Source organism: Phoenix dactylifera, chromosome 15 (genome assembly GCF_051530095.1).
Source record: "Phoenix dactylifera cultivar Ajwa chromosome 15, Ajwa_hap1_PhDact_Kaust_v1.1, whole genome shotgun sequence".
NCBI classification, from domain to species: domain Eukaryota; kingdom Viridiplantae; phylum Streptophyta; class Magnoliopsida; order Arecales; family Arecaceae; genus Phoenix; species Phoenix dactylifera.
Genome location: NC_143204.1, coordinates 18,699,440 through 18,770,734, shown reverse-complemented (window position 1 = coordinate 18,770,734; position 71,295 = coordinate 18,699,440). Strand labels below are relative to the sequence as shown.

Here is a 71,295-nt window from a genome sequence, read left to right as displayed (position 1 = left end):
TTAACTAATTTTTTGATATGGTTATATCTTTGATTTGATAATTCATAAAGCTATAGAAATGATATTCATATTTAAAGCAATGCTATCACTATTTGATTTATATCTATATCCATTTAAAATAAATATGGATACATATGAATTTTAACATCCAATTAATAACGATCTAATCATCCAAACAGATCCTAAATGATCAATTTGATGAAATTAAAGTATTAACCAGAAAAGATTAATTAATAAACTAAGAGAATTGATATGAACAGAGAAGTAGAGAACATTGCACATTTGACCTTCTAATCATTTTTGCTATATATTTTGATTGAAAAATAAATAATATAGCATCATAACATAAGTTAGTTCTCTTGATATGCTAATGCATCAAATTTCTCATTCTAGTTGTATCTTATTTTTGCTTTGTACCTAAGTATGATACCCATCGTAAAATGCTTTTGATAACAGAAGTCTCATTGAGTATCTTCAAGTTAGAAAGAATTTATTTCATATATATTTTGGCTGATTAGATTAGCAATAGTATATGAATCTAACTATTCAATATATTTCAAGGTCTTTTAAATTTATTGCATGTTACCTGCTTGATTAATGCATTGATAGTCGGTATCATAGAATACTAAGTGGTTGAGTTGGTGAAGCCACTAAGTGTTGGATATTAGTGATTTGAGTTTGATCTAGCAATCACTTTGATGGAAAAAAATATTAGACATCTCGACCTTGGATTAAACTGACCTCCTTCACCTCGATATAAAACCAAGATGAATAACTTCGACAAAAGTCAAAGAGCCAATTTGCACATGCTAATAAAGACCGGCAGTTATGGCAACGCTATTGTCGACGCACGATCAGTGTGATCATCGTGGTATGCTACTCATGTGGAATGTTTCCCATGTTGTAAATGTGGAGCTAACTGTTACCTGGCAACTAAAGGCATGCTGCGCCAAATCAGGTAACAGATTGATTTGACTAGCCTATATAAAGAGGTAGCTTGGGGGTTCTCAGGTAAGCTCATTCAGAGACTCTACTCTGTCAAAAATTCTTCTTTCTATATTATTGCCTCTCTATTCGTACTTAGGCATCAGATGATCCTCCGTTAGAAACTCTTCGGTAAGTGGACTTCTTGCAGGTGATTCTCGGAGAAGATCAGTTCTTCCACACTATGGTCGTCTCATTCAGCTCGATTCTCACCGATCTCAAAGTTAGCCGAGCAGTGCTCCGACCTCAATCCAAGATTTTGTGGCAATAGATTATCGCTAGAAGAAGGGCCTTAGCTATACCGATACCAAATGAAGGACTCGCGGTGCATCCTATGCCTCGCAGCGCCGTGCACCTGTGAGGACCCGTGCGGGCGTATGTTTAGTCCTACATTGGTTATTCGCTGGGTAGATCTTGGGTACTTATACAGGATCAAGGAACCCAAATAATAACTTCCGACTAGCCATTTTGGGTGAGGTTCTAGGTTGTTACAAATGATATCAGAGCGAACCCGGCCCATAATTTATGTGGACTAGGGGACACTGCAGCACGGATTCATTGGGATTGACCATGGACCGATCGTGGTGTTTGTGATTAGATTTGAATGGATTTGAACCCTTAGCCTGACGAGGACGTCAGGGCTTGAACGGGGGGAGTATGTGAGGACCCGTACGGGCATGTGTTTAGTTCCACATCGGTTATTCGCTGGATAGATCTTGGGTACTTATACAGGATCAAGGAACCCAATTAATAACTTCCGGCTAGCCATTTTGGGTGAGGTTCTGGGTTGTTACAGCACCAACTTCAAAATTAGCCGAGTAACACTCCAACCTCAGTCTGGAATTCTGCAGCGATACACTTGAATTCTAAAGAGAAAGATTAGGGAGGGGGGATATCATTTCCACCATTCTTGCTTAACTCTCGCATGAGATCACTTCATCCTCTTTACTTTTATTTAACTTTATACTCATATCTTCTAATATCATGAATATGAAGTTTTTGGATGGTGAGTATAATTCTCTGACAATTAAGGTTGACATGTTCGCATAACAAAGAACCTTTGAAACCACCCTTCGTAGTGGGAGAAGAATCTCGTAGACTTCCCTCGATCGCCTATCTGAAATAAGACATCTAGGCAACATGAAGACAGCTCTTTAATCCCGTATGCAGGCTATATATATTTTATTGACGGAAAAAGGAGAAAATAAGGCACTTCTCCCAAATGTATAAAAATAGTCTATTTACAAGAGAAAGGAGAGAGTACGTAGCAAGGAAGGCTTTAACATCAAGAGAGAAACTAGATTTACAAGCATAACGTACACGACTATCCAAACATTTCCTCTAGCACAGGTTACCCATGCTGTGAAATAGTAGCCAGTAGGATCTACCAAGTACCGCATAAGGTGAATAACTCGTAGACTCGTAGCCTTTTTTTACGCACGCCTCGGTACGCCTGACTTGGACAAATTTGGGGCAGCTTCTGCAAGCAACCGCATGGCACGCGCGAGTTCGTACGCACACTGCCATCTGGAGAATGGAGCGGGGGCATTTAAATTACTCTAATGCGAGCGCATCCTGCCGAGTCACAGAAAAATAAAAAGTATAAAAAAGTAAAAAAAATGTATGCTGCAGATGTTCAAAAAAAACCTCAAAAATACCGAGCTAAAAAAAAAAGCAACCCAATCAGCAGCTCTATTTATCTTTCGAAATACATATACAATCTAAGAATCGCCCATCTTTTAAATCAGCCTTCGGATATCTCGAATGAGTGGATGACCGTCTCCATATCTGTTCACGCTTCGAATCCAATCAACTACCAAGAAGGAATCCCCTTCTAGATACATCCGTTCGGCACTGAAAACCTACCTCGTATAAGATAAACCCTTCCAAGCTACATGAAGCTCCGCCTCAACAACCATAAGACCTGGCGTGCGGCGCCCACCGGCCGTTATTAGAGGTGCACATGGGTCGGATCGGATTATGTCCCAAGTGGTCTCGATCCGATCTGGTTTTTTGTTTAGATTCTAATTTTGGACCCAAATCTGATCCGGTTGAAGACCGAGTCGGGTTGGATCCAACTCGGATCCGGATCCGGATTAAAAATTACCACTTTTTTGTGCTTTTGAGAAAAAATTTGGGCAAATCTAATTTGGTCATATCATAATTATGAGGTGCTGGGTGACCCATGACTCGAAAGACTTACGATTAACCTCCAGAACCGATGATCCATGACTAACAAGCTCCTAAGAAACCCATATCTCCTTCCTGTCTGCCTTGAAAACCCACCATAAATTCACTTAAAAACGACCAATAGTACCACCACCCACACACCAAAAAAAGAAGAGACTCTTTGGCTTGTTATCACAAAGCAAACTCATTTCTCTGAGCTTTTGCTGGATTTTAGGTGGCTTTGTGCAGCCTTTATCCTGATTTTGTTTCTCTTTTTCTGTTTCCATTACCACCAACTTAGTGCTGTTAAAGCCACCTACTTAGCATCATTTCTGGTCCTTAGACAAGCCACCTTCTTTCCAACTCAAACAAGCAGTCCTCTCTCTCTCTCTCTCTCTCTCTCTCTCTCTCTCTCTCTCTCTCTCTCTCTTCTGGGCCCAGGAGATTCTGAAGCAGAGCACAGCTGTGTGGAGCTCCTGTCTTCTGGCACAAGAACATATTTGAGATAGCTCCCATTCATTAAAGAAACCATCTTGGGTCTGCTTCTCTGGCTTTCTTGCTGCTATACCTGTCCCGAGTTAAACCAAAAGCTTGAGAGCTCGGCGTTTGGGTTTCCTTCTGTTTTGCTCATTCTCTACGGTTTGTTCGGGTCGTTCGGGTCGGGTCGGGTCAGATTTAGTAAATCAGACCCAATCCAAAAAATGATTTGGGTCCAATTTTAGGACCTGACTCAGACCCGCGAATCCTAAAATTCGGATCGGGTCGGGTCTACGCGGGTCGAGTCGGGTTGGATCGCGGGTCGACCCGACTCATTTGCAGCCTTAGCTGCTATCAACCTATCCAGTGAGTCTCTGATCATAAAACCAACACTTCCTGACACATCATCCACCGACACACTACTATCGAAGTTCACTTTAAGATAACTAGGAGGTAGGAGCATCCAAGAAATAAAGATAAATATAGGCGCTGTGACAGCAGAAAGAGTACTCCAGATGTCCCTAGTCATTTCAGAATAGAACGTAACAGTAGCAGCGATAACCTCTCCCACATGTAGCATAGCTCTATCCATCACCAATCTCGGAGAGGACTGCCTGCCCTCGAAAAGGCCGACGTTCCTATCCAACCATATATAATATGCCAAATATGCTCTATGGATCCCCACATCAACCGAACTAGGGCTCCGCATGGAAACTCTTGGCAGGTGAATCAAATCCTGCACCGACTTCATCGAGTGGGAAAGAGGCACAAGTGCCCTCCTCCATATCCCCCTGGCCTTGGGGCACTATAAAAGAATATGGTCAATGATTTTCTCGATATCCGTGCACACCTCACAACATTGAGTAATCCGCACACCTCGTCTGGCAAGCAAGCTCCTGGTCGGTAGGCATCCCCAAGCTACCTTTCAGATAAAGAGCGCCACACGTAGGAGAATCCGCATCCTCCAAATCCAGCCTCCACCAATCTGCCGAGCTGGCTCCCAACTGATCAGTGTGTAGATATCCTTGGCCCGCACTCGTGATCGCCCCGACGGCAACCATACCAGCCTATCAGACTCCTCCCGGGCAAGAATCGGTAGAGCCATACCCTCTTTGCCAGCTGCTCCCCAAACACCTCCCGGACCACCCCATCTGAGTCCAACTGGTCATTGACCCTACATCTTGCCAACCTCGCTGAATCTATCATGGTCGGTAAGCGATTGATCGGCTGCTCTGTCATCCAAATATCTTCCAAAATATCAATAAATCGTCCGTCCCCAATGGCCCATCTAATCTCTGGAAGCACCAAATCTGCTCGAGCACACATCTCCCTCCAGACTGGTGAATGGTAACGACCAGCTCGTGCCTCAGGCAACAAAACTCCATACTTAATCCTTATCAGTGAGAACTACATACAGTTAGGCTCTAAAATAAATCTGGCAGCATGATGTGCCGCTAAGGTCTCCCATTAGCAAGGACCACATACTTGGCCGTCACGCATCTTTGGGTGGGCGGCTAACCTACAAAGTCATTTATGGCCTTTGTGGTTTGAGAGCCCACATTGAGTCACACAAAAGAATACTTAATAACGACTAATCATAGCTTAGCCTGAGCTAACACGCACCCACATTTGTACCTAGGAGATCATGATAGCGAATTATTAACAACAACAATGCTATGGGCTACATGCTCAAGATTAGACTTTTTTGTTATGCATTACCACACGGACATCATGCCAACAAAAAGATAAAGGAGAATAAAAAAAGAGAAACGGAAACCGAAGTCCGTTGGTTGGTCAGGAATCTTTTACATATGCATATATTTATAAAGAAGCCAGAAAAGAAAAAAAAAAAGAAGCATCGCGTCCTTTCTTTCTGTTTCTTGTCACCAAGGATGCATGCATGACTGCACGATTCAGTAGCGTCGACGCACAGAGCAAGCAACAAGCTGGGCCCACTGCTTCAATCTCGCCTTCACCACCTCCGGGCTATCCCCTTCACCAAAACCACCACTCAAATCACTAAAACTACGTTACGCTAATCTTGTTATAAGAAAACTATCGCAGGTGTTGCATGGACATCTTGATCACGCGATTTCTTTGACACGGTCCGCCGCACCAACATGAATCCACTGTTGGATTGGAGGAATTTGGAGTGCTTGGAGATCTGTGCGGGACGTGATGCAACGGTCCATGTCGCGAAAGAAGATCGCTCGTTCTTTCGCGCCAAAGATTACAACCCGAAGCCGAATTTGTATGCGTTGAATCCGGAAGGACCGCAACCGGTCAAGCGTCCGTCCGATCTAACGGATCGGGCTCACCGGACACCGAACCGGGTACGGCTTACTGATCCAACGGTGGGTCATCATTTATCAAGGGATAGGGATAGAGGCGAGCTCAATTTTAAAAATTATTTTCTTTTGAAAAATTAAGAAAATATGAGGAGTGGGGATACCTGGGGAGAGGATGGAGTGGGGGCTATGATCCATCGGCAATCCATCAGCGGAGGAGGAGGAATTGGACGGAGAGGATCCGTCGACGGGATCGCAGTGGCTTCGGTGCACAGCGTAGTAGAGATCGAGGGCGGGGAAGGTCTCGGAGAGCCTCCGGCCGCCGCTGAGAGAGTCGACCATATCGAAGCCGAAGCCGAGATCGATGCATCCGCGGAGCTCGTCGAGGTCCTCGACGGTGACGCTCCGGCCCGGGCGGCCCCGCCGGCCGCGTTGAAGGCCCTTCCGCCGAAGCCACGCCTCGTTGCGCTCGGTGTCCGGCGACCAGGAGCGCTGCTTGAGGAGGCCCAGCCGGGGCTTGGGATCGGCCATGGCGGACTTAGGCTCGGATCCCCCCTCCTCCCTGGCCTTGGCCGCTCCCTTGTTCGGGGAGGGCGGGAGGCGATCGGGGATGGGGACTGCTTCAATTTCAGGTTCGGGAGCGGAGGTGGGGGCGGAGGTGGCGGGGTTTTAACTTTTAAGGGAAAAGATGCCCATGACGGTGGGCTTCGTGCTTTCGTTTGTCCGCGTCATGATGCCCATCGGGTGTAACGGGTATCTGCCCTATTGGCATGCCACGACGCACGAGGAGATTAGTGCCCTGTACCACCAATCCTGTCAATCGCATTGATAACTGTATACCAGCGGCAGGTCGTAAGCGCTTGGCAACAAAGTTGGTATCCAATGCTAGTGCTGCTGTATCTGTGCACTTAATTATTTTAAAACTACAAAGAATTCATTTAATTGAATCGAAGAGTGATAGGGTTAAACATAGTTATAAATGAAGAGGGTCTGCTCACTTGAAATCGAAAATGGATGATTAAAGAACCAAATGTTTAATAACAAAAATGCAATGCATAATTGGAAATAATTTGGAGAGGTACAGCACAAATAAAAAACAAGGAAAACAATCATAATCTGTTAATAATGCTAGAGATCTTAGCGAATAATTTGAATTTTATATTTGTTAGATCATCAGTGATAAAAAAACGTAGAATAATTGGAAGACTTTCAATAACTCAGAACTCTGCTGCATTATAAATGTTGATTATGTTTGAGCCATTACAAAGTTTTTCATTCAGACTTCATTAAAATTTTCTCTTGAGAAGACTTTGGAAGGGAAAAAAAAAAGATGACAAAGTTTCATTCTTTAGTCCAAGTACTCGTTGCACTAAGTACTTATTAGGCTAGGTTCATGTTCAAGTGCCTAAGGAGACTAAATTTCATTTCGAGCTATTTTAACCCAGCCAAACTAATTAGCTAGTGGATCTTTGTTCCATGCAATGCTTGTGGTGTGTGGTTCTCTACCATCTTCTTAGCAGTGGCCAGAAAAAAGGTTGTTTTATTGAGTAGTTAGCTTTCCCCTCCAGGTTGTAACCAAATTCACTCTTCTGGCTTACGTTAAAAGTACTTATTGCCTTCGGCTGGAACAGCTTAGAATAGCAAGTAGTCTCATATAAATTAGGTACGAATACATCCAAAAACATCAAAAAATAATAAGTTTCAGAGTGCACCGGATAATCCCCTCTCTCTCCTAGCCACAGGATCTCCCCAAAATGATTAGCCACATACGAGACTATCCAATCTGCTGCCTCGTTGGCCTCACAATACACGTGCTTTGCCTGCAGTGCCATCCACCACTTTGGGCTGCTTTCACACCGATCTTTTATATGTAATCGGTCCTTTTATTCCTATTTAGGATTTGTTTAAATATTTTTGCTGGATTGGTTTGAAAATTTTATAGAATTTATGAATCGAACCATCTATTTAAGCATAGTTCTGTATCAACTAAATATCTTTAATCTAAATTCTGGAGAGAAAAAAAGTCCTATGCCAGAAATATAAACAGATTTGAGCTGGGTTTGTACGGATTTTTAGAATATATAAACAAAGGTGGGCTAATTTGTCCGATTTCTATATAATTTTCAGCTTAATTTTATAGAAATATCTAAATATACACAAATTCTAGCAAATTTTCATCTTGAGGATGTTTCAGTGCTTTCCAACCTAAATCCTACATAAGGCCTGCACTCTGCTAATGTGGTTTAATTTTGTCTCGGGCTTGGGTGGCAGTCTTTTATTTCTGGGTTTGCGGCGAAGAGATCCTTGCTGAACGGAGTATTTTTGGGATGACTAATTGAGTAGTCTGTTACTATTTTATTTGTGATTTAATTAAAAATAGTGGAGAAATACCATCGCTATTTGTTCAAAATCACTACTAACTTATCACCCCAAAATATCGATATTATATCAATAAAAAATTTTCTTTAATTGTTGATTGGATTAGAATGGTATTTTCAGTTTGCATGAAAGTTTTTATTGCATGAATAACAACCGTTTGTTTTCATTGTGATGACTGAAAAACCCACTATTATTTTAATACCTCTTGCTAACAAATATAAATATATAATGGCGAAAAGGCTTTCCTCCAAAACATATCCTATGATGGCCATCCCAAGATTATGACAGAGATTATACTAGATCAAGGATTGGATAATAGAATGGGGTCTAATTTTCTAGATATTGGACCTCTGGGACATTCCAAAAGCACACATTTACTTGAAGGCAGCAACAACATTGCTCCATGACCTGACGCATGAAGTGATGAGAGGTTCATGTGAATGATATGAGCTGCATAGAAGAGCATTACGTATGCGAGGCTTGTTCTGGATGCGAACTGCATCTTCCTCGAGGAGACTCGGCTATGGTAAGCGAGTAAATTTGGGATCGACGTAGCCGCGAGATGACATTGTTCCACGGTAAGTACAGACTCTTAAGAGAGTGTGACTCCTTTTGGGTCACTCATATTTATCGGAAGATGAACAGTGCTGCTGTCTGTATTGCCTCTTACACGGCTCATTACTCTAGAAAATTTTTTTAGAAGAACTACGCGTCTGCTTCTCTATTTTGCCAACATTTTTTTTTTCTAATTTTGTTGGCTGCACCTATATCCAAGGCGCCGTAGTAAAAAAAAAAAATTACTAAATTTGGATGCCCAAGGAAAATAGAGGGCGTGCTTTTTTTTTTTTTGGTCAAAACGGGCATTTCATTTCCAATAAATCAAGATTGAGTACATCCTGCCAAGTCAAGGAAAAGTAAACAATGCAACAAATGGGAAACACCTGCTAGACTTGTCCAGATGACCTCCCCAGAGTGACGAGCCACATATAAGGCGACCCAGTCCGCAGCTCTGCTCACCTTACAATACACATGACCAATATGGACAGCTAACATCTTCTGAATCAGTCTGCGAGTATCCCGAATCAATGAATGACCGTCACCATGTCTATCCACTCCCCATATCAAGTCAATCACCGTGGCAGAGTCTCCCTCAATACACAATCTGTCGACCCCAACACATATCTCGCATATCGGATGCCCTCCTAGGCAGCTTATAGTTCCGCCCCAATAATAGTCAATCCTGATGTGCTCCGACCTCCAGTTGCAATTAATCTACCATACTGATCCCTAATAACAAAGCCCACTCCTCTGAAAGCTCTATTCATCGCCATACCGCTATCAAAATTCATCTTAAGACAACCAGGGGGTGGGGTACCCAAGAAAGAGAAGCATACCTAGGCGCTGCAACAGTAGAAAATGTACCCTAGATATCCCTAGCCAACTCAGATGAAGTCGATGGAGTCACCGAAGAGACTTTCGTCGCCTGTGTCATGGCTTTATCCATTACAAACCTCGAGGGCGATCCTCTCCCCTCAAACAAACATCCATTCCTATCCAGCTATATATGGACATACCTAGGCGCTGCAACAGCAGAAAAGATACCCCATATATCCCTAAGGCGTGCTTCTAAGTCACCCGTGAGAGAGCTAACCAGCCGTTGCTCAGGTGTAGAGCTGATCAAATCCCAGGCCGGGCTCTACAGCAGAAATTAGGCCCGATGGCTATGCCCAGGCTTGCTCCGGCCCGACTGTCGGACTTAAATTTTTGTCCAAGCCCGACCCGACTTTATAAATCTGATCCCAGGCCCGATCCGACAAACCCGACCCGACAGGCCCGATTTTTTCTTTGTTTGGAATCTGAAAATGGGTCAGAATGACCCAACAGCTTAATGGGCTCTCTAAAACTGAATCTATTTTTCTACCTTTATATATAAAATACAGGCCCAGCCCGATTTTTTAGTCGGGCCGCTTTTCCTGCTCAGGTCCGACCTATGGGCCTTTTTTTAATGCCCAAGCCCGAAAACCCGGGCGGGCCATGATCAACTCTACCCAGGTGTAAAATATAGAGTATATTATAAGAAAAAGGGGTGTAGGAATATCGGTACCCTTTCGTCGGAAATCAAATCCATCTCTATCCGTTCGGTGTTGGAGCCGCAAGTGTTAGCCCTCTCAGCGAAAACCCCAGCTTCAAAAGCAGAGTGGAGGAGATGCAGACACGGATGTAATGCAATAATAATTATGTGAAACGGGAGGAGGAAATCACGAAGAAAAGATTTCTAAATTCCTCTCTAGCCTTCATCCATGGCCTCCATCTCTACGTCCTTCCCTGTCCCACTCCACCGCAACTCCGTCCCTTTTCGGCCCTTCTCTCTAATTCTCCCTTTCTGCTCTCTCCCAACTCCAGTTCTCCCGAGGTTGTTAGCTCTGAGAACCACGGGAACGGATGGGATACGGGTCAGGAGCCATGGCGCCCAGGATCCGGCCCTCCTGAGGAGGCCATCGCCTCCTTCGCCGGAAGACGGAGATTCTGCGATCAGTTCCGACGAGGACGCCGTGGACAGAAACCCGGTGGAGGAGGAGAAGATTAGACGCAAGAGGCCGAAGGATGAGGAACGGGTGGACTGGGAGGACTTGATCCTGCAGGACACTGTGCCCCTTGTCGGTTTTGTCCGGATGGTCCTCCACACTGGAAAGTAAGCACTCTTCAACTAGACTATTAAGGTGGTCTTTCTCCATTCTAATGTCAAGTTTAGTACTTGGTTGGTTGACTTGGAACATATTTGGTGCAGTTGGCCATTTTTAATTTCTAAAAGGAATAGGTTACATTTTAATGGATGAAATCCTGCGTTGTTGTCTGACTCACGTGTTAACTAAAAGCTCATAGGATTTGCATTTTCTGATCATAGAGTTGGATAAAAAATTTATGTATCGTAGATCTTTCAAATGGATTTATCATTCACGTCCCTGTTGCTTAATTGCAAATGCTGCAAAAGTAGGTTTATGCTTGTGATGGAAAGCACATTGGACTTGTATGTGGTTACTAAGGTTACTCTCTTGTTTGTCATATCACTATCTAAATTTAGCTTTATTGACAGTCTATTCATTTGTGGAAATGAAGGTTAGCTTTCTAAACAAGGATTTAGTTCCGGTCCTTATCGCTACATCCATTTGCAAGTTATGGACATGAAATAGTGGTGTGCGTGTGTGTCACTATACTTTTGGTTCCAAGTCATAGCCTTGTGTATTCTCTTGTTTAGTGTGTATGAATTACTCGAAACAATTCAAAGCACATGCTAACCTGTGATCAACAAAATATCTAGGTTTTTTATGATTATAGGCTTCAATTGATCCCTTAAATCTATCTTTAATTGTTCAAAACATGTCCATACACTATTCAAAGAAGTGAAGTTGGTTAATTGAAGAATATTAATGTTCTTTAGTTTAGTATGCCAATGCTTGATCTTCTTTCTTAGTTGCATACCTCATGATGTTGATGTGACACGTGCTGGTGTGACACGTGCTGGTGTGGTAAAACATAATTTGCCTTTGGCCAATATGGGTGAAATATGCAATAGTTTAATCTTTGGTGCTAACTCCACTAGATATTCATTTGGAGGGAAAAGGTATTGTAAGAACTGATCATTAGAAAGAATATGATTTGATCACCCATGAGAGGAGTTTGCATTACTTTTTCTAAAAGTTATAGAATTAATCAGCAAGTTCATTTATAAAACTGCATGATATTGAGCATTAAATTCATCATAAGTAATATAAAGCAACATGATTTTTATCAAACATATTCAGGGCTCGAATCACAAAATTTTAGTGCTTAGAAGTAAAATAGAAGTCTCAGAATTTGAAATGTATTAAAAAGATGAAACCTATAAAGATGCTAGAATCAAAGATGATTAAGAATATTAGATAAGAATAAAATTGTTAGTCAGCTTAATGCTTGATTCTCTAGATACTGTGCATTAGATATGGCATGATTTGGTCAACCATGAGTGGAATTGCATTACCTTTACCAAACTTTATAGTATTAATTATTAAGTTCTTTTGTAGTCATAAGCAAGAAGCTGATGAGGGATAATAAAATTGGTAGTAGTGGTGGAATGATAAGCAATCACAGTGTGGGCTGTAGGAGACCTTTCGTAGGTCATGAAATGATATTATTATGCTAATCAAGGTTTGCAATCTTGGTATCAGATCCTGTACGGGTACCATGTTGATACAATGTTGGTATGATGAGTATAAGGTTTGATTCAGCATACCAAGACTTGGTCCGCCCTTTATACCAAAGTATAGGTTTGGTGCTAATACGTTACATTATGCTCTGCACTACAAACCTTGATTCTAATGTAAAATGCAAATCAAAGAAGGGCGTTGCAAATGGAAACGGATACTAAAGGGGCTCATAGGTTCATATTGGATCCATGAAGCAAGAACCAAGGGTCATAGACGAATAAAAAGAAGAAATCAATGGCCAAAAGATTCATTACCACTTGCTAGAACTTTGGCAATAAATATGATTCACCTGGGAAGGTGTGAAATCCTCCAAATCTTCTTCACAAAATGTTTGTGGGGCATTTGTCTCAAGAAGAGAGAGCATAATTGTAAAAGCCTAGCTGGATTCACTATTAAGTAATGGAAGATTCCAAGATTGTAACTTCCAGACTCTAGTGTTTATGGATAGTTTGACTCGACCAATCCGTTACATCCTAATTGGAATCAAGCAATGGGCTTTGGCTTCCTGGTGAGCAATCACTAGTATCTGACAATATTACCGGTGATGGTCATAGACAATGCAAGGGTCATAGTCAAGGTCCGCCGTGCCGGTACCGGTCGGCGTACTGATGGCCGGCCGGACCGGTACGGTACCGGTCCGGTACGTACCGGCCGGTATCGGTACCGTACCGGCCGGTATCGGTACCGTACCGGCCGGTATCGGCGAGCCAGACATTTGAATTTTTTTTTTAAATGTTGTCTCTGTTGGATCTTAAATTAAGTGAAGATTAATGTTTTTTTATTGCTTTTTTTATGATTTTTGATGTTTTTATGTTTAAATTTAGGGTTGAAATTTGAAACATAGATGATGCATGTTATGCCCGTGGCCACTTCTTTAGGAAACCACGCGCGGCGCGTGGTTTCTGAAACCACACCGCGTCGCGCTGTGGTTCATAAAAAAAAAAATCGTACCGATGCGAACCGGTACGAGGCCGGTACCAAGCGGTACCGGCCGGTACGGGCTCCGTACCGGCCGGTTCGGCTAAAAGAACCGGGAGATACCGGATTTCTTGTGGTTCCGGTACCGGTCTAGGACCGGACCGGTACGTACTGGCCGGTACGGCATTCCATGGTCACAGTTAACTGTTTGATCAGCTAACATAGGCTCCAGACCTCCAACAAGTTTCGGCAACAATTTCTGGGTAACAATGATTGAGGTCGGCTTTTAGGCACTAGTATTGAACACGTGCTATGCATGTGAAAGAATGTGGTAAGCATGGATGGCTATGACAAATCCATCTAGTCTTCAAATTTGGATTTCTTCGGAGAAAAAGATGAGTGGAAGCATGGAGTGTTGAGATTCACAACTAGATTTGTACTTGTGAGATTAGAAGAAAAAATAATGTGTTAAGAGCGATGTATTTTTTTGTTATTTCTTTTTTGAAAAAATTCTTGAAATCTAGTATTTTGTTTATTCCTTTGGAGTTTGGACTCCCTGGAATCTCGTACTTTTTTTGTCTCTTTGGACTTTTTAAAGACCTTTTTTTTTCCTTTTCTCTGGACTCGGTGCAACCTGGTTTCCTCGGGACTCTTCCTTAGGACTTTCCATTATATATGTTTTTTATGTCACATGTGATCATGTGAATCGGTTAAATGTCTGCCAAGCAGACAACTCTTGGGACATTTCATTATATATGAGTAAGAGATGTTATACGAGTAAGAAGGGCTGAAAATAAGTATTCAATTCACCTAGTGGTGCAGAAATGTAAGCTTATTGTTGGGAAGCATGCTAAAGTACATTTGTACCTATCCAGGTATGCAGTTTTTCACCTTGTTGAAATCTTCCAATGAGCATTTAATTTTCAGAAACCTGAAAGTTGACTTTCTTGATGTTGGAAAGAAGATTTACTGCATTAGCTCAGATGAGGGAATGGTGCTAATTTTATAATTTATATTAAAAAATTAATCAGTATGTGGTAAGATTAAGGGATTTAGGTATCACTTTTGCGTTTGTGTAAGCTAGCTGCCATCATGGTACATGTGTCATATTGATGTTTGGCATGCATTGTCATGAAAGATGTGCAAGTTTACTAGAAGATTCATTATCAGAATTCTAAGATAAATTACATTGCTCTGTTTTTCTTGTATATATAGATTAGACAAATTTTTATTGTTTTATACTAGTGATAAACATGTTTTGACCAAGTTCAGTTATTCTTCCAACTATGCTATAGAAAATTGGCATTATATATCTTCATAAATATTCGTATTGATGACTGTTTAACATCTACAGTTATTAGTTTCATCTAATGTCTTAGGGGACAATGTTGTCAACTGCCTTTATCAGAGTCAAAAATTTAGGAGGATTTACAAATATATTTATGCACTAATAACGTGTCGTGTGCCATGGCATAGTAATGATATTCTCCGAATTATTTAAAAAACCTTAAGTTATTCTTTTCTCTTAGCCGAATGGTTTTCTGAATTATTCTCCATAAACAAATTAATCCAGAACTATTCAGTTGCTCTTGAATTATACATGGATTTAATGATTTATTCATGTGTTATCTATGAGATTTTATTCTTGCTTCTCCTACACCTATTTTAAGTGAACAAGTGTACAAATACTTTAGGAAGCTTACATTTCCTCTTAGCTTTGTTTGTTTTTTTTCCTAATATAAAGTTTTGCAAACTATTTCTGAACTTTTGATGAATTTTCTGGATTTTTTCCAAATTCGGAATCCTTTCTCTAGCTGAATAATCCCAAAAACCGAAATTATGATTATGCCCGGTGGAAAGCGCTTGTACATATTGTGACATTCTTAATACCATCTTATGTGTTTCATGTGCTCCAGTAGATTGTGGTGAGCATAGGCTAGCACCAGCATGATGCAGTAGGCTAGTGTGAAGTGGGTATTCATAGATATTCATTTAGCATCTACAAGTCATAAGGATCTGAAACAATTAAATAGATATATGTGCACATGCACATATATATACACATACATACACACATATATGGAATGCTGAATTTGACTATGAACATCATATAGGAACGTGAACCATATGCAAAATAAGTAGTAGACATTCCTAAATAAAACCCACCTTACTATAATGGAATAGACATAGAAAGACATATATTTGTTATCACTGATGGACATCATTTCCATATGATGATCTAGAGGCAAGCTCCTAAGCCCGTGAGATGTATCTTAGAGCAACTAGAAGACCTTGGCCGTTGTGTCTCTGATGCAACATTTCCTCATTTCCTGTAGTTAATGAGTTTAGAGCAAGAAGAAATGATCTAATTGAATTTTATAAAGAAGGAGCAAATGAAGAAAATATGCGGCTAGCTTTGACTCAATGTAGAGCCACAATTACATTCTGTGTTAGTTTTATATGTCAGGCTTTCAAATTTAGAAGAACAAAGGAAGGAAAAGCTTTGGACTGTCTATGGTGAGTCACCGGTTTAGATGAGAAGCAAGACACAAGCTTATATCACTATATATCAGTATTTATTTTGCATGTCAAAGACATAAGCACCAATACTAGATAATGCACTTCGATGCCCTTAAGCATGGTTTGTATGCAGCCTTGTACTATTGGCAATGACTTATTGGCAGGGTATGTATGCAGGATAAGTTATGCTACAGTCTAGCACTTTAGCCCTGGGTTAGATTTGTGAGATGAGTGATCTATATATCTTATGTATTAATAAAATTGGTGTGGATTGTGTAGGATTTTGAAACTTTTCATTTTGGATAACTAAAAGACGTGCATGTGTTGCATTTTGCATCACATTTTACCTTTATGTAGCTGGATCTTTTTACATATTGTGCACCTCTTTGAATATTGCCTAATAAAAAATAACTGAGAAATGCTTCTTGTTATTCTTTCGCACCTTCTCCTTTCATTACCAACCAAATCGTCGCTTCTGACTTGTTTGAGGAGGGCCTGATATTAATATTGCCACGATAAGATTAGTAACTCTGTTTTTTTTTTTTCAAGAATCTTTTTTTAACGTACTAATGTCCTATATATCTTTTTATTAGAGACACAAACTATTAATGGAACACTCAAAATTTTTAGTAGATGATATTTATTGGTGTTGTAAAATCTGACAATGTACTATGTCTTTGGTATTGTTCTGATGATCTATATATGAAGTGTTTAATCTATAATTTTGTTTCTACCGGAAATCCTTCCCTTTTAATAATTATGAAAAATTTATTCAATGGTTTAACATAAACAGTAATAATTTGGATTCCCTTCATCTTTAGTTGCAGCTTAGTCAATATTTACTGTTGCATTGCATTATATATTGAGTTTTTAATTTTATACTGCAGATGATGAATAATCAAGTGTACATGATATTGCTTTTAATCTTAATTTTGTGTTACTAAATGTTCTTGCAATTGCTTTTTACAGGTACGAAAACGGTGACAGACTAAGTCCAGAACATGAAAAAACAATTCTGGAAAGGCTGCTTCCATATCATCCACAGTTTGAAAAGAAGATAGGATGTGGAATTGATTTTATCACAGTATGTCTTCTTAAAATGCTTTTGTTATTAACTTTTCTTTACCTGATACAATCTAGAGTTTGATAGTTTTATTCTCTATACACTGACATCTGAATCCATGCATATGTTTATCGTGTTCATTTCATCTTGCCCTATGCTAAATCTGTAAGAAGTTACTGGTAGTAAACAGATATTTAATATTTTTATATATTATTCAATAAATCAGTGTTGAAGTCTTGAACCACAGCTTGACATCATTTAGTTTGTTAGCTTATGGAGCTTCATGAGATGGGTATTCTGTGGAAATTCACTTTGCATCATGTCCATATTTCTATGGAAGGCTAGCTCTTGTTCTTAAGCATGTATATCTTTCATTATGTTTTATCTTAGCTCCTGACCATCTGCCATTCTGTCTGTCGAAATTAGCCATAGACCATTTTATGGAGGACTAGATGTATCTGAAAGCTGAGAGTTGATACATTTTTTTTTATCATGTTTCTGTTATGATTGTAGAATTAATCTTGAATCTGGTCACAATATTAAGCGAAGCATTTATTTTACCATTCCTCTGTGTAACGCATGGGTTTCACAAAGAAAATCTTGTGACCCTACAAATTTACTACTGATAGAGGACAAGAATTTAATTACAAGATAGGAGCAGCAGTAACTGATTGCCTTAACTCAGATGTCGTGTCTTCATATAAATATAGCAATAAGAAATGGAATATTAGAAAATGGAAACTTATCTTTAACTGATATTAGTAAGAATTGAAATGAACATAAAGATATATATATATATATTTTCCTGGAATACCACTATGAGATGCATTAAATATGTGAAACAAAATGGTTGAACATGATTTATTGATAGAGGTTATGTGAACTCATGTAAATATAAACATGTGGAAAAGGGTGCAATCCCTTCCGTTTCTCACAAGCCGTATGTCATATTGTTCTCTTTGTTCTGCTCTCTTTTGTTCCTTCCTTTTCTCATGTTCTTCATTTTTCCTTCCTTCTTTTTCTTTTTTATTCTTTTCTAATTTTAGTTCTGATTCTTTTTATTTGTTTTATTTGAGAATTAACACCTTTAGTGAACCAGTGGTTTTCTTTCCAATTGGACAATTCTACAGCCTTTTCTAAGTCTGTCTTTAACCGCACTGTAACGTGCACGATATGCATTGAAACTGCTTCCTCAAAGAATCACGATGACGCAAGTTAGAGCCACAGTCTGTCAATCTGAAAAATATGACATATCTTACTCTTTGTTTTATGAAAAGTTTCCAAAACTTGAGGTATTAAAAGAATGAAGGATGGAAGTATTGGTATGAAACTATGTTGAAGAACTTGCTTCAATGGAAAAAAGAAATAAAGTCTAGGAATCCATGCATAAGAAACATAGAAGAGGGACATCCGGAAAACAATTCCTCCAAGTACCTCCAAGTTCACAATGACAAGGTAAAATAAGGAGACCGGAAAATTTGAGAAAGACAGTCTAAGGAGGGGAAAGGGATGAGAGATACAGGAAGATTGAATTAAAGGCAGTGGAGGCAAGGAAGATGGACAAGGGAAGAGAGGAGAATAAGCAAGAAAGAAGATAGATAAATGACTAGTATTCTTTTACTTATCTGATTCCCATATAAACAACTTTTTTTCTTAATTGCATGTGTCTGTTGAGATTTAACGCTCAATTCTATTATTACTTTTCATCTGGCAGGTAGGATTTCATCCAGAATTTGAGAACTCCCGTTGTCTGTTCATAGTTCGGAAGGATGGTGAGATGGTTGACTTCTCATATTGGAAGTGCATAAAAGGTCTTATAAGGAAGAACTACCCCCTGCATGCAGATACTTTCATTCTCAGACATTTTCGAAGACGCAGGCATACTGATTGAAGTGACTCACGGGACAAGGTGCCCTTATGTATGTATGTATGTATAATTACTAACCGTATGCCAAATTATTTTAAGTGAGATAGCACTTTTCTCTGTTTGTTATTCAGCAACAATCTTGTAATTTTTTTTATTTATATAGAAAATGGAATTCATTATTTGGAGGCCTGGGTCTCCTCTTCCCAACTATGTGGAGTGCTAACACTGTCCAAGAGCTTTTAATAGGTTGCGCCGATCATGCGGTTTGATTGTTTCTTTAGATTAATGGCAATCAATGTGTTAGAGAATCAATTATGAAGATAAGCAGTTATGATGAAGAGAAAGGGGTGAGAGGAATATTGCAGCATTCTTTGAAAGAAGACAGCAGGTTAAATCTTCATATATAGATTCATAGATGTAGAAAGGCTGGTGTATATTTCCAGAAATGCCTGCATTGACCAAGGTTCTCATGGTGTAATCTTGCAGCCAGACACCAAGATGGTTGTACATCTCAAGGTGTGACACGTGGTTGATTTTTTTTTTTTTATTTTCCGTAACAAGAATGAGGATGCCAATCGGAGGCTACCACTAAATATAAGCCACTCTTAGATGTGAGATGTGCCACTTTTTTCACGATCAATCAAGCATCATATTGTCAGAAATCATTTTCTTAGAAAAAACATTTTAGTGAGAAAATTTTTTTTCCATGAATCAAATGATCGAGCTCTAACAATAAGCCCATCTTGACCGGTCTTTTAACATCCGATCCGTATGACCCGGTGTTTTTCTACAACCCTAGACCCCATGCGGTGGTGGTGAATGGTAGAGGGACAGCAAATATTAAAGAGCTAGTCAACAAGCCCATATCCTTACACGCAAGTCCATGAGAGGTCTGCATGTTAAAATGTCCTACACTGTAACCCACTCATGATACAATCATGTTGAGTTAGAACTCTACAGTGGGAGGCTAACTATCTGAGGTTCGATCTTCATCCAATACTCGAGCATAGACAAATCTCATAGAGTGGGAGCAAGGTGCAACCCTGCAAAGTTTTAGCAAGCTAGGCAATGCAACTTTCTTTCAAGCTCATCAAGAGTTACAATTGAGCCAAGCTACCGACAAAATGGTTTCTTACGTACATCGAACCAAATATCAAGCCAAACATGAGCTGCTTACAAATGGCTCAATCAATTGTGAGAGAAGTTTAATGCTGATTTCATGAGCCTTTACCCTGACGATTGGGCTTTACTGGATCCATTGCGATGACACTCAAATAAAATGTAGCTCCCTTGAACAGGAAAAATTAGCTTTATTTATTCTCCTCTATCAAGCTCTTCTTTATGCCTCGGAGGAGGTATCTGATTACACGAGTGCAGCTTCCTTTTAATCAATCGATAACTACCTAAAAGTAAGTTGTGGCATCTTCTTTTTTGTTCCATCAGGTTGTTTCGTTTGTTTTATAGGGAAATATCTCCCTTCCCAACTTCTATGCCTAGATGTGAACACACTTTGTACTCCTCTAAAGCTATCTCTATCCAAACCCTTTTAGTTGTTTACTAATCTATGTTATAGCATATAATAGAGTGCTAATGATGCCCCTAATCCAACCCACCAGTAGGCTATATAGCCTTTATATCCTGTAATCCATTGTTAATAACCCTCTTCCTATAAAGTTTACACTTTAAAAAATTTAGAAGCAAGTGAGATGGAGCTGCTTTTTGGGAAGGTTTCATGAATCTAGCAAGTGCACATGGGATGGCACGATTGCATGTATTCATGGTTCATTTGGTGCAGTAGGTACTAATTAAGAAACAAATGAGTGAGCCATTGCAATAATATATATATATATAAGCCTCTTAGTCTTGATTGATATGGTGAGTTTTACCTGTGATTTAAGGACCAGGATCTAGAGACTGGTCCGACCACCTCTAGCGTATTGTTACTTTCCTGTTACAAGAAAATAAATAATTGATATAAAATTCTCTCTTTTTGTGCAGATGTTTATCCATGAATTCTAGAATGAGAGAGAAATTATCACTGATCATGAGTGTGTTCCTTTTCACTTCTATCAAGGGGAAATAATTTTATGTGTAAGCATGGAAGATAAACAGCAAAGATAGGCAGATCAGGTGAGAACCTCCTTAGTCCAATGAAGTAGGCTTTAATATTATTCTTTAGACATTTCTAAGAGCACAATTATTTTGGTCAAGGTAGTTTATAAGGATACACTTCTAAAAGGAACAAGTCCGGGCCATTTTACTACGGAACATTTGGCGCTTGGCGGAGGAGCTAGATTCATTCCGGATCTCACATATGCTTCAGGAGACGAACAGTGCTGCAGACTGAGTCGCTTCCTTTGCAGCCCACCACTTTGGATTTATAGTATGGGCTGTCTCCAATCGAGTGCCGCTGGCATTAGATCATGTTTTGTTTTGTGATGGCACTTTTTAGTGAAAGAGAGAGAAAACAAACTCTCATAGGATAAAGAAAGAAAAAAATCAAAAAATGATTAGATGATAGTTGAATTGAAAATCTTCTGGAAAAAAAAAAGGATGCTTGAATTGAAAATGTTGGTGAATGCATGCATTCAAAATATTCCTTTAGATGATCAAGGAATCCCATTTTCTCTCGAAATCATAACAATATGCGACCCTAAAGGATGTGGAAGATTTTGTCTGAAAAGGGGAACAATGGTTGAAGATAGCAAGTAGAAAATTTGCTTTCACTGAGAAAGCTTGAAAAAGAGTAGTATGGACCTCAACTAAGTGACTACTTCAGCCTTTCTTTTACTGTATTCAAAGTTTGGATCTTTATTAACCTTGAAGGGTACATACATGTAAGGGTAAGTAGCTTGTCTCCAATGTCCCTTAGGGAATACAGTAAGGGTAAGTAGCTTAGTAAACTAAAAAGGTACATACATGTAAGGGTAAGTAGCTTGTCTCCAATGTCCCTTAGGGAATACAGTATTGACATCCAACCCTTCTCTAAAAGCCGCCTAGTCATGACCATCCATGTTTATATGGTGGTTCTTAATAACTATTAACCTTGAATTTTAAATTTCTTCTTAGGAACACAGAGAAATGATTCTTTTGCATAATGATCAAAGGATATTATTTAACTTAGCTGATCGAATAAGAATCCGATGATAGGGATGTTTTGAGGAGGGGAAAGGAGTGCAGGTTGAAAGGAGTGAAGGTTTAATATAACTTAAATGAACCCTCTCCAGTGAATTGGTTTTTATGGGACAAGGACTTGATCATATGGTGACAATTTTATCATTCTAACCTTACAAGATTATTTATTGATTGATTTTTGCTGTCCAACAGAACACGGTTTTAGCTGGAGTTAACTCATTATTGTCACCGAAAGTGGAGAGCAAGTGGGAGAGATTCCCAAAGTTGCTTAGCATGCTATTGGTTGCCTACTTTATATTTAAAAAAAAGGTTATGACATCTTAGGCTGCATTTGGCATTATTTTTATTTTTTGTATAAAAACAAGAAATAAAAATTTTATTCCTATATTTTTCAGATATCTAACAATAGAAAGTATATTTAATTTGCGCGCTCTCTCTCTCTCTTTCTCTTTACAATGAGGGCCAGCAATGGAGCCGATGATGAGGGAGAGGAAATAAGGCTGACTATTATCGAGGATGAAAAAGAGCTCGATGGTGGGCGGAATAGCTGTCGAGGGAGTGGTAGAGAAAAAAAAAAGTGGGGATGGATTCCGCAACGTAGCTGGAGATGAGGGATAGCTCGGCATTAGACGAAGAGATGGACGGCAAGGTTCGAGGAGCCAGTATCGTTGGACCAGGGTGGTGGGGCTGAGGATAAGATTGGGTGGAAGAAGAGGGGTTAGTTGGAGAAGGGTGAAAACCCATTTTTACAAAAATAAAAGTGAAAATTTTTCACTTTTATTTTTTTAGAAATAAAGAAAGTTGTTTAAAAAACATAAATATAAAGAGGATAAATCAATATATTTTCTGTATTGGATTCCATGTTTCAATAGAAATTTTTTTTTTATCCAAACTGGACCAATTTTATTGTGGTCATTTCCGCACAAAAGTAATAAAGACACAATTAACCAACTAGACAAACATGTGTCCCTCAATTGGAATTCAATACTGACATTGGCTAGTAAATAGATGAGATTGAGTTGGTGGATGGGAGATCTCACTCTCCTTTGGCTTCGTGAAGGTCAAGATCATTTAAACCCTGTAATATGGGCGCCACCTCGTAGAGACATACAAGGTGAATACTTAAGACAACTTTAATTTTCCATTAAGATGTGAACCGTAATTAATCTATTTATGCCTTTTTTATCCCTTTTAGAAACTAAGAGTGCAAGCTTAAGCCATGTTGTATCTGCAAACTAGATGCACAAAGGACCCACCCACTAAAGGATCATGGAGAATCGAAAACATGGCTTGCCCTAGTGACCACACCCGTCTTCTTAGCAACAAGAGGTTATAGATAAGATTCGTGGACAGTGCATGCTAAAAAAAACCTAGGATTTGATAACTAAAGGGCAAGTCTTCTTTCCTTTCTCTGAAAAATAACAGGGTCATGGAGCCTCACTTAATCCTAAGATTCACAAAAACCCCAAAAACGTATGAATTCATCCAAATGTTCTCGCATCCTATAATTCTGCCATTAATAATGATTCTCAGCATTTACTAACACACTCTCGAAGGGTTTGAATTGATGTAGAATCCATTTGATAATATTACGTGCGGAGCCCTAGCAACTAATAAAAATATTGGCAACATTTCTTGTGATCCCTCCCCCGTCCGTTCTTTGGAGATACATCTCCGAAACGTAGAAAAAAGCAATAATTCTTTCGTCTCTTAACATTTCCACATGTAGACAAAATTTTGAGATCTTAGTGGTGAGGTGGAAAGAGGGGTAGAAAAGTGTCTTCCTTCCAAAAAATTATATCTTACACTATGTGCATAAGATGGCGGTATACCCCATCAATACAACTGCTCATTCCCATAATGGCGCACCAAAATGAAGATTTGATGAATAGGATCCACAGAAGAAATGAGCGGCTATAATTGGTGCGGCGCACCGCCACCTAGTGCACGCGCGGTTGGGATATAATTTCTCCTTCCATTGGGATTCCTTTCTTGATTAGATGCTAAAGTGATGTACCAAAACCTGTCACCATAGTTTTTTGAGCAGGCATTCAAGCTAATGATCCCCTCATTTCTTCTATTAAGCCCATAGATTCTACCTTGCTTTAAGGGCAAAAAATCATCAGTCATCGGCTTATGACAATATTGTTTATCTTTGACAAGTACAGGGGAGGACGTGATATCACTTGAGAAGCTACAATCGCGTGATAGCACGTGCATGGAGGCTGGGATCGATGCCACATGCTCTCTTATGAATTCAAAAGCACGAGCAGAGCCGCGCTTCTGAAGGAATCTCTGCTTACTACTAGTGCTCGTCAACTGCTTCACACTTGGTGCAAAAATAAAGAAATTTAACCGGAAATATTAAACAAGATTTGGGACGTCCAACCATGCATATAAAATCATTATCTTGCAACGGCTAGTAACACCATCCAACATATTCTCCCATGGAAGACAACGTGAGCTTTTGTGGCAATTGCTGCTGAAGAAATAAAATAGTTTTAGTTTGCTTCTAGTTTTAGATTACAGAGGAGCAATAATGAATAGTCTCCTTTGTCATGGCAAGTCATCCAAATTAAAGGCCTCTCTGCGTTGTAAAGTTCTCAAACTATATCTTTATAAGCGTATGGATGAAGATGATGGCAATATGAACTTGTGTTATATATGGCTGCACTGAGGACCTGGTAATTCGGTCCTCGAGTTGTTCCTGATGGTCCACCATCAAGCGAGGAAGGTAATTATGGAGGACCACCTCTAAATGCATGTTCTTCTTGTAGTTTCAAATAATATTGGTGGTCCAATAGCTCTAGTTTAGTTGTTTTCAGTAGTTTGGAAGAATTTAAATGCATTAGTACATTGCTGCAACAATGACAAGAAAATAACAGGCACATAAACCACGCAGCCTGGAAGAATCAAAAGGGTAATATCCAAGGGCTGATCTATATGTTCCCCATATGGGAGATTATATGAATAATTAAGACTCCCACTTTTGACAACAGCTAACCCTACACTCCTCGCTGAGTACACATGGTGGGGCTTGGGCAAGAAAACTATACTTTGGATGAGGGGTTTCTTCTATATTTAGCCTTGACTGCTAGTAGGGACTTGGGCGTGAAAGGATAACATATACCAAGCTAAAGTGATATAGCCTGCGGGCTTCCATATATAAAAAGAAGGAAGGGGGAAAGACAAGGGGTGGGGCTCTTGGATGGTGAAAAGGAGAGAGACTTGGTACATTCGTATTCTTTTTCTGGTGAAACCTTACAACCCAGCTCGATTAATGAATTTCCTACAGCGTGGTAGGAGGGTGGTTCTTTGCAAGTGGGACGAAATCACATAGTAACTCTCTCCTAGCCCCGGATATAATGCAATTCATGCTGAGATTAAGGAAAGATATAGAGTTAATTAATTGAATTCCATGTTAACTTTCTTTGGCCTGTATGAAACCAATGATTAGGGGCGTAAATAAGCTAAGCTCGAGCGAGCCAAGCCTAATTCAAGCTTGGCTTTTTTTTATTATTATTTTGAGCCAAACTCGGACCATCCTATTTATTTTCAAGCTGAACTTAATCTGCTCTCAAACAGCTCATTTGATACAAAGGTGTCACAAGACCTTTTTTTTTTTTTGGGGAAAAAAATCCAGCAAGACTTTCATATTTTCTTTCTCTTGATAGTATGATAATTATTTCCTACCACCTCGAATTGGACCTCATATCTTTTATATCAAAAGTTAGTCCATCTCGAGGCTTTCATACGTTCGCTTTGAAATAATTTCAACATTTTATCTCAATATTATAGTCGGCATGCATTCTCCTATGTATAAATTAATCTATTACAATTAATGTAGAAAAATTTATATCAGTTAATAATTCAAAGAATAATTCAAATAAATTAAACCAACTTTAGATCTAACTTAGCAAATTTACTAACCAAGCAAGCCAATGTTTGAGCTGATCATGAGCTGCTCGTGACAAGCTTGATCATCTAATAGCCTTTCTTGTAAAAGATCTGCTGCCATTGGACAACGAAGTTTTCCAACAATTATCAAGATAAAATTCAAGGAGAATTGTTTGTTGGTTAATATTTAATTCTGACTAATTAGAAGACTTTTCCAACAAGTATCAAGATAGAATATTTATTAGTTAATCTAAGGCGAATTATATATTCATTCGTTAATACTTAACTTTCGCTAATTAAATGACCTCATAAACCCCTTAGATTTGTTTGCTAAAGGTAATGTGAAATGCATTCCATAAGGCGGCTTCCGCTTAGACCTCAGAAGAAAGAAGGTCACGGAAGCACCACCGCCGCGCGGATGGTGGCTCCCGCATGAGGGGGAGTGATGGGCAGGGACAGGGAGGTGCGTCCCGAGGGCTAAAATGTCAAATCGCATGTATGCCGCTGCCACCGCCCAACGTGCAATTGGGCTCGCGGTTCAGCGGGGCCCACCGATTGAGATCGTCCGATCGTGACAGGACGGCGAGTGATGGGGACTCAGCTTCTCTTTTTTTTTTTGGTAAAAACTCAGCTTCTCTTCCCCAGCGACATCCCTGCCCCTTGGGCACCCCACCCAAAGGTCGGCCAAATAACTGGAACGTGCCATGCATGCTGCGCATCATGCATGGTGGTGCATGCGCTTTTTATTATTATTATTAGTATTATTATTATTATTATTTTATAAATCAGCCGCTCATACTAATCTCGCGTGAGCATTGCGTACAACGTCAAGAGACAAAATACTCTATAGCAGTGGAGGGACAGATACACAGCAAGTTCAAAAAATCATTTCGGGCTCGTTTAATTTGCGGGAAGCATTTTTCTTGTTAGGAATATGATTCGTAGAAAGCAAATTTCTGATAAAAGTATGCCTAGGAAAGTACTTTTGGCATGTTTGGTTGACCATGAGAAAGTGATAGATTTTCAGAGTGCTTATGTTTGGTTGACCATCCACTTTTCTGGAAATGTTATGCGTAATTTCTATTATATCCTTAATAAAAATTAGGTCTTTAATGTCTCTTTAATGCTGATGGTTTTTTTGAGAAAAAAAATAAAAATGGAGTGACTTTCGGCTCGCGGAAAAATAACTTTTCGTTGTTTCTCATGGAAAAGACTTTTACATGAAACATGAGAATCATATTTTCATAGGAATACAACTTTCCTATTTCTCTCCTTGAAAACTCTAACCAAACAAGAGGCCTTAAAAATAATAAACAGCAAAGGAGGCGACCCAGTCAGCAATTCTGTTCATCTTTTAGAACATATGGCCAATCTGGAAAACAGCACATTTCTGCAATAACCGTTTGACGTCCTCTAGAAGTGGATAGTCAAAGACCCTCGGCCTCTTCCGTAGAATCTATTCTACCATCTCCACTTAATTCTTCTCTAAGATGACGCACTGGGCCTCTAAAACTCGCTTTGCATAGAAGACACTTTTCCATGCTGCCTTGAGCTATGCCCTGTGCATGCGCTTCTAGGTTCACAATTTTAGCTCCTATGTACAAGATTAAAATTGAGGATAGAATTCTGCATGAGGATTGTCGAGCACAAATAAATGTATCTAAAGCCAAATAGCAAGCATGTCTACATGTGAATGTGCAACATGCTTAGCAAGATATGTACGGTTTAAATGTATTTTTACATTTGTAATAAAGATTCCGAACTTCTTTGTGTTTATTTTTTTGCTATCAAATAAATGAGATTTTGGGTTTGGTATTTGGAAAAACCATTAAGCTAAGGGGGTTTTGATTGTTGTTTTTGAATAAGTCTATCGTTAAGAATATCGTGAAGAAGCAAAATCATACGTAGCATCTTGTGCAATTTCAAGTTTTGTAAGTTTTTAATAGTACCAGAGGTTTAAATTGCAAACATACAAGACCTACGAGTACTAGTTAGTAACTTTGGTATTTAATAACAACAAAAGGAAGCCAAGATTAATTGCACCTAGCGGTGCAACACGGGAGGCCCATTTCCACGCCTCAAGGGGCATCATGGTAAATCTCACAAAAGCTCGCCGTGGCAGCTATCCAGCTACGAGCTAGAAAAAGGCTAGATCTCTCAGGTGGTCCCGGCACGTACTCTGTCCTCCTCCACCCCCTGCATATAAACCCGCTCCCCGACCGCACTCTCTCTCCCTCCGTCCCCCGGACATCTCTCTTCACATTTCCCTCTCGATTTCCGATAACTTAGCAGCGTCCTGCTCCGCCGTCGCCGGAACCCTAAACGAACGATTCCATCGCCGGACATGGTCGACGTCGACCGGAGGATGGCGGGCCTCACCCCTGCCCATGCCGCCGGCCTTCGCCGCCTCTCCACCCGCGCCGCCACCGCCCCCGCCATATCCGCCGCCCGCAATGGCATCTTCTCCTTCTCCCCGCTCGCCGAGGCCGTTATCTCCCACCTCAAGGCCTCCTCCGTCCCCGTCCACGCGGGCCTCTCCGACGCCGAGTTCGCCCGCCTCGAGGCCCAGTTCGGCTTCGCCTTCCCCCCTGACCTTCGCGCTGTCCTCTCCCTCGGCCTCCCCGCCGCCCCCGGATTCCCCGACTGGCGCTCCCTTCCCCGGCTCCGCACCTCCCTTGACCTCCCCCTCGCCGCCGTCTCCCTCCAGATCGCCCGCGCCGCCCTCTGGCCCCGCTCCTGGGGTCCCCGCCCCGCCGACCCCGACCGCGCCCTCCGACTCGCCCGCGCCTCCCTCCGCCGCGCCCCCCTCCTCCTTCCTCTCTTCGACCGCTGCTACATCCCCTGTCGCCCCTGCCTCGCCGGCAACCCCGTCTTCTTCGTCGACGAGTCCCGCCTCCTCTGCTGCGGCTTCGACCTCTCCGACTTCTTCCGCCGCGAGTCCGCCTTCCGCTCCCCCTCTCCTTCCCTCCGCCTCCATCCATCCGCCTCCGACGAGTCCTCGCCGTCCACCCGCCGGAGCCTCGACTCCCTGGCCGGCAAGACCCCCCGTTGGGTCGAGTTCTGGAGCGACGCGGCCGCCTACGACCGCCGCCGCCGCAACTCCTCCTCCACAACCTCCACCTCCTCCTACGAGACGGCATCCTCCTCCTCCTCCTCCTCGCCGCTGCCGCCGCCGGATCCGGAGCGGTTCGTCGAGATCCGGCCGCCGCCAAGGCTGCCGGACTGGGTCGAGACCTACCTGGACCGGATCGGCTCGGTGCTACGGGAGGGCGGGTGGGACGAATCGGACGTCCGCGACATGGTCGACGTGTCCGCCTCCTCCGACTTCTTCGACGACGACGGCGAGGCCGTGGCGGTCGACACCGAGGCGGTGCTCGACGCTCTGCTCCTCAAGGCCGACCGCTGCTCCGACTCCCTCCGCCGGTCCGGCTGGAGCTCCGACGACGTCTCCGACGCGCTCAGCTTCGATTTCCGCCGCCATAGAGAGCCGCGTCGGCCGCCGGTTAAATTACCGCCAGAGATCGCTCTCAAGATCGAGAAGCTCGCCGAGGCGGTCGCTCGATCCTGACCATCCGTTTCCGGATTCAAAACCGAATCCTTTCCCTTCTTTTTTTTCCAAAAAAAAAAAAAAATCGTGAAGCAAACCCTTTTGTAACGTTACGAAGAATGGTACAATAGGGGGAAAAAGTATAGCCAAAAATAATAACCTGTACAAGTACTATATATATTTTTAATATATGAGGAGGTTATAAAGTGATCAATAAATAAATAAAAGAGGGGCAATAATGGTAAGGGGAATAACATGAATGATTTGGTCCAGCGAAGAGCCTGGGTTTAATTTTGGTGGTTTGTTTTGGGGTTGGATTTGTTTGTTTTTAGGCTACTGTGATACGGGATCGGTGGGTGTGCCGCCTGTCCCTATTTCTTTGGTTTTCGCGTTAATATCTCCTCTGACACGGCGCCCACACGCTCGCGGGGCTTGCCTGATATCGAAGGGAGAGGCGTCCAGAGCTGCCCCACTTTTTGTGAAAGCGTGAAAGCTCCTGCTGTCATTTTCCTTTATTTTGTTCCCTTGCGTGATAGCTTTTGGAGCACCCCCGATTTTGCATCGAGAAATTCTAGTTGTTGTTTATTGGAAAATACGTGCCACTGCCACGCCTTTGCTCGCCTTCGATGGGGCTTGTATTCGAGTATCACCTTGTTCTGAGAAATGGTCTATTTTCATGTGATGCACATCCCGGCGTTGTTTAGCTGCAGCTGCAGGACGGAATAAAGTGTTTTGGCTTTAATTTGAATAGGTTACTAAAAAATTATCACAAAAGAGAGTGGAGACGGGCAGGGAGGTCTTGGTTCTTGCCGTGCCAGTTGCCACGAATGGATGATGGGCACGTGGAGGGCCCAAGATGGGGTACGAGATGAGGGTGGATCGGGTCGAATTTTGAAATTTGAGGCTGACGGCAGTGAGCCGTTGGGTTTGGATCTACGATGACCGACAGCATGTGGCCCAATCAGTTACGCATGTGGATCAGGTCCTATTTCATGTTACTAGGAGCAGGATATGGCGCTGCTGCTGCTGGCTCGAGCCTCCCATGCAACATTGGATGTATCGATTCTCTATCTAGAGGAACCCAATTAGATTAAGCTTGCTAGAAGGAAGATAAAATGTTTTTCCAATTTCTCATGAAAATAGCTAGAGGGATTCTAATCTTTGAAATTGTGACACTTGAACATATCCTAATCATTCATTATAGCCGGTAGTGCCTATAAAAAGAGAGAGACATTATTAAAAACCATCCAAGGAGGGAGTTGTATGAGTTCTCTAGTAGAAAACTACTCTATCCCCCAAAGCTCTCTCTTTCTCTCCTGTATGCTTCTCTTCTCCCTCTCTTGGGAGTTTTAGCTCGAGAGGATAGGATAATAGGCTGACTTAGAGGTAGTTGCGATTAAGAAAAGCTTCTAAATAATGTTGTATAGGTACTCGAAGAATTTTCAAGCCAGTGACATTGATTAAACCGAATATGACCTCTTTGATCCAAGACCAGATCGGCTGAATTATGGCCTATTTGAAGGCTGATGTGTGACTCCGACCCAACCAGATCGTGCTTATTTTATGCCAAGTTGAGATGATTCCTATAAACCCAACCTGATCTTAGATTATGTTTAGCATACCAAGTGGATCGTCAAGTAGTACCACCAAAGTGAAGGCATGCCTTTTTTGTTTGAATTTAGAGCACTGTCTAGGTCATCTAATAATGTCCAAAATTCATACGCTCATGGACTGATGTTTAACGTGCCAGCTGACAAGTATTGATGTGCCAGCTGGTGCACCTAGAGTGCTTGGCAATGGGTTGGGTTCAGACTATGGCAGCTTCTCTCATACATAGTTAATGGCTCGAGCCAAATTAGAATTGAACTAGGTTGTCAGGTAGTTGGAATTACCGGACCCAAACTTGATAGTTGGTCTTGTGGAGCTTGCTTGATCATTTATTGTACTATCATAAATATTTTTAAATCAATGACCGAAAAAAATGAAAAATCTGATGTTCAAAATATGTAGATCTCTTAAATTAAAATGTATTTTCAAAACCCTAAACCTAATTCGGCACTAGCCTCCAATTGTCATCAGGTTGTGAAGCAGGGAGAAGATATATATATATATATCTCTCTCTCTCTCTCTCAACAACTGCAACAATAATCATCTTCTTGTGAATATGATTTATGTTGAATTAAAGCAATTATACTGACGGTTTAGATCCGAATGGTTATGAAAAAGATTGGGATCACAAATATGTTTAAAAGGATTCTTCCATTTTTTGCACTTAAACTATAGTTATTCTTGGTCATGTTGGTTGTTTCCGTTATCCTAACAAGTGATCAACCTTAGATTGGCCAAGGTGAACCTTAATGCTGGCAAATGTTCTCTTGTTTATCATGGTTGTTTGTGATACTGCAGACTTTGGCTTGCCCTTATGGAGGACCTTGGTTATGGTTTCAACGTGGGTGGGGTGTGGCCATGTTTTGCGAAAGTTAAATTCATCAGAAAAGATAAGGACACATGATTTTTTTTTTGGGTTTTTTTGCATAGATATCATCCTAAATATTGAAATTTGCATGAATATCCTCCTAAAATTGATAGTTGCATATATACCCTTATAAAATACTTGTTTTGTGTATACTGTTTATTTATTTATTTATTTATTTTGCATATGTGCCCATACCATCTAATGCCATCAAAAAATTAGAAGTTTAAAATTAAAAATAACTAAAATATCTTTAATAAGTAGATATGCAAAAGAAAATATTTATAAGGATATATATATATATATATATATATATATATATATATATATATATATATATATATATATATATATATATAATACTTTGCGAGGGTATTCATGCAATTTCATATATTGAGGAGGGTTTACATGCAAAAAATCACTTTTTTTTTCCTCTCTCTAAATAACGATACTTGTTTGGGTTTCTGTTGCTTAGAAGACCAGAGCACAAACCAGCTTAATTGTGTTGACCCACAATTAACCTCTTCTGTAGCATTTAGGCTTGTTCTTGTAACCCCGTCCTTCTATTTGCCGGTGGGACGAAGGTAGTGATCGGTTGATGGTGGCTAGTTGTTCTAGGCCCAAGCAAACATCTTTTAGTTACTCCTTTTTTCTTAAATAATGGCTAGTTCTTCTAGGTCCAAGCAAACATCTTTCAGTTACTCTTCTTTCCTTAAAAAATAGCAGCCAAGGTTTCAATAACAGCATTATTCTATTACAATAGATCCCTATGAAAGGTATTATTTCTATATTTTAATATTAATCACTGTTGTAGCAGTTCTTATAATGATATTATAATGGAAAATAACAGGCAATTACAGAATCTATATATATAATGATTATTTTTCCAATCACTATTTGCTTGAAGAAAATTATTTGCTTTAGGGGACCATACAACAGTTTTCAGAGGGAAAAATTGATAGAAAATAAATATTTTGAAAAAAAAAATTATATTTCATTAGTGAGACTATAGAATTTATATCATAAACAGATCATTGCAAAACAAACATTGTGTCATAACAGCCATTATCTTTCGCCAGATTATGGGATGCAAAACTTAATAAAAAGATATCAATTTTGTCTTGACCTAGGCATTCATATAACTTTCAAGTAACGACCTAAGACATTTCTATAACTTTCAAGTAACGACCTCAGACATTTGACATTTCTATAACTTTCAACTAACAACCTAATAAAAAGAAGCTCAAATAGAAGTATCAGGCTGTCTATTTCCTACTTGGTTATTGCAAAATTTGAGAATAAATAGGCCCGCCCCTCTCTTTAAGATCCATACAATTTAACCTTGGCAGGCAGAAGTATGGGAAGGGTGGGGTCTCCTTTTGTCTTGAAATTTTGGTAATCTATCACTCAGTAGTCTATATCAAAACCTTAAGTATCATGTTCCATATCCACCATTTACAAGAAGATACAAAAATGACAATAAAAATCACCGCAAGGGAAAGTCCTTTGGCCATCCTTTTGCGAGTGTTTTTTCACATAGAAGTTTGTCATTGGTAAGGGGGATAGAAAGGTGTGGACTCTGCCCAAGGAGACATCCATTTGACTGGCCCCAATGTGCTCGTCTAAATGCAGCACCCAGTTTGCTCAGGATGGTGATTGGTGACCACACAACCAAAATAACAACTAGAAAACCGGACAACCTATGTGGCATGACTCTATCAGCATGCATCATCATTTTTTATTTTATATAGGTCAGATAAATCATATATATTTATTCAGTATGAATACATCATTTAAAATCTGAAAACAAAGATGGTTTAGGAGAGGAGGAATGATTTGTATCCCATAGAAAGCCATCAAAACATTGAGCAACAAAGGATGCAATCCAGTTAGTTGTCCTATTTGTCTCCCTGTAGACATGCGCTGCTCGAAATACTATGTAGTTCTTTGTCAGCTTGAAGATGTCCTATACCAATGGATGCTCACAATTCACCCGGAAGTGACTCTAGATCCACCTGATCACTGTATCATGTACCATTTGCTGCACCATTTTTCCTTATAACATTCTCATCCTTTTGGTCTCTTTAACAACAGCATCAGGCTCCTCAAGTAGTCCATTGGGTTAGTGATCCCAAAGCATCTAAGCAGCTTTGGCAAGGTGCTTTTTAAGCTTTCCAACTCAACAGGACAAAGTGAATGCCATAATGTTTCCATCTTTGACAACTTGGGCATGTAGAATAGAAGAGAGAATTGGATATAATAGGACGTGTTCTTGTCTGTTTGGGGGAGATCAGACATTTGACTGGGACTACCTGCCTAGTGAGAAGGGCATCATTTCTATCCGAGATGGCTCCATGCATGTTCCCTGTAAGCAGGTTAGAGAAGGGACTTTGGAAGGACGTGTGAAAAATTATGATGGAGACTACTTGTCCTACTGGTTCGAGGGCCATAACAAAGCTCCATTGGTTCTTAGGTTTCAGTCAAGAGATGCAAATATAGCGGGCAACAGATGCCGGAGCTTAACAGCTATATTTTATGTACGAGATCCATTTTTTGAAATATTAATAAATTTTCAGATTGAGCTCTGGCGAATCATGAAAGCTACTTTGCAGCTCGTTTTTTCCTTCTCCACTTGTAAAAATTTTGTATTATGATTCAGATATAGTGTATCCGTCCTACCCAAAAAATATTAATAAAATCCTTTATTTTATTTAGACTTATCTTTAAGTAAATTATGATGGATACTGGTTTGTAGAAAGTGCTAATAATTGCATAAAATAAGATTTATAAATAATTTCAAAATTCAATAACAACACAAATTGCAAAAATAAATTTAAAACCAAGCCTGTGTAAAAATACTACCCTAAAAACGAGTTTTTATTCTCTTGTACATGTTGATAGCGAGAAGTACAACAAAATCAACTTAGCCTGAAAGCTCCTATCACACGATCGCATGGAGATCTAACATAACAGACTCCTTCAATTTTCCGGGAAGGAGAGGCAAAAAAGATCAGAAAAAATTGAAAAGGAGAAAAAAGATTGAGTAAAAAAAATTGAACAAGAAAAAGAAGGCCAGCAAAGGCTATCACTTGTTGTTTGGAACCTTTACAGACTCAAACCAAGTAGCCTGAAGAGACCCATATAGACTTCAATAGCTTTCTCAATAAAGAACTTAAACAGCCCACTAGCACTTGCACCTTATGATAACCTGACAGCGCGTGCGTATTAAAATAATCCACAACGTATATGTTCTATTGCGAAGATCAGCCTTCTACAAATTTCAAATTCAAATTCAAATTAAATCAAGTTAACATCAGCGGTTCCTTAAGGACTGCATCTTTATCTTCAGAATGTCTTTCTTCTTGTTAAACTTTTCTTGTAAATACTAAATAAATGGAAAGGAAACTAAAACAAAGATCAGCGACATTCATGAAACTACTGAACCATGAATAGACTAAATGTTTATGCACCGCCCATATAAAATTCTCAAGTAGGAAAAGAAGACTGAAACTTTGAACCTTCTATAGGCTATTAGTTCATACTAGGAATAAAAGGCTGCTCTGCCAATAATGGATGCCCAACTTCTTTTTCATATTGCGACACGTTAATTGCATCATCAATTTAACAGGTTCAGTGTGAGTATGGACAAAGTGAAGAGGAAACAGGTAACTATATGCATAAGTACTCTGAAAAAAGAAGCAACCTTCAAATTATCTGAACCCGGTGCTCGATCCTTTGTTGCTGAAATGGAAAGAAGACGAGATTAGCCAAAAGAATTGTTCCAGACAAAGGAAATAACTCATATTGTAACCCAACCTCTTCTGTTCATAAAAAAGTTTTAATTCAATTAGGAACATATCATATACAACAAAGAAATGGGTAATCCCAATATACTCTGGTTCCAGTTTCTTCTGGAAAAGATCATGAGGAAGCAACCAAAAAGGATGCATTTGGAGGCAGAAAATAAAGATGATGAATCAATTAAGTTTTAGTGCTCTGACCGGAGAGATGCCTAATAAAATAGGTGATGACATGCCATATCCTTGCTGTAGTCAACAGCTAAACTATAATATATTGCTGTGTGGCTGCATGCTGCATAATTCTTGTGTGTAACGGTCTTCATCGGCACTCAAGCTGCCTGCAAGATTTGTCGCCCCTCACCCGTCAAGTTTTCTGGAAGTGTCTTTAGAACCTTCACACGAAATATAGCCTGCATGTTGTTCAATGATTTAAACACCAGAAATTACTTAATTAAAGTTTAACAAGGAGAAGTTATTAGTAGCAGGCTAATGCAATTTCCACCAACCCTCCTTCCTCTGCCTCATTATGTTTGCCAACTTCGTCGTTCCTTTTGCATTTTAGAAAGGAAAATCGTGCAGCAAATTAAAAAGCCACTGTTGAATTTTTAAAGTTTGTGTTTTATACAGAACTAGCAAGATTTTTTGATGCTTGTAATAACTCCATCCACAACATTGTCTACTACTACAACATAAAGAAGAGATGAGCATTATTAGTATGATATAGCAAAGCAAGCCATCTATGTTGCTTTTTGTAGAATTTTCAAGTATTTTGTATTTTTTCAGGATGCTTTTTCTTGCCCAGAAGATTTTCTCTCTAGCTAAGCATAAATTAAATAAATCTGCATAATTCAAGCATGTTTGAAACCATTTAGATTTGAATGAGCAGAACTGCAACAAGAGCATTGATCAAAAGTTACGTTCTGATCAACATTTATCACGGACTGTTCAATTTAACTGATTATAACATATGCCCTAAACTAGTATGTCCATTATCATGCAACATAACTACCTGTTCCTCCTAGGTGGTTGGTCTTCCAAATAACTACTCTTTGTAGTTAATTGTAGAAATAACTCCTTCTGAAGCCATTTCCTACAGAAACTACTTGTTTGTAAGGGTCACAGTAACACGTCATCCTTTTACTCGTATGGGGGTTAACATATATGAGCCCTCTTTCCCTATTTAAATTAGAAACTAATTCAGATCAGTCCTCTTCCCAGTTCAGGACAGCCAGCAAGTAATTTCAATCAAGCCCTATTAGACCCTTGTACTTTTCTACGACTTGCCCTTTTTCTTAGAGTCTTGCTTCATCATGTACCACTACCCCTGCATGGTGTCTCTTCATCATAAGTGTTGCCCATTCTAAGAAAATTTGGCTTGAACACACACACAAAACAAAAAAAAGGTAACACAGGCAGTCCACTACCTGTAGGCATATTTAATTTGTAACCAATTTTTTAAAGGACTGACGTGGTTTTTATAAATTCCCTTCACACCACTTAATAAACAAATTATAAACAAATACTAGAAATATAGATCTACTGCCACGAAATTCATTGGTTTCAGATTGGTTTATGCTGAGGTTTGGGTTTTTGAGTTTCAGCGGAATCTTCAGACCATGAATGTAAATATGTAATATAACACTGAGAATGATAACAAGCATATTGGGCTTCTACAGCAGATGCATTTTATGATGTGTCAAAGATGTCATGTAAATACCAACCCCATGCTGTCATTTTACCTTCTGTATGTCTAATGACTCCTTTCATGAGCAACACGATGAAATTAACTTTCCTACTGACATCTGTTGTAGTAGGAGAGGATACAGTATAATCCCAAGAAGAAAAAAGAAAGTACAACCAAAAAGACAAAATGTGAACAGAAGAGAAAAAACGGGAAGAAAGAGGAGGAGAGGCTATGCAGGGAACTTGTGCATGAATAACATCATACCTTTATAATTGGGCAAATAACATTTTCCCGCCAATCGGACATGTTCATAACTATGTGCATATTTGGCTTTATGCATATGGCAATATCACATTAATCTGGATCACTAACCCCATATTCGGACACATGTAAAGGTTTTTATGTTGCTTATCAAAAAGATAGCGCAGCATAGTGCTCATGTGGTTATTGATTTTCTCACTATTCATTGCCTTCTTATTTATTCTTGATTCTATATATAGTACACCTATCCTAAGAATTATACGTGCAACCATAGGATTTATAACATAATGTGTTGATGTACATTGACCTAACCTGCCCGACAAATTCAAAGCATGTTGATAGGCAAAACATAGCTTGTAAGGATATATAGAGATGCAATAATATTCAATGAATGTTGTTAAAAAAAAGGGGATGGTACACCACCTTCTTATCAGAGCCAAATTCAATCACATTTGATGGGTGGAAACGAACAGAAAAGTTGGGAGGCACTAGATACCGCCTCCCTTCATTGCTGCATGGGAAAATAAACATAGAAAAGATGAAACTAATAATATATAAGAAAAATCATTTTGTTTGAAGAACAAGATTGAACAAAATGCTCGTCTAATTTTGGAAAACTTACTCAATGATCCAGGTACCATATTGGCTCTGCATATTAGTCAAGAAAAAGGCGTTTTCCTTGCAACTTATACAAGCATGAATATCTGCTACCTGAGAGGGTGAGGGGGAGAAATTGCATCAAACAACCAAAAACAATGAAAAATATCATCGTCTGAATGAGTTAATTTAAAATAGCTTATCTATCTAATACAAGTAATAACATTAGCAACAAAAAAGTTTGGCTTTGAATTAAAACCAAGGTCCACCAAATTGTACCAGCAGTCATACCAGCTGGCGACTAGTTCCAAGGCGTATCGGAATTAGGAGGGAGAGGAAGGAGAGGGAGGGAGGGAGAGGGAGGTACGTACCAAACCGTCTGGTTCGGGACAATTCAGCGGTCCTTGATTGAGACTCTATATACTTTTCATGTCATAATTGGTACTTCAATGAAATTGGCATGTCAAAGGAACTACTGATATTGCATGGACGAGGACAATGCAAACAAAAGTGATTTACTTAACATTAGAAGTATTGTTCATAAATATCTTAGGTAAAACTTCCAAAAGTTTCTTAAGCAGTTTCAATTAAACAAAGCATAGGAACGAAAATAAAGTATCATTATTTATTACTTATTTTTAAGTAAAAGAGAAATCATAGGTTTATCATAATGTTGTCTACTCAATCAATTATCTCTAGTTGAAGCGGTAGGGCCAGAACTTTTATGTAGGGAGACGTGTCATTGTTACTAAATTTAACATTATGAAACCTTAATCAAAATTACATTTTCTCATAAATAATATACAACATGAAAATTTAAATGGAAAAAGTACATCAATCACCATGCTAATAAACTTATCACAAATATTCCCATCTTTTCAAGGTAAATGGCACATTGGCACCAATCATTTCATTAAAACAATGAGAGAATATGGAGCCTAGACCAATTACCCAATTAGTTCTTGATCAGACATGGCAATGCACAAGTGATCCAAACCCTTGTAAATCTTATGAACTCTTGCAATTCACATCAATCCCCTTGTGCTATACTAGATTGGAAATTAGTTTGCCATCCATGTTAACCTATGCAGCAATGTTTCAAAACAAAACACCTAGTAGGAGAAAGCAGGAAAGTGGAGAGCACTTCACACCCTCTATACTACACCCAAATCCAAAGGTAGCAAAATAATGATAAGACATACCCAGTTCAGCTAGTTTTTCATTGGACTCGAGTTGGGCTCAGATTAGGTCTTCCAATGGGTCATGTTTCAAGATGAACCTGACCTGATCCAGTCACCAGATTTCACTCCAATCAGACTGTCCAATCTCATTATTGGGTGGAGCCTAGGTTTAGATTGAAACAGCCTGATTATGACTCAACCTAGTTATCCAAAAGACTAAATAATATTTACATAGTTATATCTATAATTTATTTACTATTTTAAATGGATATATATATCTAAAAATTAAGATCATGATTATGATCCAGCACATAACAAAATGTGAGGATTCACGTGAAGAAAAGAGAAAGGGACCCTATTCACCCGAGAAATGAGATTCCTTTACAGCAAACACTGCAGACATTAATCAGCACTACCATCAAAAACTGCCAAGGACGATAGCCAACCTCCAAAAACCTCCAATTATCATCCATCAATTTCTCTCTCTCTCACCCCCCCCCCCCCAACCTGGAACTCCTAACCCATACCTTCCCTATCTCTCGCTGCCACCATAAACACTTTGCACAATTCTAGGCCCCTTTCCGAGCCCAAGTCCTAACCATCCATCTCTCCTAGTTCCCAACCCCCATCCTAAACCTATCATCCTATCCCTGAGGCGTTACCCCTTTGGACCAAGAAATGGACTCTCCTTTCTTTTCCCCTCCTCACCAGCAGCCACCCTATTCTGCCCCATTCACGTTGGCCCATCACTTAGCCTCCTTGACTTCAAACCACCATCATTGCTAGCCTAAAGTCTAACCTCATTTTCTCAGAAAAATAATGTAAATGAAATACTCAAGTCTCGACCAGGTCAAGTTCAGGTCATATTGTTGCTAAGCATCAGCTTCTCTGATCAGATTATCAATGCTTTAAAATGTCGGGTTGGGTTCCGGTCAACCCCAACTTAGCTAAACCAAAATCCTTTATGGCCTGGCTAACACACTTTTATGCACTTATTGTCAAATATAATAAGCTTGAACTAACCTAGACTTGAATTATTCCAAAACTCAACCTAACTAAGAGCAGCCCACAACTCAATGCAAAAAATTAGTCAAGAAATGGACCAAGTAGCAGCTTTTTCCCAAGTCAGAATACTTTACAACAAAGTTAGGATAACTTACTCATGGGGCTTTGTATCTATATTGAAACCACAACCTAGCCCACATACAAACAAGCAATCTGAATATCCTCTCCATTTCCTTCTTTAACATGAATAAGGAGATGGGAGCAGTTAAAATGCAAATCCCAATGGGAAGCCACCCAAAAGCAAGCAATAATGGCCACCAATAGGCAAGTATGGCAAATTGTATGACCATTGGATGTTCAGTGGGCCATGCGTCTTGTTTCATGAAGCCAACAACTGATAGAGGTGGATTCTAAGTGAAGCCAAATACCCTTTAAACATTCCAATTTCTTCTCTCTGTTTTTGATAAGTAGCCTGGACCTATTCGAACATGATGTAGGACCACTCAGAGGGTGGCTTGCTATAGCCCACATCAAGGTTGGCTACACCGATACGAAGATTTGTACCATGCCCATAGCAGTTGCCTAGCGGTACAGTACCATGCCGCATCGTTCTGAGTCGTGCCAACAAAGGAAAAACTGGGGAGGGAGGGAGGGGGAGAGAGAGAGGCCGAGAGTGGAGAGAGAGAGGGCTCGAAAGCCCTCATCTCCTTCGCAGGCCGCAAGGGGTCACCCTTATTTTCTCTCTCCCCACCTCCCTCTCCCTCCCTCTCTCTCTTTCTTCCTCTCCCTCTCTTCCTCTCTCCCCCTCCCTCACCGGATTTTTCGAACCAAGGGGTGGAACTGTGTTGGTTCACCCTCGATACAATTCGGGACACCCCGACTAAGCAATTCGAGAAAATAGAGAAAGGCAAGTAGAAGAAGATACTAGAGAGGAGGGTAGAGTATGTGACAATGGAGAGGAGCGAGAGAATAGAGAGAGAAGAAACAGGGATGAGGAAAAAAAACAACTTTCTTAACAATAAACACACACAATATAGGATTCAAGTCTATCTTTTACCTTTCCTATATCCAATATCTATAGATTACCCTAATCTAAAAAGAGAGTAACCAAATATATATAAGAAAGTACGTAATATGGGGCCGTAAGTAAATAGTAGGTCAAGTAACTTGATTGCCAAGTAACTTATGGATCAAGTTACTTGAAGTCTAAGTAACTTAACGCTTAACAATCTAATAAAATACTGAACAAATATAGACTTCGCACATGATCAATTTTGAAAAATCAAACAATTTTGATGCCCCAGTTTGCTCCATTGATGCTCCTAGAGTTGGATGAGGGATTGAATAATCATAATATGAATTATGCCACATTATCCAAGCCCTTGACTTCACCAAAGTAACTATTGCTGCATTGTCAAAACCAATTATCAAACACTTTATCAATGGTCTCACTTGAAGGGAAGTGGGGGTCTGTGAGGCTAGATCCATTTATGATGCTGGGAAGCATAAAAAGAAAGGGGCAGCATCGTCTTATGTAGCCAAGGAGGGAAGCCTTATAAGCTTTACACCTATCCAGTTGATACTTACTATTACTTGAGTAGCTTGGAGGTAGTCATGTTTCACATTTGACATAACTCGACTAGCAACACTATTAGAAAATTAAATTTTTATATGTTGGCAACAAGGTCGGCGAAACTGTCCCGAACCGGCCGGTTCTAGCCGAATCAAACCGTACCGGCGGCTCACCGGTACGGTTCCGGCAACAGAAACGAGACCCATTGTCGGAGCCGGAGAAGGAGAAGGAAAAAGAGAGAGCAGAGGAGGGAGGGCTGCAAAAGAGTGGTGGATGCCGGTAGAGAGCCGGCGGAGGCCGCGGTCGGTTCCCCTGTTTCGAACGAAACAGAGATCCCTCCGTGACCTTATCTGCGCGGCCTCCGCCAGCATCCGTCGGCCCCCCGCAGCCTCCGTCGGCGTCCGCCACCCTCCTCCGGCCCTCCCACCCCACTCGCTCTCTTTCTCTTTTTCTCTCTCCCAGGTGTTGTGCTCTCTATCGGTACAGGCCCAGCACAGCCCGTACCGAGTAGTCCCATAGGAGAACCAGTACGGTGCCCGGTACCTATTCCTCCGACCTTGGTTGGCAATCATACAGATGTATATAATGCACATACTACCTTGATGATGGGTGTTAAAAATAATTTGAGTTGTAAATAAATGCTGAGTCTATTGCTTATCATTTTGGAATGTAATATCCTCTAAAATACAATAATGATGGATTAACATTGCGCCCACTAACCTCTGGTGAAGGCAAGACTACTGACACACCTGGCATATCGGCATGAGACTGATTTCTGCAATACAAACTCATGCACCATTTAAAGAGTCCATTCTTAGGAATTTATAAGAAAGAGACATGGGGTTTTTTTTGGAGGGAGGAGAGGCAGGTGGAGGGAGGTAGGGAGCGAGTGAGAAAGAGATAAATTACCCAATAATAATTGGCATTTTCTCATCTTTGATCAAATGAATGGGTTGCAAGGAACCGTTAGTTGGAAAGAGATACCACCTATAATTATAAACAAAAGACAATGCAGGTAATAAGAGGCTATGATTTTTATAACTGAAAGACAACATGAATAAGAAGTTCAAAACTCAGCGAAAATCATACTCTCCGCTAAGAGCTCGCTCCAGCGCATCATCATCCTTAAACCACCGTTGTAACTGGTCACTTGCCTTCAACAAGTGCCATATCGTTAGTTCACAGCCAAAAGATTTAATTTTCTACAAGTACTAAAATTTCAAGAAGCTTGATTTGCATACGGGTGGCAAATGAACAACATACCCTGTCAGAGAGTCGGCAGCTTAATGACCTCCCTTCAAGTTTTGAACTGCAAAGGCAAGCGATTATTGAGTCAACGTTCATAAGTATAAAAAACATGACAACCCAGCAATATATGCTGGTGAAGAGAGTCCAAATTCAAGCAAAAACAAACTCAAACCGAGAATAATGCAAATTCAAAGATTGAGAAGATGTAGAGTCATCTTTTTGTCAATAGTACTATTGAAGAATACATGTTTTCTACATGCATACACTATAGATTCATGCTCAATCAGGAACTGTTACTTATGTAGAGTTATACCAAGGAGCTGAACCGAGCCGTACCGGTTGGTTCAGCCCGAACCGAGCCGACCGATCTCTGACTAGGTCGGTTCTCCAATATAAAACGGTTTCGGCCCCTTAGGGGCCGAAACTTGATTGGATGTGGCCAAAACCGACCGGAACCAAATGGTTCTATCCAGTTCGATTCGGATTCGGTGTGAAGCGGTCTGTAGGGCTGTGGGGATGAGCATACAAGATTACAACGCCGTTTGGTTAGAGGAATGGGTTGATGTGCCTCCTGATTATGGTGATGATCCGGATATCTACAAGAGGCATCGCCACTGGACCCTATTTTAGATATCATTATATATGTTTGTTAAACTTTAAAAGTATGTAATTGATTGTATCTTGATTTAAGAATATTTTATGTTGTTTATTTTATGATTTATATCATTTTGAAGCAATAAGATGCATCATCTAGCTTATACTGGGATTATAGAAACATCAAAAAACATCAAAAAGACATATAAACAAACAACAAAAAAACATCAAATTAGGCTTAAATTTATAAAAAAAGTTTGAAAAGAGAGCTACAAAAAATATAAATTAGAGCGTGCCGGTCTGTGAACTAGCACTCCTGGTTCGGTACTGCTTCCGTTCAGTTCGAATCGGTACCGAACCGTACCGTCATCAATCGGTACGGATCTCGGTACCGATTCGACGAACCTTGAGTTATACCTATAGTAAGTCTTCATGCTAATCCTGTAATATATATCCAAATTTCGTTAAAATGCTAAATACATCCTTGGACATTTAAAGTTTTTGAGCAGATAAAACCCAATGAAGACCCTTGTGGAGGAGTACTAGGCACAACCAACTCCACGCAATTCACATGTGGAATTTGAGTAGAATTATTTTTCTTTTTGTAGATTTCATTGTTGAACTGTGAATTATATGCATTAGGTCTTGCATATCTTGTGGGACTGAGTCCTAGAGAATATGCAGCCATTCACACTTGGCTCATGCATTCAGGCTGTGGGCATGATAGTCGCACTATCTTTTCACGACAATTCTTCATCAACTTTCTCTCTAATAACTTCTTGTTTTGTTTATTCCCTTGCAACCACTTCCTTTTTTCATCTCCAAGGACAATAGAACTTAGCATCAGGCACCTCCTTTAGGTTCTCCGGAGACATGATTGTCTTTTGTTTTTCATTATTGCCAGCTATTTTTGTTGTGAAGGGTGACAACTTCAAGCAAAAACTACTTCTATAGATGAGTTTAAGAACCAAAAGAACAGCATAGTCTGCTAACATTATGCATATAAATTCATCCTCACATGTTCAAATGTTAGACCCAATAAACATAAAACAGAGGAATAGAGTACAAAACAATGCACCAACTCCGAACCAACTAAGCAAAATTAACTCCCACTAGGGCTGCAAGTGGATTGAATTAACCAGGCATGAATTGAAAGATATAATCTGCTTTGAATATGAATTAGACATGGATCACTAAGAAGCTTGATCTGAACCTGAACCAACCTGAAACTAATGCACTCCTTTTCACAACCCTACAACAATTTAATATATTGATAAGATTTTTAACAATTTTGTCTATGTAGTTAACCATTTGATGTTGTTGATTATAATTTATATGTAGTTGTCAATAAAATCTTGTGCAGAGTGGATTGTTGGTAATGTCTCCATGTTGTATAATGTTATTTTCTTGTATAATATGTTTGAATAACATTAACCAATTTATACACATTTTTAATGCCCTATATTTAAATTATTCTTGACCAGCTTTAAATGGACTAAAAGAAAAATCATAAACCTGTTCCAGCTTGATCCGAACAAAAAATACATCGGTATTGGATTCAAGTTTTTAACACAATATAAATATGAACTGAATTTTGGGTGTTTAGACCGTACCAAAATATCTAACTGATTGGAGCCTTAAACTCTCACTGAAATAGACTTTACCAAGAGATTCTCTCCATTTTTATATATTGCTAAAATAACTCCTTACTGGCGCATAATCTACTACTAATTTACATGACTCTACACCAAGGATTGTTGAACCGGTACCGGTAGGCATACCGGTCGGCCACCGGACCGGTTCGAACTAGTACCGAATTGGTACTACTAGTTTGATCTGGTTCACACATCCAAAAGCTCAAAAAAATTTGGCCTAGCCGGTACGGGCCGGTACCATTTTTTAACGCCAAACCGGACCGGTCAGAGATCAGACAGGTTCAGTACGGGCTGAACCACCCGGTACGGGCCGGTTCAGCATTTCTTGCTCTACACTGACATATTCACTCACATGCCACACAGTGCCTGGTGATATATGAACTCCCTTGCACATATCACTCCTCACTTAAATGGCCCTTGTCTGCAAAATATTGCAATAATAGAATGCACACTCCACTTATAGATTATTTTCATTCATTTGCTTACAATAGTTATTAAATTCACATTGAATTATTTCCAATTTATGTCAATATATACCATATACCAAGCATAACCATTCTCATGTGAATCCTGAAAGTACAGGAATGGAAATAGAAGAGCCATTTTTCCAAGCTATTGCTAGGAATATTTTGATTTTCTGAGAGACATGTATAACATTAGAAAAAGTGATGCTTATAGTTGAAGAGCAGGTCCAAAGTTGAAGTGGTAACTACAGAAAATAGAGATAACAAACATTCAATTAATTCCATATTTTCATAAAAGCCAAATAATACAATTTGAAAAGTACTACCTGTTACCACCAAGAACCCAGCTCAGCATTGCTGGCATAGCAAGCTTGATAAAAAATCTTCCACCAACTTTTCCGGGATGTGGTATTCGGAACTTGGTCAAAAACTACAACAGAAGTTATTTCTATTAACATAACCACATAGCATTAAGAACAGGATTTATAAATTTCATTAGAACAAACTCCATCAATATATGCACTACACAGTCTGGATTATTTAAAAGCAAGAAAAAATTCATTTGGTTAATACTGTGAGGTTCATCTCATACCGACAAGGGTCCCAGTCCTACACCCAGATATGGCCTGTAAGTGGAAGCCATTATTGCAGCCATTCTAGCCATTCCATATACAATAGCGACACGAAGTCTTCTTTCATTCTCATAACTGAAACATAACATACCACCACAAGTTGCTAAACATTAGCAGTTACAAATAGCAATATATAATGCAATCCTTTATTCAGCTCCTAAACAAACAATGCTCCTATGACACCATTTCACTTTCACTCTCAGTATATTGATTGTTTCACCCATGCACCTCTTAAATTGAATGGTCCCAAAATAGACTGAAAGAAGAAACTCACCGCTTTAGCGGAGATGTGATATCTATAGGAGCTCCAGTTCTAGCACTTTCAATCCATGCTTTCTCAAGTTCTAGAGCAAGTTGGTAACTATCCTGCAAGAATATTGAAAGAAAAAGTAAAATGGGAGCACAATTAAATTCAAATTAAAAATGCTTATGTCTAGATTCTCTGGAATAATGATGATTAGTCATTAAAGTAACTTGCGAACATATCATATGTTAGACCATAAAAATTCTCCTCAGAACAATTTTTCTAATAATCAAATATGAAAAATTTCCAATACCAAGACATGAATCCCTTCCAAGAAAAGTACAAGAGAATACAATACATAAGCATACCTCAATAGCCATGCAACCACCTTGTCCCATATTAGGCTGCATAGCATGGACAGAATCTCCAAGCAAAGTCACACGACCCCTTCCCCAGCTCATAATAGGTACACGATCATATATGTCACGGCGAAGAATCGCATCCTCATTAGTTGCAACTAACAAGTCTATGACATTATCACACCAACCACCAAATATTTTAAGCAACCTTTCCTTTCTACCTGCCAAAATATTCCATCAAGATATTAGAAGATCGGTCATAGTGAGTTCGTTCCTCTTTTCTCTTATGAAAAGATGCCGAGATAAATCATTCATTTTTCTAATATTAACAATTAGACCTATGTACCTGTGATGAAGAGATGAAAACTATGCATCAGTAAGTGAAAGAATCATACAGAAATATCAATTTTCCAGTTTGTCTCTTCTAAAATTGCACGTGGTTTTGAGAGCACCATGTGATATGCTTATGTAGATTTTCTTCCTCTTCGTTTTCCTTTTTTTGTATGTCATGTTGTAGATGAGCCAAATAAGTTCAAATATGTAGTCCATCCGTTTTTCTATTTCTTAAATTTGACAGCAAATTGCACATTGGATTGTGAACAAGACTCGTAAAAATTTTGAAGTTTCTTGATGTATTAACTTCTGATCTTCTGACCGAGTTAGTAAATTGTCGAGTCAAAATGGTTAGTGGAAGTTAACAATAACTGACAGGATATTTTGAATCAACACGGTCAATATTTGAATGTTAAGTCCACTAAACAGATGCAAATTATAAGTAAGATGATTACCATCTAGCTATCACACTGTAAATTATAGATGCTAAACATATACAAAGTATTTCCAGAAGCAAATGAAGCCCAATAAATCTGGACAAGATTAGTAACATGCCAATTGCTTCATGTTTAGGCAGGAGTAACTAGCTTCTTTCTTTACTGGAGACAAAAGAATCCACAATTATATTGAGAGCCAGCAAGCTTTTTCCTCATCTAGTTGGTATTGGTAGTTAAAGCTTCTTGGCCACCAAGTCCAACTAAAGTAAAACCCTCATCCTAGCATTGATACATCCTTTTGTACCTCTGCTGTCCATGCTTTCTAAGTTCCTCTTTCCAATGCTCACTTATCTCACAAGGACTAATGAAGGCTTCCTGTAATCTCAGTTGCAACTGATCCAAATATGTTTGACATTACTTCATCCTCTCCTAAGATCTTTCATCAGTGTGTTAAATTCAGATGATGCAAGTTTGATTGTTTATAATTTCATAACAATAAATAATAAAAAAAATTGGATGTGAAGAAATTTTCTTTTATTCTATGTGGCAGATTTTAAAAATGGTTATCGATCTGATTGTTAAGGAAGGATCATTATGTAAGGTATAAAATAAATTATTTGTTAAGAGTTAAAAGGCCACACCTTCAGAATAAGACACCAAATTAAGTGCTGCATGTATATTACCCATGCATAGATTCTATAGAATAAAATGTATTTCTAATACAAAGAATGTTTAATTTTTAATATACAGATGCAGCAGATTGAAAACGAACTATCATAAGACATATATGCAGCTAAAGTTGCTGTAACTTTCCTAACAATTTAACATGGAAACAAAAGGCACCGATATAGATACCAAAGATGCCCTTCTTGCTCTTCACAATGTTTATAATAAGTTATTTCAAGCATCATCAACATGGCAAAAATTGAACAGTCTCTGACACTGAAGAGGCTTAACATTTTCATGATGTGCACCATATCAATGGCTAGATCACCGACAATACCCACAGTAATGATCAAAAGCTTTAATGGCCAATTGCTTCCACCTTCTCCAAACACCCATCCCCAAAAGAGAAGGAAAAAAAAAGAGGGGCAAAAGATGCTCTGCCCATCACACAATACTACACATGGCTGACATTAAGTTAGATGGTAAATGTAAAGTCAAAAATTAAAATAAATAAGAAAGCATTAAAATAAGTAGTATAGATTTAACTAGAGATAACAAATCCTATAGAATGAAAACCTCAACACAAAATATCTACCATTTGGAGCATCAGTGCCACCAGGTGGTTCCTTGTGAAATGCATACCATTGCATTTTTCCAGCACCCACATCTGAAGATACAAAATATTGTTTGTGACCCAGAAATACTCGGTACCTTCAGAAAAGAATCATTCAGGTATCAGACCATAAACATCTTGTGTAATAATATAAATGTTATACAATGAGGAAACATGCTGGTAATAGTCATACCTATGTGTGTGTATACACAAAGTATAAAGTATCTTAGGATTCTAAATTAAACAATAAAAGAACAAGTACAGTTAACAAATTGAATGCATACCCAACAGTTTCAATATCTGGGGGCACAAAATCTGCAATACCAGTGTAGCAGGTGTAGCCTGAATAAGATGCTTCTGTGGCTCCAAATAGGATCTTGCGCACCTATTTAGCAGTGAGAGTTAATATATGACTTGGAGACACCAGCTAGTTTTGCCATAATTTTCTGATGCTGAGCAGAGGGGAAGTATCCTGTCATACCTTCGACCATATTCCATCAGCTCCAACTAAAAGATCACCTTCATACCGCTGTCCATTCTCAAGTATAACAGTAACCTGAGCTCATTAAAAGTGAAAATTAGTGGACACCAAAGATGCTATGCAGACAAAAGTTTATCCTGTGACAGATTTCATTGGAGATTACATGGATGAACCAAACAAAGGAAATGACCTCCCATTCCCATCTAATCTTCACCGACAATATACTAAGATAATCACTTCTGAAACAGAAAAAGGAAGGACATTTTACACACCCTATCTCCGTCTTCAGTAAAATCAACAACAGTACTGTCATTTACAATAACATCAGCACCAACTGCCCGGGCCAATATTTCTTGCAAGGTCATGCGGCTAATAACTCTTGTAACAGGAAGGCCACGTTCCACTGCAGGAGTAAATGTATCAAATTTGATGTACCTGAATTTCAATTGAAAATCACTTGCTTATGTGTCAATATAACCTTTCAAAAGCAAATTTCTATAGGATATAACTAGTTATTGGACTCATTACTGTATTTACATAAGCTAAGAGAATCAAGAAGATCTATCCTATCAGTAATCGAACAAAGTTATCGAGCAGCAACAAGACTAATTCCAATCTAAAACAACCCAAAAAAATGGAAAACAAAAAAGGCAAATTTAAAGCTTAGAAAGGGCCACTTACCAAGTTCCAGATATCCCATCCACAAGACCATTTATCCGGTCCCCCGTGATGCACCCCGCCTCCATCACCTCCTCCGCGACCTCCGGATCAATAGCTTCCAGCGCAGCCAACGCATTGCTCTGAATCTGAATTGGGCCCCTGTACTGCCCCTCCCCTCTAATGGCGCTCACGTCCTTCTCGAAGACCAGCACATCGAAACCCTTCCTCTTCGCCGCCAGCGCAAACACCAGCCCCCCGATCCCACCGCCGGCAATCAGGATGCGGAGCTTCGGAGGAGAAGCTGGCGTGTTCGGCCGTGCTGTCCCCGCACTCCCGGCAGCCGCATCGGAGGCCGAAGCCACCACCCTCCTACTACTCCTTCTCCTCTGCTTGATATTGTTATGGAGAGCAGAAGGTGACAAGACTAGCGAAAGGGAACCGGAGGTGAAAGCTGGGAGGTGAATCTTTGAGTGAGGACTTGAAGAAGGAAGGGGAGCAGTGTGCAAGAGCGCCATAGCCACTTGATATCGATGCCCAAGAAGAACAAAGGTACAATGGAGAAAACAAAGTACTGGTCTACTCTAGAATCAAGCTCTGAATCACTCTAATACGAGAGGCCGAGCAAAGATAGCAGTTTGACAAGTTTTTTTTTTCTTTTTTCCTTGGCGCAGCAGAGGTGCAGGTTTTTGTGTGGAGCTTGTTGGGAGATCGAGGGGGTGGTGGGGATGGTCGGGAAGTGGATTTTTGTCCTTTTTCCACTCTCAGAGATGTGGGCACGAAAACGTGGCAGGCTAGCGGACGACCAGGATGCTAGCGGAACGAGGTATACGGATCACTCTATATTGTAAGATGTGCTTGGACTCTGGGAAGACTGATGTCCCAGGGCAATATAGATTTGGAAGTGTTCCTCTGTTCCCCTTCCACAGGTAGGTATCGAGAAGAAGACCAGGAGGGCATACCAGATCTATCATATCTGGTTGGACGGAAATAAAAAGGGCCTTTGAGGATAGTAGATCGGCGCCGAGGATGGTGATGAGCGGAGCTTTTCGTCATGCAGTGGATCATCACGGTTACTGCATCGAGATCCTCTAGAATGGTTCGAAACATCTGGGATACCCGTTACCCGTTACACTGTCATAACATCCAAGTCTGTCCCCCTTTTTTTTTTTTTTTTTATTATTATTATTATTATTATTATTATTATTATTATTATTATTATTATTATTATTATTATTATTATTATTATTATTATTATTATTATTATTAATTTTTATTATATATATCCCCAACCCTTAGTCATCTCAAAATTTATTTTGATAGCAGCATGGCGGCGGACGAAGTATATGGAGGAGTAGGATTTGTGATTAGAGACCATCATGGTAAACTGGTTGCGACAGAAAGTCGGCGCATCTTCGGCATGATTGCTATAAAGGCGGAGCTTCGGACCGCTTGGAAGGGCATCTCCTATGCGAGGAGAGTTCTTGAAGCTGATAGGGTATACGTCGAGGGGAACTCTTCTACGGCGATTAGCTGGATACAGAAAGTGGACCGTTATAGGAATGGACACTCGTTGATTAGCGAAACTCGCAGACTAATTAGGGAGATAGAGTCATTTCAGGCAGTACATGTATTATGCGAGGCAAACAGAGCTGGAGATTGGGTTGCCTCCTTTGTTGCTCGGCACTTCGGAGAGTTTATTTGGACTAGGGCTGCTGATGTTCCTTTTTTCTTGCACCACTTTCTTTCTTTTGACTTAATTGGCTGTACCCATTTGAGAGCAATAAAAAATGCCAATTTTACCCAGAAATAAAAATAATAATAATAATAATAATAAAAACACAAAGAAAACAAAACGTGGCAGGCCGCGTTGCTTCAGCGACCAGGGAAAGCGGTTCCCTGCCACACGGCGGTGGCGCAGCTGGGCAGGATCAATTTCTTCCAAGTTTACCACCTTTGGTAGCTTTAATAGTTTAATCCATGAGGGCCGGTGCCGCCGCCGCCACCATGGAGATAGAGCTTGGCGAGGTTGCACCGACAGCCCCCACTCCCGCGCTTGAGATAATTAGATGCTTGACGCGTGTCCGGGTATGTCGGCCTGGTGGTGGTCGACATAGTAGGCCTGCTGTTAACGATGATGCGCTATCCATCTCCGCCTTTGACCTCCTAATCCGTCCAAAATACTATTAAGAATAATGCAGCTCGAAAAAAAAATCTTTAATTATCTATAGTTGAGAATTATAAGTAAGGTTGGTTGATTCTCAAAGTGATATGATAGCATTATAAATAATTTAGTAAGGTTATCCCTCAAACTATATTTTTATTTTTATATTATTTCCATAGTGTTAATATAAAGTAATATTATTTCTATAGAATCATATTTCTATCAAATAGTTTGATATTATAATAGTGTATTTGTAATATATATATAACTATAATAAATATTAATTATCGTATAAGTATAGTGATACGTTTATATTTTATAATATATTTATTAAATAATAAATATATATTTAATAAGTGAAAGTTATATAATATTAAATTTTGATAGTTGGAGAGTGGTGATAGGATTTCTTGGAAGTGTTTCCTTTGCAATAACTTCATAGTCAATTATGTAAATTAGTCACAGTTCCTACTCAATATATATACATATATATAGCTTGCCATTGCAATTATGTATGCCCAAAGCATTATTATGGATGCATATAATTTAATTGCACGCATCAAATAGTTGCTTTGAACATATGCAATTCAATTGTAGCATTTGCAGCAATTACACATGAATGAATAGCCCTTTATCAGTTTCACCTAAAAATAGCCCTTTAGGCAAAATAAAAGAATTTCATAATTAAATAGGTTGAAATAATGCCAACTAGAAAGCTATTTGGTTGCATGTTTTACCGGATTGGCAAGTTAATACAACTCATCACTTCTAGATGTTTGGTTAATTTTAAGCCATTCTAATTACAAGTAACTGAGTTATAACTATTTTGTTGCAAAAAAAAATTTATAATGAACACCGGCTGCATGATTAGCACCACTCTTTCAGTATCATATAATACAACATATTTACAATTATCAATTATATGCAAATACTCAAAACCAGCTTTTGCAGCTGAATAAATACAAGATTTTTCACTTGCAGCTGCAAGTCCTATTATGGGCAATCAAGTAGTTCTTAATCTTTATTATAATTAAGCTCAGATTTCTCTGTCAAATAGAAAGTAGTCATTTAAAACCTAAAAGCTCATTTAAATTGAAAATCGCTTGTCTTAGGGTTGGTGGTGGATGGGTAGTTTATTTGTTGGGGATAGAAACAAGGGGGGAAGACCATGAAACGCCTCAAGGTCTGAGTAAAATATCTGGACACCTTGATGTAGTAGTCCTTTGTGATGAGGCCCCCTGACTTTAAAACAAAGGCAACGCATGCAAGGCAGCAAATGAATTGTGCTATTTATGAACAACTTGGACTTAGTAACGACTTCTTCAAGCTCCATCAAAAAATAATTTGAAAAACAAAAAAAAAATGGCAGAAAGTTGGACCTCTCCTTTCTTATGGCGAGCAGCCTGCCACCAGGGTTCTGGCTCATTGACACCCCTAAATCCTCTATCATAACAGCCTTGAATTAAAGATCACATCCTGCTATCTGCCGCCACAACCATAAATCCTCTCTTGAACCATCTATTATCCCTTTTTTTTATTTCTATTTCTTTGTTCTGCCTTTTTTTTTTCTATACATATTGCCTTTTTTTTTTCCCCTATGATTGACAAAACATGGCCGAGGACAATTAGGTAGAAAATTGGTCACCTCACCCATACCAACCAAGATTATTAATACTGTGGAGCGCTCGATTCACAATCAGAATCGAAATGGATTGAAATGAAAATCAAAATGACCAACATCCTCCATATTTGGCTTGCTTGTGACCGAAATCATAACCAGAATAAAAATAGAATTTGAATAGAGATTAGATTTGAACGAATTAGGATATTCTCATTCTCCTTCCAATCAAGTAGTTAAAATGAGTCAGTCATTCCTTTTCTCAAGAGTCCAACTCCCCCAATCAAATATGCCTTTGATTCTTCTAGCAATTTCCACCAAACAGAAACAAAATAGGAAACATGAAAAATATATATATTAAACAAATTGAATAACACTAGAAAGCGATGAAAGTAAGCGTTTATCATTCCATGGCACAAATACACAACCTTCACATTCTCACTCAAAATAAATAGAAACCAGGAGGATTCAACCAGCAAGCACTGAGGCATCCATATTAATCTGCCAAAAAGAAAAGTCCATTCCCCCAGCAGGAATGCAAATGAGGCTGCAATAATCGTCACCTATTTGACACAATTTGCAATGGCCGAAGGCTAGTTCTCCAAATACAGGAGTTTGAGAAGAGAACAAAAAGCCTCTGCAAGTAGATGCTTAAATATAAAGATGCCAACGTAGTAATATGGATAAATCACCCAAAGGAACACAACATCAATAAGAAATACAAAGTGCGAAAAACTTCTATAGGAAGCAAATAAACCAACAATTAATCTGCAAGCTGTGAAATCGATGACTTACATGCTCATGTGAACATATGATGTTGCCCACTACAAGGATCAAGGAACTCGTGCAACGAGCAAGACTAGGTGAGAGATCCACATGACAGCTAGTCCTAAATACCGAAATGACTGTCAACTATATCATGTTTGGGACGATAACAGAGATCATAAGAAAGGAGTAAACCAACATGGATGGAAGCTCAAGCTCAATCTATAAAATAGAACTCTTGATTCTTAATTTACAGCAGAGGAAGGAATTTCCTATTATATATACAACTATGCTCAAACGGAATATGATATATCCTGCTTGGTTTTGGCCATCGGTGCTCCCACACTTCACCAAGGACCTGTTAGTGTCCTTCTCAAGCACCGTTTCTTAGGTCCATGCTGCTGATTGATTATCTCCAAGACCTGTTCGCACCAATTTGATTAATTCAACAACTATTGCTACAAAAGGACAACCATATGGTCAAAAAAAAAAACAACAAACAAGAAACAGGATATGAGTTGCAAAGGATAGGCGCAGGCAAAAGAGAATCTCCCATTATATATATATACACAAAAGGAATGTGATATTACAGATCCTTTCTGAATTATATTTACCCAGTCAATAGTGCAAGTAGATTTCCTAATCATCATTGTGTAAAATGGCGCACACTCGTTAATCATTATCTGTTTCCTTAAAAGAATGAACAGATAAAAAACCTACCATATGTACTTTGCATAACAAGATTCTGGAACCTTCAATCATTTTAGGAGATACTTTATTCCACAAAAAATATAAGCAGTCTAGAATATGGAGTAAAACCAGGGTAAGTTGGATTAGGAGATAAATAGATTGGAGGAAGTTTCTCAGCTTTCCAATTATTTGCTATAAATGGGTGGGCGCAAAAAAAAGGCAGTTTATCTGTTTCAACCTATCTCATGCAATTTCTAATGAAAATCAAATTTTCATCATATTTGAATGAAGCCAAAGAATCCTTTTTTTATGTAATGGAAAGCAAGCACATAAAAGAGACAAGTTTGGCTTCATTGTTTTATTCCAAGGTATTGCCACACTGGACCATCCCAATTGTATTGCACCGTACCAGTAAGGTATCCATATGATATCGAGATTTAGTTTGGTATATAAGTTGAACCGGTCCGAACTGAGCAAAATTGTCCCATATTACTCAATTTCGCCTAGTACTGCCCGAAACCATATGCATATAGTACCGTATTGACCCATACCATCCGGTTTCAAGTGGTACCATGATAAAAAATGATAAAAAAAAATTGTCGGAAGTTGTCTCGATACATGGTGTATATCGTATCATACCACCGTACCGAAGCGATAACATACTAATATGGTATCGGTACTGAGATTACGGACCTTGTTTTACTCATTCAAACACTTGTCCGAAGCACTATTAAGTTCTAGCCAAGATCCATTTTTGGTTCTTAAGAAAGAAACCAATGAAATGATAGGAGCTAAAGTTCAAATTTAAATTAAACAAACCCCAAGCAAATCCAAGATTTTTTTTTTCTAAAAATCACTAATGCTATTGAATGTTTGATACCACACCAATTGAAAAACTAGGCATAGATAAAAACACTGAATTATCCTAAAATCTGAATATTTGTTTGTTCACTTTGATAAAGATAGTTTAGTTTAGCTTTATAGATTTTTTTATTCCAATTTAAATTTAAAATGCATCCCCATGATGTGGCAGCTAGTTTAAGCAAAAGCAGCCTACCACCTGTTGTTTTTTCTATAAATCATAACTGCAATATGGTGATTGGCTTTCTATACAAATCTGTGTCAAAAGTCAGGTACAGGTGGTAGAAAAATTTTTGATGCATAAGTTTTGTCAACATGTTGAATGTAATACCCAAAGACCTCTACAGTTCTTAACCTATCCACAATGAACACCTGACACTTAAATAACACCAAATTCGACATAAACCACTTAGAGGTTCTTGTCCATATGCATGAAAATCTAAACTACACATCAATATCAATGTCTATATTGCGAAGAACACCAAAGTTCACTCCCAGATTTTTATCAATACCCATTTCTACTTAACATCTGGATAACATAGGTCCTCAGACACCAATTCGTGGTGGCGTAGTGGATGCAACTAGCTGCCAGAAAACAAGGCTTAGGTCAGGTCAATTATGGACCCCAAGTCGGCTGATGATCCAAAAAATGGGGCCTGATGTTTGCTGCTCCAAGCAAGAACCCAAGAGGGGCAGAGTTGTCTGTTTATTCTTACAACTTAGTTGAGAGAAATCAGAATGCTCCTACCAGTTATCCTGTGAACAATACCTTCTTTTTTCCCAATATATAGCCAGACTTTTTGAAATATTAATTTACATTTATTGATTAGTTGAAGATGCCCTAAATGGACTAGGTCGATAAGGTTTGGACATAATTGTTTAAAGACGGGTTTGGTCCGCTGCCATAGAAGAGACTCAATTGTTCAAAATGACACAAAAGGGTACAAATCCGTATCCTTTTCCCTCCTGTCTCTTAGTTGATTTTGATTCCTTTTCTCCTCTCATTAGTCTTCTTAGAAAATTGCAGATCTGTGTAAAGCTACAGAATAAACCTGGTCGCCAAAGCCCTGTTCTTTAGCAGCATTAGAAATATTCCTTATAAATGTCTTACCCCTTTATTACTTGAGGTTCTTCTCTAAACCTGAAAACCTGTAATTAGCCCCTACTCAGAATGTTTCTGAAATTAGTACCCTAAAAACCATGGAAACCTCCATCATCCTTCAAGAAAACCCTAATATAATGGCAACTGCTGAATATTTTTAACCTGTCATTCAAATCATTTTCTGCAGTCCTGGGAATAATTGTACTTAATTTGTCCATATCTGAATCACAGAATAACAAGCCACAAAAATCCAACTAACCATCCAACGTCCAATCCTTTAGGACTCGTTTGGTTCGAAAGAAAAGAAGGGGAGAAAGTATAGTCAATAGGAAAATGAAGAAAGACCTCTTGTTTGGTTGGAGTTTTCAAAAGAGAGAGATAAGAAAGTAGCATTTCCATGGGAATAAGATTACCATGTTTCATGAAAAAAAAAATCCGAGGGACATGAAAAAGCTACTTTCCCATCAGTTGGAAATTGTGATCTTTTTTTTTTCAAAACTATTTTTAAGCCATAAAAAAAATGGATAAGGTCTTTCCCTTTATTAAGGGTATAATAGAAATTTCACACAACTTTCCGAGAAAAGTAGATGATCAACCAAACATAAGCCACTCTGAATTGTGTCACTTTTTCATGGTCAACTAAATATACCAAAACCATTTTTTCAGGCATCATATTCTCTGAAAAAATATTCCGATGAGAAAAAATTCTTTCTGCGAACCAAACAAGTCCTTAGTATTTCCATCAACTTATGCATAATCTCTATCATTCATTGCGACATGACTTGATTGTGCATCTCCTTCAATCCATGTAAACTTCAAACTGCGAAAGATTCACACCTCATCAATAGTTTGTCAAGAAGTCATGTGCCTTTAGATCCTCTAAGGCCCTGTTTGGGGGAGCTGTTGGCAGTAGAGCTGTTGGAAGTAGAAATGTTAGAAGTAGAGCTGTTGGAAGTAGAGCTTTTATAAAAAGCTGTTTGCTGTTTGGTAACTACATTTCTAAAGTGCCGTGGCGCTTTAACATTTGTTTGGTAAACAAACTGAAAAAGTATTTTTGTATGACAAAATGACCATAAAGGACATTACTAGTATTATACAATAATGCATAATAAAATATAATATATATTAATACATAAATATTTGATATAGTATAATATTAATGTAATGTAATATAATATTATTATAATATAGTACTATAACATTGCATACTATAGGATAATAATTTAATATAATATTAAATTATTTAACATAACATAATATAATATTATATTATATTTATAGTATAATACAATAATAAATGTATAAAATATTATAATTCTTAGTATAAATTAATTTTTTACTCTTTTGATGACCATTTATTTTTCTAACAAATTTTTTAGTTAGGTGAAAAAATTGGTTAAATAATTACTCTTTTGATGACCACCATGGGCAGCCACGGGCTGCCTCCCAAAAAAAAAAAAGGAGGGCCGGCGGCATTGAGGAGAAGGAGATAGAGAGGGAGAGAGAGAGGGGGGATAGTGAGAGAGAAAGAGGCGGTGGGATTGAGATTTTTGGGAGGACAAAGAAACTTTTAAATGGGGTATTTTGGTCAAAAATACAGCTTCCCGACAAAGCTGAAAACAGCGTTTTCGGAAAGCTCCAAAATGGAGCTTCTGCCGAAAAGCTGTTTTCAGCTTTTCGAAAAAGCTAAAACAGCTTTTCCAAAATTTTACCAAACACCATTTTTTACCTAAAAGTACTTTTGGAGGGCCAGAAAGTGCTTTTTGGCCCTCCAAAAGCTCCCCCAAACATGGCCTAAATCCTTTTAAGTCCACTAAGAACTATGTTGCCTACCAGATGGATATGCGAAGCACCATAAATCTGACATGCCATCTTGTACCTGCTTAACAGCAGTCATGAGCCCTGTAAAACACCAACTCTGTCGATGTATTGAGAACTTCTATGCAACTAATGTTTTATTTATGAAAAATAAAACTAGATCAATGATGAATTTCTCAATGCATTTCAACATGTTTAAAGCTTATAACCTTTTCAGCCAATTGAAAAATTTATCAGTCGACTATAAACTCTTATTAACTATTATCTACTGCAGCAATAGATATGCAATAGTATGTTATCTTCCTTCTATACTTGGTTTCCCAGCTCATCAACACTGCACCAGCATTCTAGTCAGTGCAAGGAAGGTAACAGTGGAAATACTGACATTTAGAAAGCCATATCCTTATAAGCATTCACAATTTGACTGTTTTCTTATTTGTTCTTTTTCCTCTCTTTTTTTTAGAGGGGGGGGGGGGTGAAGGGGGAAGAGAAAGTGCCCAATGAAATAGTGAAAACAAGAAAGCAATATAAGTTTTAAGGAAACAAATACAAAAACGTAATAATTACTAGAACTTTGAATTTCTTTTAATTCATATAAACTTATTTCAATTTTATTTCTAGCACAACACTCTAGACTCACTTCTTATGTCATGTTGTTCTCTGGGAGAAACTAATCTGAACATGATGCTTTCGATAATAGCATGTAGAAATTGAATGTTACCTTGGACAAGAATTTTTACAGTTTTCGCATACTCTAGCCTAACTCCTAATACCCGAGCATGCTTGTTTCTTGTTTTTCTAGGAAAGAATGCTTTGGAACATCTTGAAACATGCTTTGAAAAGAGACAGACACTCTCCATAATCATCAAATGACTTACCTTCTCGTCACCATTTAAACAATTAAAACCAATAAAACCTAAGCTCCTCAGTAAGAAACATGATACACTGGTGGAACAGTCACCTAACTTCAAAACCATAGTGCAAATCTCAACATGAATCTTTTTTGGGACAAAAACCTAAGTTTAAATGCTAGAAGCATGTTTCTGAGGTCCATAGAATCCATAATTGTACTATGATAAGTAAGGTGATAAAAAAGCTCAATTTGTTGTATCAGACCACACCACCCAATATGGGCCACACTGCATCATATTGGTACGGTACTGAGACTTAATATACCCCTCTACTGAGTATCGGTAGTAAGGTATGTACCACATTAATACTTCGTACGGGGTTTATCGATTGGTTACTAGTATGGGATCCACTACCGAGATTAGAAACGTTTAAAGAAAGCATTCGCAAATTGTTTCTTCTTTCTCGAATTTCAAATGATGTTTCATGAATTTTGGATGAAACACAACATCTAAACCATAAATGAGAAAGCAACCTATTGCAATAATTAATCAGCAAATATTGCAACAAATGACAGATCATTCAAACTAGCACTAGTAAAGGAGAAGGGGAAAAAGGGAAGAGCGAGATGCACCATGACACTCCATGTACCTGCAATCTATTAGAGTAGATAAGTTATCTGCAAAGTTAAACGCAGATTTTGGGAGGACCCGTGCAGGCGTGTGTTTAATCCCATATTGATTATTCGTTGGATAAATCTTGGGTACTTATACAGGATCAAGGAACCCAAATAATATTTTTTGGCTAGCCATTTTGGGTGAGATCCTGGATTGTTGCAAATGGTATCAGAATGGACCAACCCATAACCTATGTGGACTAAGGCTGCAGCACGGATCCATTGGAGCTGACCATGGGCCGATCGTGGTGTTTATGATTAGATTTGAACCTTTAGCCTGACGAGAACGTCAGAGCTTAAATGGAAAGAGTATGTGAGGACCCGTCCGGGCGTGTATTTAGCCTCATATCAGTTATTCGCTGGATAGATCTTGGATACTTATACAGGATCAAGGAACCTAAATAATACCTTTCGGCTAGCCATTTTGGGTAAGGTCCTGAGTTGTTACAAATTTCTTAAACTTTGATAGGTTAGAGACATGTGATTTTCTTCTTCCAATAGCCCAATGTTTTTCAATAATAAGTTTTATGAAGAGTCAAATCGCAATTTTATCTTCACAAAGTGCCAATTTACCAATACTATTCAACCAAAGCATATTGGCCTATGCGTAAATCTGAGCTTGCTTTTGGAATTACTAGGTGACTGTCAAAAGCAGAGCCATTAGTAAATCTATTATCTATGAGAAAGAAGTACTTGATGGATAGTTGCTTTCTCATCAACCAACACAGGAAATGTTCGGAGAGACCTTTTTGGCAATGTCAAATAGACAATCAAGAGGGGTGTATTCGCTAACAGGAAGAGTGTCTCAAATGGGTAAGCCTCCTAGACTCATGCAATCACCTAGCCACACTAATGCATTTGCATTAATATCGGAGAAAATTGATAGTTAGCTTGACTTATAATGGTATGATCCAACCTAGAGACTCAAGAAAATAATATACTAGCAGCAAAATTAAATGGCCATCTAAGACAGAATAATATAATGCTGGCAACTTAAATAGTCATGCAAGTTGCCCATTAATCATTTGAAAGAAACATATCAAAATAGTAATAATTGGATAAATTTTCAAAGTTACTAGAACCGACCGGTAAAAATGCACCAACTTCTCTATAAGAAATGAGCAAATAGTTGTTACAAAATGAGTAGGATAAGTTACCTGATTTTTCTGCGTCTCCGTAATCTCCGCCTGCAAATACTGAAAGGTATCAGGTTGCAAGCTTCATGTTTCAAATATTAGGAAATTTAGCCAATAACAAAGGATTTGTATATTAGTGGAAAAAAATAGCAAACAGCACAAGGATAATAACTTTTAATATCCTATTTTATTATTACTTGCTAAAATTCTAATGACTTTAATTCATTTCATCCAAACCATAATCAGATTTCCTGGATCATGTCAATCGCCCCAGATCTCCAATTCCTAATGAAGTACGAAAGTGAACTCTCACAATTAACTACATTTTTCATCTGTCCCATTTATAATGGACGGCACAAAGCATGTCTCTCTCTATATATGACAGATATTCAGGTGGAAACAAAATTATGGCTGTGCTAATGAAATGTCGCTTTGGTTTACATTTTAAATGTATTCGGGAATTATAACTCATAAAGAGATTTGAGTAGAATGAAATTAAGAAGGGCAGCTCTCGCAATATTAAGGGAAAGAGATTTTTTAGGAAGCCTTGAAAGTTTATTGGGGATTTCAATATCAGCATGTAATGAATGTTATTGATAACAAAATACTAAGACATTCATGATCATAAGCCAACTAATAATAGATTGGTGAAAAGCAAATATTGATTCTTTGCATGAACTAATATACTTGAAAATTTAAGTTAAAATTGATTAAACAAAAGGTACCTGTTTTTTCTGCAATTCCTGGTTTTGTGTCTTAAGTTTTGCTACTTCAGCTTCCAACTCCATGGTATAAGCCTGAACCAAATCAAAACAAAATCAAAGACAAAATCTTAATATCAGAGTAAGAATATTAAACAACATAAGGCATTTTCTCCACGTTATATTCACAATCAGAGTAGTAGCATAAGCATATAAGCTGCATATCACATGGAAGCACCATTAGCATGTTCTTGGGAAGGCATCACAGATTATGCTTACAAAACTGAAAAAGCAATTCTTACAATTATGCCCACATTATTTTGGGTCATTGGGCCATTCTGGATGTCAAGCTCTGAACATTAAAGGGTAGTAAAATTGCTGCTGCATGTTAACATAATAACAGCCATGTTGACTAGAACCAACGGTTAGTTTACCAACTTCTTTCAAGTAATCTTTTAATCAGAAGAGGGGAAAACTGCACCTCCCAGAGATATTAAAACTTGAGTTGAAGCACTAGTTTGTAATGAAAGTAATATCAATTAAGGTGAAATCAGAAAGAGTTAAAGTGATATCTCTTAAAATGGGTCATATTCTAGACTCAAAACTGTGAAGAATATCGTGCCCAGCTCGCTTAAAATTAAAAGCAAAATCTCATAAGGTATTTTAAAAATGATCTACAGTTGCAAAAACTACACTAGCAAAGCATTTGTACATTTCTTCATCCAACTTAAGCACAGAGAAAACAGATAGTGAGGGACAAGGAATCAGATAAGGTAAGGAATCATGCAATAGATTCAAGCAGCACCAAAATGTGATAAAAGAGAAGAATAGAAAGATTACCTGCTTACGTGCGCGTGATCTCGCAGCTGACTCCCTGTTCTTGATCATTCTCCTCTGCCTCCTCTCCACTACCTTCTCCACTGCCCCGCTGGATTTCCTCCCCCTGAACCCCCCACTGAGCACATATGGAACCGGAGACAAGGAAGACAGGTCGCCACCCTTGCCAAGCCCATTTGCAGAAATCTGGTTCGCCGGAGAGCCCACCGCCCCGACCGTGATCCCACCTCCCCCCATACCCACCATCCCGGGCATCAATCCATTGTTCACACCCTGATCTCCGAGCCCCACGATTCCACCCCCTCTCAGCCCCTGCGGGTTCCCCAAATCAGCAGTATTACCGAGCGGAGCTGCGTAAGGCCTCGTCCCGGTGGCTGGAATGGCTAAATTGGCACCGGAGGCGTTTGTAATGGTGTTTGCCACTACGGTCCCATTGCCGCGGCTCGTCTGAGAGAACCCGAGAGCAAGCCCGGTATTATTGTTTGAATTCGGCAGCTCTCCGTAAAACACATTGCTGTTAGTGTTGTTGTTGGTGTTGCTGCTATTACCGATTGGCCTCGGCGCCGCCGCCAGGGTCATGTCCTCTCTAACCACTCCAGCCCGCACTAAGAATTCCTCGAGGGTCATCTCCCCGAGGGTTGGCTGCCGCTGCTGGTGCAGGTCGGTCCCGCTGCTCGACCCCTGGCCGTTCTCCCGGATGACGTCCTTCCACACCTCGTCGACCGTCTTCTGGCTGAGGGTCCGGGGCAGAGTCAGCGAGCCCTGCCGCTGGAGGCCGACGCCGGCCCCGCTGCCGTCGAGGCCGGCGCCGGAGTATCCGCCGGCGCTGCCGAGGGCGGCGGCCATGGCCTGGCTCTCCTCGGCGGTCCAGATGTTCTTCAGGAGTTCGTCCATGTTCATCGACCCGAAGTCCTTCCCCAGGCTGCCGAGCGTGTTCTGCAACTCGCCGAACGTCAGCGAGTATACAGACGCCTGCCGCGCCAGCGGCATCTGCGCCGGCGGCAGCTGCGCCGGCAGCCGCCCGTCCGACGATCCCATGTTCTTCAAATTCATCATCGATCTCCTTCCAAATTCCCTCTTCCTCCTCTCTATAAATTCAACCAATCCTTACATGCGCAACAACCAACTAACATCCATTAAAAAAAAAAAAAAAAAAATCCCCTCAATCACATCAAAATCCGTAAAAGTAAAATAAAATTAAGACAAGCAGAAAAGAGGAATACTTCCGGCCACAACGTTAAGGCTTAATTTTTTTATGGGAACTAAAGTTCAGGTTTAAGAACCACCTAATCATCATCACAACACCCTAACCCTAATCCAATTTAGGTACTTTCACCGCGTACGCCTCCTAATGGAAAGCGAGGAAGAAGAAGATGACATTTTGAAACACCACATACCTTTGAAATATTAGTTAAAATTAACAACTTCCAAGACGGTGTTAAAACTAAAATCTAAGACATCTTCGTTGCCATAAATAGCAATAGAATTACTTATTTCCACCGAAAAACTTCGAAGATTTCATTTTCTCATGCCTATAGGAATCGAGAGAGAGAGAGACCTGTTTGTTTGGGGTTTAGTTGGGGCGCCCCTCTGCGTTGCCTTGGCTTCCCGTACTGCTCCGGATGGATCGCGGCGTGGGCAGGGCCAGGTGTCGGGCTCGAGGGCAGCGATTTATGCGGGAAGGCAGTGCCCGAGTGACAATAGAATAATGGGGACGTGGAGCCGGGCGCACCGAGACGTGGCGGGTTTAGAGAGCGGTAGCGCTCTTGATGCGACGGCCCTTCCAATGGGAGCGCGATATATGGAGCGATCTCGGCCGTCGGTCTGGCGTCCCGACAAAACTTCTTGGATGATCGGATTTCCACCCAGTTTTTCATTCGCACCCGGATGCGGCGTGGCTCGTGCATGGACGCAGGGCGATGAGGTCATCCCCAGGACAGTTTTAATGGACGAAAAAAAGGGACCTAAACTTGGACTCGTTCTAATTTCATGGCTTTTAAAGCTTTTGGTAGGCTGCTGGGTCTCAGCGGTGGTCCTTCTTGTTTCAGATGTCGGAGCTTGGTCTATGGCTCGTTTCTTTACTTAGTAAAAAGCACGTGCACGTCATAGCCTCCAATAAATCTCCACCCGCTACTCCACGCAACACACACGAAACTTCTTTTCTTCGAGCTTATCAAGAACATGTTTTTCTTCAATAAGAGCTTGTTGTGGTCCGTTGTTTGCACTTCCTCAAGCAGAATCTATATAGACATGGCATTGATGCATCTTGCTCGCAATAAAATTATTAAAAATAATTAAGTGTATATAATATTCATGATGAGGTTATCCATCACAAATCTAACAGGGTCGATATCAATTTGGTTAGTATTTTTGCTCCTTAAGTATTATTGGAGCTCACTGTGATGCAGCATATGACATGAGATTAATGGGTCTATTTTCAGTTTAGCCTACTGTAAAGAAATGTGGCCATAGCAGGCAAGAGACCTTTTGTGTTCAATGTATGGGGACAACTTCCATGAAACCAAAACTGAATGAAGGCAGCAATATTTGGTTTTACTTTATTGGAGAAAAGTTGAAGTTTATCTTCGAGTCTATATAAACTGTCACTGATGGTTCAGCTCAAATTTGATGTTCTGCCACAAAACTCACCTATTTGGGGAACAAAATTTTATTAAGAAAAGATGCCAGAACCTTCAAAGTCTCTAATAAAAAGTGAATGAAGAAATAAAGCAAAACTGGCCTTTTGTGGGAGTGCAACCCTATGGACTATCAGGCTTGTGGGGTGGAAGCAAGTTGGCCTCATCAAGTGTTGATCAGACCATGGTAATACAAATGAATAATAGCTAATACAAAGAACGGAATCCAAGGAATGGGAAAAATCTCCTTAGCTCTTGATCTTCTTCTTCAGGTTTTGATTTGATAAGGTGGATAGTTCTTGGATATTGATAGTTGGGTTGACTCCTACCTTATCAAGGGGGAGGAAAAATTGATGAGGTATATCTTTCTTAGATATTGACAGTTGGGTTGACCCCTACCTTATCGAGGGAGGAAAAACAGCATTCTTGTATTTCCAATTTATCTGATCAAGTGCAGCAATTACATCTCCACAGTTATCGAAGATATTTTATGAGTTTCTAGAAATATAACCCCAAAGCAACACTCCTTTAGCACACTAAGAGCAACTTTTAATGTCCTCTAAAGTGTACTTAACGTAGTACATAAATGAAGGTTCTGTTCCAAGATAAGTTCAATTGCACTTAACATGGCATCTCATTAAAACAAACCTGAGCTATGCTTGCCACACTCGCATCGAATCACAACATACCACACTAGATTGTGTTACACGATGCAAAATTGATGCTTGTTGGACCAAGAGACATGAGCTATCTTGTGCCTCATGTTACCTACAGTGAAATTCTAGGAGTACACTGCACCTGCACTTGGCATCAAATTGAAACAAGCACCATACTTGGCATCAGATCACAACAAAGGAAGCTATATTATTCTATACTGTGCAAATTCCATGCTTGCTATACCAAGAAAGAGGTTAAAGAGTGTTTTATATTACTCATGTTAAAATCCTGAAAGTACCCTACATATAAATGAGGGTTTTGCCGCAAGACATGTTAAACTGCACCAAGCATGCATGAGATTGAAACCAAGTTTGATCTATGCTTGGCTACAATTGATTTGCATCATATCCCAACAAACCATGCCAAACTATGTCGTACCATGCAAATCCTATACTATACTTTTTTTATTTGAAAGAAAGAAAGCGAGGGAGACGCACCCAAACCAAGAGTCAAATATTGCTTTCTACTACCTGCATTAAAATAATAGGAGTATGTTGCCCTGAATCAAACCTTGATTTTGAGGCAAGGTGCAAACTTGCCTCTCAATAGAAGAATTACATCATGGAAGCAGAACTGCCGAAGCTAAGGGAGAAAGAGATGACAAAAGATACGTAGCAGTGCTGGTACAAAGAGGCAAAAGAAGGAGGAGGATGTGGTGGTGGTGGTCATGATCATGGAGATGGCTAAACTTATAGAATGTATATTGGTAAGATTTTGGCCCTGAATCGGAGTGCTTTCGTATTTTGAATCTTTCTACACCACAGATCTCTCGATCTTTTTTCTTTGTAGCTCCATAAAGCATGGGATCAATTGATCAAAAGAACTATGGATGGATCAACAAAGTACACTAAAAGCAGTAATTTTAAAAGCAATAAACCTAAAACATAGGATCAATTGATCAAAAGAACTATGGATGGATCAACAAAGTACACTGAAAGAAGTAATTCTAAAAGCAATAAACTTAATATTGAAACATCTTAAATTTGAACTCTAAATCACCCTTATGTTGTTACTTTATGATGATCATTGCACAAACACTTTGAAAAGGTAGATAATTACTCTGCCTTCTCCATAAAGGACTATTAAAATGCCTACCTATGTAAATCATATTGTTCCCCTTTAATCAAACAATTAACCTCTATCTGATGCAAAATTTAAGAAGTTTATAAAGTCATTCAACTTGACTATAGATATACCCAAACAATGAGATGGTATATGACATAGTTAAAACAATTTCCACACCATGCAAAAAGAATCAAAGTTAACGACTTTTTGTAATTTCATATGAAATGATGGAAATAATTTAATGATAGAAATAGTTAACAATTTCCACACCATGCAAAAGGAATCAAAGTTAACGACTTTTTGTCTTTTCATATGAAATGATGGAAACAATAATTTGATGATAAAAGAAATGAGGGTGATAAAGATTGGGGTTGAACAAATCACTTCGACATGTATGCATCCATTAGCAGAGGGGGACCCTACTTTGAGGTCCAAAATAACAATAGAAATAATAATAATAAAACAATAGATGAACAAGGTGATTGAATGTAATATATTCTTTCTCTCATCAAGTGTACAAAAGCTATTGTTATAACATGAAAACAATGCAAAACCACCAAAGATCAGAAGGGAAATTACTAGATAAAAGATAAAGAAAGAATTTACAGCTCGAAAGTTCTCAATTTTACTAAGCATCATTAGATTCTACAAGCAGCCTACTATTCTCGCCAAAATGTTGCTATCTAACAACACATGACTAGTATTGATCCAGCACGCCCACGTACACATATGTATATATGCATACATGCATGTATGTGTATAATGCCCAACCAAGCCCCCATCAAGTGCTACTCGGTCAAATTGTCAATTGGTCCCAAAAATGTGATCCACGCTTAGAATAATGGGGATGTTGAGCCGAAATTGCGGCAAAATGACAGACGGGTTCAAAGAGCACGAGCGCTGATGATGGAGCGATCTTAGGCATCAATTAGGTGACACCACAAATTTCCTGCACATGGATGCGGTCGGTAGTGGTTTTACATGGACCGACAGAAAGGACTTCAGGAAGGAGTCACTCTAAGCAATAGCTTCCAGTGTATACCATAAAAAAAAAATGGTAATAGCTTACAGCTTCTTGGTAGTGATGGTAGGTCGCATTTCCTCTCTCATAGGTCTTGAAGACGGTTAGTTTTAGAAGGCTGAATGAGCGCGATCACACGATCGGTGATTGGATACCGGGTTTTAGCCTAACCCGTCTACAACCTGATTTGAACCCAATCCAATCTGATCCATTTCCTCACGCAACTTCATCCATCCCAAAGGGATGTTATATGTCCCCAAAGTTTTTTTTTTTTTTTTTTGGTGAAAAAAAAACTTTATTTTAGATGATCCCCAAAGTTGAAACAGACTCTGGCGTTGAGGAAAGTCGCCAGCGATGATCCCCTCACGCGGAGAAATTATTAGGTGGATCGAATCGGTGGTCGGTCTAAGAAGAAATCATTTTAATAATATTATTAAATATTAAAAAAATATAAAATAAAATAAAATATTTTATTTTAGATGTACGGTAAATCTGAGCCATCAAATACTTTTCGTGGGGCGGAGGAGGAAACCCGCAGAGCAAGCAACCATACCTCGTGTCGCGCTACCGTATTCTCCACGTGGAGATAAAATTAAAGACGCGCGTTTGTCGCGGGCGCCCATCATCTCTTCTTGAAATAAAAAATGGGGCGAGATGAAGGGAGATGGCGCGAGTCAAGGCTCGCCTCGACGGTGGAGATCGCCGGCTGATCTAGGGATTCCTCCTCCCCCCTCGCCGACACCGTCGACGGCGACGACCCGTTCTACTACCGCCGCCGCGGCCGTGACGACGGCCGCCGCGGGTCCCCCTACCACGACCGCGCCTCCCGCAACGGGAAGTGCTTTAAGCCCTGGAGACGGCAACGACTCCTCCGAAGACGAGGAGGACCTCAATGGCTTGAGCTACTTCGAGTACCGGCGCCTCAAGCGCCCGAAGCTGAGGAAGGAGATCAAGCATTGCATTGGAGGGTTACTCCCGGCCCTCCCCGTGGCGAGAGAGAGCAATCGGAGCCCCTGGATGAACCCAATGGCACCATAGATCCGCCTGCCGAGGAGGAGAAGAAAAAATGGAAAGTTTCGCACGGGAAGCTCCTAGTCGGATGATTCGGATAGGAGCGCATCGGAGTCGTTCCGAGGGGTCGGATTCTGAATGAGGAAGCCCTTCTCGGAAGGGAAGAAGAGCGAGGAGAAGTAGAAGGAGGAGGAGTGGGAGGAAGCGGTAGTAAGATTCCAGCGACGATGATAGCGAGAATTCGTCTAACGAGAATTCGAGCACCGGATCAGAGAGTTCTTATGATTCTTTTAGCGAGGACGAGGACAGGAAGGGGAGCAAGAAGAGAAGAGGTGGGCATAGGAAATCAAGGAATACATGGAGGAGGAGCGAGGAGGAATCTGATTCTAGCTGAATTTTTTTTTCGCAAATTGATGAAACTGGATGACGATTTTTTCATCTTCAGCCCAAAAATGCCTTTTGGGCTTCTACTTCTAACATAAAATTCTTGTTTCGAGAATTCAAAATTAGATAATTATTTTTTACTAATAAATTTATATTTAAAATTATTTTATTTAGAATTTTTTGTTTTATTAAAATGCCGGATTTCTAAATTCTTATAGGGACCTTAAGAAATTTTTTCTATAGCTTGTTGAATAATTTTTATAAATTCTTCCATTTTACCTGTTCGTACTAAACTGTGTTTTTATGATTGTTGTATTTGTTGCTCTTCGTATAGAGGTGATAAAATATGACCCGACCTGCCAACCCGACTCTCCAATCTCTTTCTCTCTCTATTTGGTTAAACATGTTAGATGGGCAAATCCGACCTATTTAATCGACATGTTTATTAAACAGGTTAAACGGATTGCGTCGGGTTACCTGTTTAATAAATAGGTCGGATTCAGGTTTGTAATTTCTGACCTGTTTAATAAACAGGTCGGGTTCAGATTTATATTTTTCTAATCCGTTTAATATCTGATCCGATCCGTTTATGTCCGATCCGATTGCCACCCCTACTTTCGTACTAATTTTACTAATTTCGTGGAGGGGTTAACATGGTTTTATTGTAGAGGTTCTTTCGATATCTCCAAAATTAGTAAAATTTTGAATTAAAAAAATTCACTTATGATTAAAAGATTTAAGAGTAAACCATCAAATATAATATAGTTCTGCCTTTTGTCAGTCCCATGGATTGTTGGTT

At 39.4% G+C, this 71,295-nt stretch overlaps 5 protein-coding genes across 16 annotated transcripts; 2 read left to right on the top strand and 3 right to left on the bottom strand.

Annotated features, from left to right (window-relative positions):
* Window positions 1-5,307: 5,307 nt before the first annotated feature.
* Window positions 5,308-6,635, bottom strand: LOC103712509 (uncharacterized). 2 transcript variants are annotated; one of them, XM_008799047.6, is made up of 2 exons: window positions 6,083-6,635; window positions 5,308-5,623 (listed from the first exon to the last, which is right to left on the bottom strand). In XM_008799047.6, exons 1-2 carry the CDS (start codon window positions 6,447-6,449, stop codon window positions 5,544-5,546), a joined length of 447 nt encoding a protein of 148 aa, XP_008797269.1. In that variant the 5' UTR covers window positions 6,450-6,635; the 3' UTR covers window positions 5,308-5,543. The 2 variants fall into 2 exon arrangements, with proteins under 2 accessions (XP_008797269.1, XP_089783764.1); XM_089927638.1 differs by lacking the exon at window positions 5,308-5,623 and adding an exon at window positions 5,630-5,973 and having other exon boundaries at window positions 6,083-6,598.
* A 3,805-nt stretch (window positions 6,636-10,440) lies between these two features.
* LOC103712510 (DCL-like protein) lies at window positions 10,441-19,119 on the top strand. The gene is made up of 3 exons (XM_008799048.6): window positions 10,441-10,989; window positions 16,949-17,063; window positions 18,757-19,119. Exons 1-3 carry the CDS (start codon window positions 10,598-10,600, stop codon window positions 18,931-18,933), a joined length of 684 nt encoding a protein of 227 aa, XP_008797270.1. The 5' UTR covers window positions 10,441-10,597; the 3' UTR covers window positions 18,934-19,119.
* Window positions 19,120-28,150: 9,031 nt separating this feature from the next.
* On the top strand, window positions 28,151-31,209 carry LOC103712511 (uncharacterized). The gene has a single exon (XM_039134175.3). It carries the CDS (start codon window positions 28,286-28,288, stop codon window positions 29,507-29,509), a length of 1,224 nt encoding a protein of 407 aa, XP_038990103.1. The 5' UTR covers window positions 28,151-28,285; the 3' UTR covers window positions 29,510-31,209.
* A 4,257-nt stretch (window positions 31,210-35,466) lies between these two features.
* Window positions 35,467-51,597, bottom strand: ABA1 (zeaxanthin epoxidase (ZEP) (ABA1)). Of its 6 annotated transcripts, none has more exons than XR_604943.5 (17): window positions 50,470-51,597; window positions 50,061-50,223; window positions 49,789-49,863; window positions 49,592-49,692; window positions 49,290-49,405; window positions 47,268-47,479; window positions 46,930-47,021; window positions 46,616-46,730; window positions 46,350-46,453; window positions 43,326-43,371; window positions 43,152-43,216; window positions 42,972-43,049; window positions 42,783-42,837; window positions 38,329-38,417; window positions 38,130-38,217; window positions 35,963-36,171; window positions 35,467-35,702 (listed from the first exon to the last, which is right to left on the bottom strand). XR_604943.5 is itself a non-coding variant. In XM_008799049.5 (16 exons), exons 1-16 carry the CDS (start codon window positions 50,961-50,963, stop codon window positions 36,091-36,093), a joined length of 1,974 nt encoding a protein of 657 aa, XP_008797271.4. In that variant the 5' UTR covers window positions 50,964-51,597; the 3' UTR covers window positions 35,523-36,090. The 6 variants fall into 6 exon arrangements, 2 of the variants coding, with proteins under 2 accessions (XP_008797271.4, XP_088568189.2); XR_604944.5 differs by having other exon boundaries at window positions 50,061-50,191; window positions 50,470-51,581; XR_015973825.2 differs by lacking the exon at window positions 42,783-42,837.
* Window positions 51,598-54,935: 3,338 nt separating this feature from the next.
* Window positions 54,936-65,378, bottom strand: ABF2 (abscisic acid responsive elements-binding factor 2). 6 transcript variants are annotated; one of them, XM_017844139.5, is made up of 5 exons: window positions 65,221-65,364; window positions 63,666-64,750; window positions 62,850-62,921; window positions 62,146-62,184; window positions 54,936-55,414 (listed from the first exon to the last, which is right to left on the bottom strand). In XM_017844139.5, exons 2-5 carry the CDS (start codon window positions 64,716-64,718, stop codon window positions 55,340-55,342), a joined length of 1,239 nt encoding a protein of 412 aa, XP_017699628.1. In that variant the 5' UTR covers window positions 64,719-64,750; window positions 65,221-65,364; the 3' UTR covers window positions 54,936-55,339. The 6 variants fall into 6 exon arrangements, with proteins under 6 accessions (XP_017699628.1, XP_088567458.1, XP_008797272.2 ...); XM_088711332.2 differs by having other exon boundaries at window positions 62,146-62,175; window positions 65,221-65,363; XM_008799050.6 differs by having other exon boundaries at window positions 62,146-62,175; window positions 63,666-64,788; window positions 65,221-65,335.
* Window positions 65,379-71,295: the final 5,917 nt, after the last annotated feature.

What these genes read in the sequence shown, in the direction of transcription:
- LOC103712509 (XM_008799047.6), bottom strand. Translation starts at nt 6,449, where the DNA reads ATGGCCGATCCCAAGCCCCGGCTGGGCCTCCTCAAGCAGCGCTCCTGG. An exon ending in CCACTCCATCCTCTCCCCAG is followed by an intron (nt 5,624 to 6,082) that starts GTATCCCCACTC and finishes GTTTTGGTGAAG; the next exon opens with GGGATAGCCCGGAGGTGGTG.
- ABF2 (XM_008799052.5), bottom strand. Translation starts at nt 64,718, where the DNA reads ATGATGAATTTGAAGAACATGGGATCGTCGGACGGGCGGCTGCCGGCG. An exon ending in GATCACGCGCACGTAAGCAG is followed by an intron (nt 62,922 to 63,665) that starts GTAATCTTTCTA and finishes GATTTGGTTCAG; the next exon opens with GCTTATACCATGGAGTTGGA. An exon ending in CGGAGACGCAGAAAAATCAG is followed by an intron (nt 55,415 to 62,145) that starts GTAACTTATCCT and finishes TGGTGCGAACAG; the next exon opens with GTCTTGGAGATAATCAATCA.
- LOC103712511 (XM_039134175.3), top strand. Translation starts at nt 28,286, where the DNA reads ATGGTCGACGTCGACCGGAGGATGGCGGGCCTCACCCCTGCCCATGCC.
- LOC103712510 (XM_008799048.6), top strand. Translation starts at nt 10,598, where the DNA reads ATGGCCTCCATCTCTACGTCCTTCCCTGTCCCACTCCACCGCAACTCC. An exon ending in ATGGTCCTCCACACTGGAAA is followed by an intron (nt 10,990 to 16,948) that starts GTAAGCACTCTT and finishes TGCTTTTTACAG; the next exon opens with GTACGAAAACGGTGACAGAC. An exon ending in GTGGAATTGATTTTATCACA is followed by an intron (nt 17,064 to 18,756) that starts GTATGTCTTCTT and finishes TTCATCTGGCAG; the next exon opens with GTAGGATTTCATCCAGAATT.
- ABA1 (XM_008799049.5), bottom strand. Translation starts at nt 50,963, where the DNA reads ATGGCGCTCTTGCACACTGCTCCCCTTCCTTCTTCAAGTCCTCACTCA. An exon ending in TTACTGAAGACGGAGATAGG is followed by an intron (nt 49,864 to 50,060) that starts GTGTGTAAAATG and finishes TAATGAGCTCAG; the next exon opens with GTTACTGTTATACTTGAGAA. An exon ending in ATCACATCTCCGCTAAAGCG is followed by an intron (nt 46,731 to 46,929) that starts GTGAGTTTCTTC and finishes GTTATGTTTCAG; the next exon opens with TTATGAGAATGAAAGAAGAC.